The sequence below is a fragment of the Oncorhynchus kisutch genome, linkage group LG11 (assembly GCF_002021735.2).
Source record: "Oncorhynchus kisutch isolate 150728-3 linkage group LG11, Okis_V2, whole genome shotgun sequence".
Taxonomy (NCBI): domain Eukaryota; kingdom Metazoa; phylum Chordata; class Actinopteri; order Salmoniformes; family Salmonidae; genus Oncorhynchus; species Oncorhynchus kisutch.
This window is the reverse complement of record NC_034184.2, coordinates 58,586,313-58,658,401: the sequence shown is the minus strand read 5'-3', so window position 1 is coordinate 58,658,401 and position 72,089 is coordinate 58,586,313. Positions and strand designations below refer to the sequence as shown.

Here is a 72,089-nt window from a genome sequence, read left to right as displayed (position 1 = left end):
TACATCCCATTTACTCTTAGTCATTCCAAATATGATGCATTTGAGGTTTTGAATAACACAAGAACAAATTGACGGTTAAAAGGAACACTGAACATATTCAGTGGTACATTCATAATTCATAATGGTAAAGGTGAAACTTTAAATGTCACCTGCCTGCTCCCCACAGCTGTGACTCAAGGACTGAGTGTCTGCCCCACCGAACATTGCTTGAACAGCGACAGACTATTGGACACGGCAAAATGTTCTAGGATCAAAAGGAAGACTGTGTCATATTGTGGTGAATTTGTATACGGCATAGGTAAATTATTATCCCAGCCCAATGTGAGGGGACAATGAAATGCATACTGTGCCATTGTTGTCATTCCCACAGCTCACGGAACATACATAACACACACACAGTCATAACAGTACACTATGCAATAACAAGGGAATAGATGAATTAACACCTTATAAATTATGTCTTATATAACACCAAATAAATTATGTGTTGTAGCGTGTTAAAGAATTACATTTGGTGTGTTAAAGAATTGCATTTACTTCACTTGGTAAAGGCCTCAGGACTGAAAATGGATTAATGCAACAACCATGTCTCAGTCACTATTAAGTACAGTCATGGGTGGTAACTCTACAATTCACTCAAAAGGAAAGGTACTCTGCACTAAGCAGTGTGTTAATTTAACACTGAAAAGTGTGGACCCGTATAGACACTGGACCAGTGTTAAGTTTAACACTCTCAGGGTTGATTTAACGCTGGATAATTTGCTGTGAAAGTATCAGTAAACACCATAACATTGTAAATTTAACACTGACATAGTGTAAACATTGAATTCTAAAGTGTTAAATACAAGGTATTAGTGAACACCATAACAGTGTAACTTTAACACTGAGTTAGTGTAATATTTTAATGCCACTGATGTTGGAAAGTATTGTTGTTAAAAGGGAAACACTTTGAAAAGTATAAATGTAAAACTTTCTGGGTGTTCTCATATAAACACTTCAAAAGTGTGAAATTGAGCACCACAGTATTCAATTTACCGATCTAATTTTGCTGTGAGGGGGCAATGACAGACTCAGCGCTCAAATCAGCTTAATTTCAGAGATGACCCAGAATGCAAAAATAATGAATATTTGTATTTTATACATTTTATTTAACCCTTATTTTACCAGGTAGGTTGACTGAGAACAAATTCTCATTTACAGCAACGACCTAGGGAAAAGTTACCGCAGAGAAGAGGGGGGGGGGGGGGGGGGTTGAATGAGCCAATTGGACACTGGGGATGATTAGGTGGCCATGATGGTATGAGAGTCAGATTGGGAATTTAGCCAGGACACCGGGGTTAACAACCCTACTCTTACGATAAGTGCCATGGGATCTTTAGTGACCACAGAGTCAGGGCACCCGTTTAACGCCCCAATCCGAAAGACGGCACAATACACAGGGAAATGTCCCTAAATCACTGCCCTGATGTGATTGAATTTGGAAACATGATGCTAAAAGTGATAGTCATTGGACAGTATGAAAGCAGACTGAATTTGATACACATGAAATGAATGAACAGGTGTGACATACTGTACATCTAAAGCTAGCCTATATAAGACCTTAATGTAAATGTGTGTGTCAATTCAAATGTACGTTTTTAATGGTATTAATTGCAGTGTGTGTGTGTGTGTGTGTGTGTGTGCTGGTAAAGGTGAAACTTTAAATGTCACCTGCCTGCTCCCCACAGCTGTTCACAAAGGACTGTGACTCAAGGACTGAGTGTCTGCCCCACCGAACATTGCTTGAACAGCGACAGACTATTGGACACGGCAAAATGTTCTAGTATCAAAAGGAAGAATGTGTCATATTGTGGTGAATTTGTATAAGGAATAGGTCAATGATTCTCCCAGCCCAATGTGAGGGGACTATGAAATGCATACTGTGCCGTTGTTGTCATTCTCATAGCTCAAAGAAGATACATAACACACACACACACAAATAGTTATAACAGTACACTATGTAATAACAAGGAAATAGAAATAGACAAGGAAGTTTAATTATTGACAACTTGACACCAGGACGCAGCAGAAATTCAGCTAGCCTCAGGATGGTTGTGTGTTTCAGATCTGAATGAACCATGAATAGTGAGTGAAGAAATGACAGGAGGGGGACTCTTGCCCACTGTCAGGGGGCAAAGACAGTCTCAGCACTCAAATCAGCGCTCAAATCAGCACTTCAATTTCAAAGAAAACCCTGGAATGGAAAATAATGGATTTAATTGACTTTGGAAACATGAGGCTGAAGGTGATAATCCTCTGACAGTATTATAGCAAAGAGCCTGAATTTGATACACATGAAATGAATGGTTGTGGCATACATCTAAAGCTACTGTAATTAAGACCTAAATGGAAATGTGTGCGTCAATTGAAATTAGGTTTTTATTCATTGCATGCGTCATGACTCCTACCGAATGTAGCTCCCCTTCCTGTTCGGGTTGCGCTCGGGCGGTACCGGCCTACTAGCTTTCCACTGATCCCCTTACCCCTTTTCTGTTTATTGGTTTCACCTGTGTTTGGTTTAGGCTGATTGGTCAAGCTTTATTTCAGATTGTTTGGTGTATGTGTGTACACGTCTGTGTGTCACAGTTTTCCCATTTTTGGGGGGTTTTGCTGGACTGTTTAAGTCTCCCGTGTTTGGGGCATTTGTTTTGGTGTGCGCCCTGTGTTCCATAGGGTTAGCGTATGTTCACCGTTTTTGTGCATTAAAAGGTATAGCACGACCCTGAACTCTCTGCTTCCTGCGCCTGACTTCTCACCCACTACACCCCGGATGTTACAGAATGGGGGTTTACTCTTTGTTTGGATTCAGCCCTCAGTTTAGTGCTGGTCTCCTACTCAGCTATAGTTAGTTTGGTCTGAGCTATACATATGGTATACTGTAGATATGGAATCACAACCCAAGCTCCAAAGAAAATGCCACCTCTTGTCGTAACCGCAGCAACAGAGGAAAGTTAAAGAATGATGTGTAATATCATTTAACTCAAACATGGCAATATAGTAAGAATATTGTAGCTATTTCAAGGATATTGAGCAGCACTGTATTCACATCGATTCAGACAGTTGCACCCAGGGTGGAGGTGCCATCTGAAAGCAGCCTGGGGAGAAGCAAACACACACACCACCACCACCACCAACCACAACATCAGAGAGCCATCTTGTATGTAAGAGGTGATTTTTTGACTCGCCCCGTACTTGGCTGCTTCTCCCCCGTTACCATGGTCAACTGAAGCCAATCAACCAAATGTTTGTTTTCTTCCCAGAACAGACAAGTGCTGAAAGAGAGGGGATCAGTGCTTGTGTGTAGGCTGCTTTTGGCACAATAAGCCTTTTCTTCAGCTCTATTCTGGTCTCAGCTTCCTTGTCATGCAGAATTATCACCCCAATTAACTAACATATCATCTTGGCTGTATGTATGGACTTGGCTTCATGGGTAGGTATATAATGCAACCTACGTACAACATTATGCTGGTTCTTTTCTGTTTGGCTCTACTTTACGCTGTCTGCTTAACCCAGATCTTAAGAACCTGTTAATAAAATTTTAAAAATACAATATGTGTCCACTATGCTTTCTGATTATTCTGATCTTTCTGATTACAGTTTTTATCAATCGCATACAAGCATTTTTGGGGGGGACACTGTTGTCAATTTTCAAAACAGAATTCACAAGACACAGAACTGTGTGGCCTTTTGTAAAACAGCAAATGCTTTTTCAAATGTAGTTGCCTTCTCAAAACATACATTCAATTGAGTGCAAGCTTAGCTGAATGACAACAGAGACAGAACACAATATGGAATTGTGTTGAATAGTTTTGGGTAGGCCTCGTCTCCGAGGAAGCCAGATGCTGATGACAGGTTGGCATATGCTGGGCACCATGCATCGGAACCCCCTCCCCCGCCACTTGGAGAACGGGGATCCAATGACAGGCCTTCAGTTTGTTGGTGGTGGTGGGGAAGTGGAAAGTCATCGGCAGACTGTTGCTGCTAAACAAGAAGCGGGAGACACAAGGTTTGAGTTGACATATAATTACGCTCCTAGATTCATGCCCATTGGTTGAAAGAAATGGAAAGTGATTATTGAACGTGTGAGCCCCTAAATTAATCAGCAGGTGTGGTGAAATTGCCTTAGAGGCTGAAGTTAATAGGTGAACGACATTCCGCACGCTTGCTAACAGTAAAGCAGGAGGAAAGGTGTATGCTGATGAGGTAACATTATGACACTACCATAGATACCTGCTATGCTTATGAGGTAAATGAATAATCATTACCATATAAATAGCTGCTATGCTGAGGCGGTAACATTATAAACGCTACCAAATAAATACCTGCTATGCTAATGAGGTAACGTTATAGACACTACTCTTTAAATACCTGCTATGCTGAGGCGATAACATTATAACCACTACCATATGCTGATGAGTGAGATAGGACGTGATGTGAATACTGGATGCATAAAAAGGGACAAGTCATTCAGACCGGTCTTCCTGATTGAACTCGCGTAAACTACATTACATTCGTCAAAACGACATTATCCTGTCAAAATTGCAAATAGATTCATATAAAAGAACACGACTGCCTGCAAAAAAAGATGAACAAAACAGAAAGTGTCTTTCTTTTAAAAATAGTAGATCAATACATTTTCTTTGCAGTCACTAAATCGTGATGATCAAAATTGGACGTACAACTATCCAAAGGTGCATCATTATGGGACATTTACTCTCCTTTTATGCATATTTCACAAATCAATTGCATACACATCAAATCAAATATTATTCCAGATTTTTTTTTAAATACAAAGAAGTATATTGTGTGCAGGATTCATTCATCGGTATCATCACAATCCAATTCCATGTCTTCAACACAAAAGCTGGTTTGGTCATTGTTTTGTAGTTCTATCCACAATAGAAAAGGTGAATGCAATGGAGGAACACTACTGATATGAATGTATACGCCTCAATCCACACCAAATAAAAGCTCTATAAAGTTTACGCTGATGACTTAGGAGTGACCCGAAGTTACTTAGAAGTAACCCAACTTCCGTCTCTGAATCTCTGCAATATTGTAAAAAATAATAACAATTAGACGGTCCCCATTGCCTAGATCCTTCCATATAGTGTACATGGTATGACACCGATGGGGTGATTTTGAATTGTGTGCAGTAGTATTTGCTGATTGACGGAAACAGTGAACACAATTGCACACATTTCTCTTCTGATGAAAACAACGTGTTAATATTCTATGAACAAAAGTACATTTTGTGTTCACCGATTACATTTGTATTTCATGTTTTGCAAAAAGTGGTCTACGATCTGCAAGTCAGGTACTAGGGCATAAAAAAAGGGATCAGAAGTGCTGTAAATGTATTTCAGCATTTGATCATTGCTGTTCTGCTATACCGTACGTTTCAGCACAGATACAAAAATTGTTTGTACCCATTTGAGAAAAACTGTAACATGCGCTGAGCATGTCTGGTCGGGTGTTTGTTTACCAGATAGCCAACATAAAACAACATTAAAGGAGAAAACACAGAGCCCAGAAATAGCCGGGAGACAAATGAATCAAAGACTGTTCAGTGCATAGGATAATCACAGTGTCATAGTAGGAAGGTGAGCTCGAGGAGAGATCAAAAGTTCCAAACCACTGCACCTGCCGCCTCTGCCAGCGTTTCCATAGGCGCGTGGAGAGGTGTGTGCTTCCTGTTCAGTATCAACCAAATGCAACGCACAAACCACACATACACACACGCACAGGCAGGAAAACAGCACACCTACACCATGATATAAGGCTCACGCCACTCTACTGAGGTCAAGGTCAAACTCATATCCCTTTGTTGTTTATGTAACTCATGTCAGTTGAAGTCGATTGCAGTGAGAAGCGGTGTGCTATTGAAGACAATCGAACGATTGCCACGGCAAGGTTGTGTGTGTGTGTGTGTCGTGATGTCTTGATGACTCAAGTAATTGTTTGTGTGATACAGTTGCATCATGCAGACCCTCCGAAAAAAAAACTGATATTACAGCAGGCTGTAGACATTGATAATGTAATACCTTTCTGGAAATAATTTCCGTCCCGCCAGTGAAATGTTAAGTTATTATTAGATATCATATTATGATTCCCCCTAGTCTGTCATCAATTTTGCAATTATTGTTCTTTAACAAGTTCTTACTTGCAGGTTTGTTAATCAGACCTATTCTTTGATTAAGTAGAATAATCATCTTCATTCTAATTTATTCTATTACAGTTATGTAATTGATTTCATTATGCTATCACGTCCTTCTCTCTCAAAACAAGGAGAATAACAATTAGAATACAAAAGAATAACGTTTTTTCCCCCAACGGGGACTTCAGATGTGGATGAAATATGCATGCCTATCTCTGTATGTTCAGAACATAGTGAAGCCTTTCAGTTCTTTTGTTACACTTCTGAGTCTTTAATATTTCAAACTGATTAATTCATATTTCACTTTGAGCTTTTTTACATTCCTGAGAGTAGTCCTCCAGCTCTACACAAGAGCACTCCCTGCAACAAGATCATGATGAAATGACTAAACACCATTGAGAAAATGGGGTCGAACGAACTCGTACAAATGTTATTTCACATGTGAAACCATGTGTTTTTGGAACACTTCACAAATAAACTATTATATTTATCATGGTGATTCAGGACTAACATTAAAACAGAATAATATGCCTCACCAACATTGGACAACTATACAGAAAACCCTCAAATTGCTGAAATAAGTTAATGAAACCAATGATGAGAGAATAGTCAGATTTAACTGATAATTAAAATGGCAGAGCAGATGGCACTCTTTTACTAAGTGCAGAGATGTATTATAGTTAATGAATCTGTATGGGACTTCTGAGCATGCTATAGTCTTTGTGGTGTAGTAGAACAATCAGCGTAGCACAAATCTAGAGTTTGCGAGTTTAAATCCCAGTTGGGGTCATATAAGTAATCATGTCAAATATAATCATATTGATTAAAGATGTCTACACTATTTTAGCTGAACAGTGAAAACAAAAGAGACACATGTCAGGTCAGTTGTTCACATGTATTACATTTGGAGATGTTAACAACACCTTTTCACATGTGAGTAGAATACGGTTTTCACCTCACATGTGAACTGCAGATTCACATGTGAAAATTGCAGTTTCACGCATGAAAAACTTTCACGTGAAAATCGAATTTGCATTTTCACATGTGAAAAACATTCTCATGTGAAAACCTAACTCTCACATGTAGAAATGTCGAAGTGCTCAAATGTTTTCACGTGTAGTTATCACATGTTACTTTTACATGTTGTCACGTTATCACATTAACTTCACATGAGATCACGTGATCCCACGGGATAACTTGACATTCATGTATTTATATCTGTAAGGGACGGTTGGTTCTCCGTCTGCAAACCTTGAAATCATATTTTTCCTTCACCATGTGGTAAGAATTAGGAATGCACCAATATGACATTTTTGGCCGGTGCCGCTATCCGATATTTTCCTTGCCAAGAAACACGATACCGATAACCAATTCTTCAAATTTTAGCAGCCGGGGTAGGCTGTCATTGTAAATAAGAATTTGTTCTTAACCGACTTGCCTAGTTAAGGTTACACACATACACCACACTGACCAAAAAGTTATTTTGTTGGCATTTACGTATGTCCCCATTACCAGTGAAACATAATCAAAACCTCTTTCTTCACTTACTTGCTGTGCTGTTTCGTTGTTCATTTGTTCAGTCATTTCATTCTCAACCAGGATTTCCATGGGTTTTGCGTGTCAAAAAAGATATACGTCAAATAACACTATTATTATTTACATAATAATTTAACGTGTTCGTATTTCATATGTCCCAACGATTCATCGATACCTATGCTATGATGCTGGTAAAGTTGTCTCGCGCACCTACAGTGCAGGTCATAAAAAAATAGCTAGCTAGCTCATGGATGCAAACAATGTTCTTCCCCAAAAACATAGCAAAACGACAATCTGTTTCAGCTAGCTAACTATAACACTAATTTATAAGACAGTTCTTATTTGATTAATGGTGGTCGGACCCATCTATGTGAAGCTAGCCACAATAAGGATTAGCCACAATAGTGGACTTTGCGGTTAGCCTTCAAAATAAAAGTGTTGACAGTGATGCAAATGAATACAAATAGTAGAATTATGCCATAATTGAATGGATCATGCTAAACAAGGTTGGAATGTTGTTATATAAAATCAAATCAACAAAAAACAAAAAAAAATGTATTTGACTAAAATCTGTTGAACTCTCACTGGATGTATTATACTTTAGAATTGCATTGGGGCATACTTATTTCACTGTACAGCCTTACCTATGGATTGTGGATCAATGACATGGGGTATCAGTCTACTCAGTCACACTCAGAGAACATTAGCTTCAAAGCTCTTATTGCGAGACTCTGAAACAACTGTGAATTGAGCCACATTTGTCAACCTATGTGTATTGAACACTATTCCATAGGAAAAACAATACTGCGTGGATGTTTTGGAGACTGACAACACATAAGCCGGTCTGGTCGAGCCTCACTAGCCAGATGAAGTTAGCTGGCTGCTTATAACGTTAGCTTTGGGTAACAGGGTTAAGTAGCTGGCTAGCTATTTATTTTCATGAAATTAAGGTCAATTTCAATAGGCGAACAACAAGTAGCTACCAAGCTAATACTTACTCACAAGGATTCCTAAATTATTGCTAAGAATAATTAAAATTAATGCAGTTTCTACTGGTCATTATTTTCAGGCTAGTTAGGTACGAAGCTAAAGCTAACAAGCTACCCCAGAAGTTGCTATCGAACGAATAATGCTTTTTGTAAAGCTTTGACAGTGCTACTGATAGTAATGGTGGCGCTTGACTTGCACGTGCAAATTTTTGACACGCAAAGACCCAAACGCCATTCCATAGTATTGCTAGAAGCAAATAGCAGTGACACTAGTACTGTGTAACTCCGGTAGGGCAACATCTGAAAAATAGCGCACTTGGTAGTGTGTACCAGTGCTCGACCAGTCGCGTGGCGTCAATATGTTATATAAGTATGCATGTCAGCTTTGACATCGGTTTTGCATATCAGCGTTAAACTAGACATCAGGCGATACCGATGTTGGCATTTTTAGCTAATATCGTCCGATTCCGATATGTTCACCAGTATATTGTGCATCCCTAGTAAGAATGTGTAAATGAGTTCCGAAAGATGAATACATTACTGACAAACTAATGATACACCTGAAGTATATGGTTCCTATAAATTACTCAATAATCATGTCTTCATATTGAGTTTTCTTATAACAAAGCTCAAAATACCTCTATTCAAAAAGCTTCACAGAGTAGGAATGCTGATCAAGGATTAATTTTGTATTTTAGATCACAATGAATACAATTGAATGGACAGGGACCTGATCAGCACACCTATTTTGAGATGCTTATGAATAAGGAAGAGTCTCTAGCTGATTTTCAGACTACAAAGACTTGCGTTTAAATTGTATTTTAATCCCATGAGAGCTTTTAGTGAGCAAATGTAGTCTAGCACATTACACGTAGCCTACCTTTCGCTGAAAGAACATACTTGAAGCACGGTGACGTCAGAGTATCTAATTATCCTGACAGTCTAGTAAAGTGTCCTTATTGATATGGATATTCCCCCAAATTGTCCTCTTTGTTTTTTCAATGTTGTAATTTAATTAGAGGGCTGCAATTACAAGACAAGAGAACTTCTGAAATAATTACCCCGTAATTATGACATGGCTGTAACAATTAGCATTTCTGTTGTTTGGGATTCATAAGTACTCCATAAACTGCCAAATGCAATAGATCTATATTGAACAATTGCCTTGAAAAGGGACATTAATTACTGGAAAACAATTCACAAGCTCTTACACACAAAGAATAATTCTGAATGTTAGTGTTCCATACAAAATGGCTCGAACACTAAGGCCATAAGCAGAGGAAAAACAACCTGCGGGGTCACAGTGGAGCTCCCACCAAAAAAACAGTGCCTTAGGGGTCAGTGGTTATAAGTTGGTGATGTGGGTTTGGAGAGCGATGACATCGTGAGTTTGGCTACGCAAGGATACATCCTCTTCAATGACGGCAACTTTTGCTCTCGATCACAGTCGACAGTGTGTCATTTCCCAGTAATTTATACGCTCAGTGCAGTAATGGTTCTGTGAGAGTCCCAGGTAGACAAGCAGGTATTAGATCATCACTTCATGTATCTCATTCTTAAGGAAGTCATTCAGTACCTTTAATGGTGCCCAGGCTGAATGATCACACTTTAGATCATTCTCAAAACAGTAGTTCATATATCCATTCATGAACTACCTGATTGATTGTGGTAGGCCTATTGAAACCACTCATTATATTTCATTCTTCATGAAGTTAATCGTTATCTTGAAAATAGCATTTTAGCTGACTCTTAAAATGTTAGTCAATACATTCATACATGTATAATGTAGAGTATGTGTGAATAGCTATATGAACTACCAGTCCAGTGGTAGGCTTATTGAAGCCACTCACTGAAGTTATATTTTGTATAAATGATTAACCCTGATCTCTCTGAAGGTCACATTGCTTTGTCCTGCTACTATGGCAACTGGAAATGTTTCGTGGTAATCTAGGAAGGTCTTTAGAAAAGTGTATTTGGAAAAAGACAAAGATGCTACACTCAGACTGGAGTTTGAGAAATTGACGTAAGAATAGGAGGACAAAAGAGGGAAAGAAAAGAACACAGGAGAACAACGGTAGAAAGATTTTCTCCAAACACTTTCAAAGAATACTGGGTATAAAATGTGGCATTACTATACAATTTCCTTTCATGTTAATTTATTCACAATGGTGGTTACAGCTGAGCAACTCAAGAAGTGAACCTGTCAACAATAGAGGTATAATTTTGTTGACAGACTCAAATAAACAAGTACAGGTAATTAGATGTACTGTTTATTTAGGTGTATTCACACAGTCTTGATCATTCAACAGGGCTTGTGCTCTCAAGTTTGAAGTATTAGTGCCCTCTGCTGTTCATCAACTTTATTATACATATCCATGCGTTTATATTGTTGCCCTTTTCACCGGACACCAATATGAATTCTATACATTATATGAATACTTTTTTGGGGGGAAAGTACCTTTCATCTGTTGCAATAGTACTTCTCTTCCATATTAAGATATGTAAAGCACTGGCTAGGAAAAGTATGATGCATATACACTGAGTATACCAAAAATTAGGAACACTTTCCTAATATTGAGACGCACCCCCTCCCACCATACCCCGTTCAAAGGCACTTAAATATTTGGTCTTGTCTCAATTGTCTCAAAGCTTAGAACTCATTCTTTAATCTGTCTCCTCCCCTTCATCTACACTGATTGAAATTGATTTTTAAGTGACATCAATAAGGGATCATAGCTTTCGCCTGGATTCAACTGGTCAGTCTATGCTATGTTTTGTATACTCAGTGTACATCAACAGTAACAATGGTAGCAAAAACAATTCTCCGTAGCATACCTTGGGTTCGCTGTTGGACAAACCCATCCCACTGTAAAGGAGGGTTAGGATTCCTAATTCTCTCACCATAGACAGACAGGCTGATGGGACATCATCTCTGTGCTGTTCTTTGTCTTGCCACTTGAGGTTGCCACTAATCCTTGTTTTGGAAGTGACAGGCCTACAAAACAACGCTTGTACTTTAGTAGTAAGTTATGTGATTACACAACATGTTTTATGAAGAGCTAAGAATAAAATAATCTTATGAAAGAATGTCTGTATGCAGACATAGCAGGGCCATACTTAAGTTTACAGTGCAGTCAAAAACGTGATTGTCCTAAGTTTTATATATATTTCCACAGTATGAGGTTGGAATAATACTTTGAAATTGTGACAATTATAATAATGCCCTTTAAGTTCATTCGTTTTGGCCTGCCTGGTGACATCAATTAGTTAATAGGCCAATAAAAAAAGAGTTCCACTTCCAAACCTTTCTGCCAATAACTCGTTTTCAGTTTTCACCTCCCCACTCAGACCACTTCCAGACAGTCCTAGCAAAATTCTTGCTTGAGAAATTGAAGAAGCTATTTTTGTTTATTTATGACTATTTTAATTGAAAACAATCACAGTAAGGTACTTAATTTTTACATAGAAATGATTTGATATTGAGATAAAAACGGATGAATTGGACCTTAAAGTTTAAGCATCAGCCAATTCAAATTGTTGACATAGTTGCAAGTGATCAAACGCAACATGCTAGCTGTTTCCATTACATAACCTGGCCCATTTAGTCCTGCGCTATCCTCACCAGGTGGCTGTGATTATATCCGGTTCAAATGCTGTATCAGCCAATTAAAATCGCATAGTTGGACGTAATAGAACACTTTCTCACGAGAGTATCCTTAACAGCAGTCAAACGGCACCATCTGCTAATCAAAGTTAGTAAAAAACACGCACCAGTTTTTAATTGGACGATTATATCAGTGTTGTGAGCCAGGCTCCTGGTTATTTTTGTAGTTTGCGGTAAATTCGAATCCCAGCTGAGATATAGTTTAATCCTTTGAAATATATAATTACATTATGTGTGTTTTAGCATGTTGTGAAGAGAAAAGTGAAGCCAAAACCATGTAAATTAAGATTAGAAATACATTTAATGAGGAGCATGATGTTGGAGAATTTGTTACATGAAATAATTACAAGGTTCTTAAATGTTACTTTGTCAGCTCTTATTAATGTACTGTGGAGAACTCTTCCCCGATAAAGAACCGTTGAGTTAAGTGTAGGGTACTTTAAATGAATGGAAGCCTGCAGATTTGTCCCTTTCATAGCACACAGCAAATTGGCCGCTGTTAACTGGTGTTGATTTCTCAGTGTAACATATATAGTGTTGATTCAAGAGTAAAATCAACACTGTAAAGAGTTAAATTATCACTCAGTGGTGCAAAAGAACGCCAGCATTGGCATTATTAACCAGAGTTGAACCAAACCACGCCCATCATTATCATATTTCCCAGCATACTCTATTGCGGTTTCATTTTAAGAAGTATTTGTTTCAATATCTATCTACTTGTATGTACATTGATTGCTGAATTAATCTTATGCTATTAAAATATAAATAACATACATTTATCTAACCCAATCCGAACTGTTGCTTGGTCTTATTGCACCCGTTACTGAAACGGTTGTTCCAGTTTAGATGTTTAAGGTAGTCTCATATATTAATTGTACAAACCCTGGCAGCTATTCTTAATGCAGGTTGCGGGTGAATAAAAGTGTCAAATGTTGGATATCCCTACTCTGGCTGCATGCCAATAAAAAATTACATCCATTACATACATACATGCATAATGTGACTTGTAGGCCTGATGTGCCATGTAAACTATGAGTTTCAGACCACTGAAAAGAAGGCCTTTAATTCAAAAGGCACCCTGGGAAATATGTAAATATGGCTTAAACCCTACAGCAGGGCTATTCAATTCCGGTCCTAGAGGGCCAAAACATTTCTAGTTTTGTATTTTTGTATGGTTCTTCAAAGAACCATCTTAATTATGGTTCTTCAGAGACCCTAAAATTGTTCCCTTTATGGCATCGCTTTCAAGAACCTTATTCAGATTCCAATTTACATCTTTATTTTTAAGAGTGTAGCATAGGGCTAAATGTGCCAGTTTATGTCATGGGAACAGCTAACATGTAGCCTTTGATCACAAGCAACTACGTCAACGCTTATAATTGGCTGATACTTAAACTAAAATATACATGTTTTCTAATGTTAACAGGTATGGGCCCAGCATGTTTGTATTCTAGATGAACTTGTATTCATTAGTGAACACTGTAGCAAACGTTTTTCAATGGAAAATGAACATTTGCATTTCTAATTGGGCATGTTCAGTTAATGCCTTCCTGTTTTAGTCCATTTTCTTTGGTCCGTTTGATACCTAATGAATACGACCCATTATGTCCTTCCTATCTCAATATCAGGGCAATGAACACTTCCCACTATCAGCATCCAGCTTATCTTGCTTCATTAGTCAATCATATACTGTAGATACACCTACCTACCTTAGTGGTTGAGTAATAGCCTACACCTCAGGAAAGCACTAAAATCCCAACATTACAGAATGATCATGTTGCATGCATTTTGGACTTTCATTTCGTATTACAACTCTGTTGGAGAAATACTTTATTACCATAATCGCAGGTCAAACTGCTGCGAAAAGAGAAAAGTATGTCAAAATCTTCAATGTCCACCGTGTTAGCTGATTTATTGAGTAGAGATTTACCTGCAATGACTGTGATATGTGGTTGTTTTACCTACCTTCATTGCAGTGGAGGTCGGTGCCGTTTAAGATGAGGGAGGACGATTATTAATTTTATGAGCATGGCCTTATTTCTATTACAGCATATTGGAGGACTGTCATTCACATCAATAGGTTTAGGCTACTACATTATAATCAAATGGTTCCTATCCCCATCATGAGGTTGCTACAACCTAGCCTATGAATTCAACCTAGGTGCCAGCTAACAAACATAGCATCCCTCTGTTTGAACAAGGTAATTGAGTAGGCTAAACTAGCTAGCTGCATTTTCTAGCTTGTTAAGTAAGTAAAAGTGAAAAACAGATGACGAAATATAGCTCTCTCTCCTCCTTCATTTTTGAAGAAATGTATTTGTTCAAAACAGTTAAACTATTGTCTTTCTCTCTCTGAGTTAACTACTCACCACATTGTATACACTGCGGTGCTACCTAGCTGTAGCTTATGCTTTCAGTACTAGATTCATTCTCGGATCGTTTGATTGGGTGGACAACATGTCAGTTCATTCTGCAAGAGCTCTGGTAGGTTGGAAGATGCCCTCCGGAAGTTGTCATAATTACTGTGTGAGTCTGTGGAAGGGGGTGAGAACGATGATTCCCTAGGTTTTGCATTGATGTCAAAGTACCCAGAAGAGGAGGGAAGCTAGCTGTCCTCCGGCTACACCATGGTGCTACCATATAGAGTGCTGTTGAGGCTGCTGTAACAGTGTGTTTTAATTAATTATTTGGTGATATGTGAATACAGTTTGTAGTTTTATCTAAAAAGGATAACTTTTTAATTGTTTCACTATTTTTATGAAATTCACTGAGGAAGATGGTCCTCCCCTTCCTCCTCTGAGGAGCCTCTGCTTCATTGAATGCATTGACTGTAAGTCACTCTGGATAAGAGTGTCAGCTAAATGACCAAAATATAAATGTACAAAATACTAGGATTTAAAACAATCTCAACTTCAGTAGAAACCATGATCACACAGTTGCAACGCTAACTCTATCCTTCCAACCCTTATCAGGAAAATGTGTGGCTCTACTTTTCTCCCTGCTGTTTTCCCCCCACTGTTAACCGATCAAGTGGAAAACACTTGATCACAGAAAGCAGGTCAAGTTTATGTAATTTTATGTTTCTCACTGAAACAAACAATTCAGCGCAGATGTAGATGGGGGGCACATGTTAAAGATTAACATTGTCTGCATCCCAAATGGCACCCTATTAGAGCGCAGCCATGCGGAGAATGTGCTGCCTCAGGTAAAGGTAGTGTGATCTCCATGGTGTTAATGTACAACACTGCTCTGTGGTTATTGGTGGTCAGAGGGGATCTTATCTAAACACATGAAAGGTATGTTTTCCTAACAGTCTCTTTGCAAAAATGATAACATAATAGTTGTTATCGCCTAAGACATTCTGTAACAGTCATGACCCCAATCATCTAAAATCTAGAAAACAGTGGCAAAGCAACATGAAGAACAAGACTATTGTAAATTTTTATTTTAGAAACTAACACCCCTTACACAAAGACACGCACACACTCACATGCAAGCACACAGAAAATGCACATAAACACACATATGCACTTTCCTTACTTTACTTAATTACATTTATTTTTACAGGGACAGTACACATTAATCAACATTTCTATCAAGGTGGAGTTCATTTCGGTTCCAGTCCCTGGGAATATTACCAAAAACAATTAAAATTACAATACAGATGGACAATGACAATGTGTGCCTTTTGTGTGTGTGCGCACATTTTATAAATGGGACTCGTGCATTGTGAAGGCCTGTTTGTGATTGGTCAGCCCTGACACCTGAGGAGACAGCCGGGAGCTGATTGGCTGATGATCATGGGTCATTCAGAACCTGTTTATTCAAAAGAACAGGTTACATTAGGTTATAATAATACGAAGCAGGAAATAAGAGTAAACACATAATGAAAACAATGTGCAGAAAAAGATAAAAGCACATTCATTCTGTTTGAATTCAGACTGAAGGAATACAAAAAGGGAAAATCTAAACTAATTTACACCATGTTACAGTGAAAATCCTCTTTCTGTGCAGTTTTATGCATTCCCATCTTAGAGATAACTATGAAGTCTGTATTGAGTGGAAGAAAAAAGATAAGAAAATGTATCCATAAAGAGAAAAACAAGGAGGGTTGTTGAGCAGCTACAAGGGAAAAGTCAGGCATGGAAAACGTTGTGGTGATAAGAACAACAGTTATCACTCTGAACCAATGATGAGGGATATAAAAAACTACTCTCATCACAAGCATGCTATCCCAGGTCGAGTCTCAAATTCACCTGATGGCTCTGGTAAAAAAATAAAAAAGAATCCACATACACTGTATAGGTGCAGTGAAATGTGTTGTTCTATATGGGAACCCTGTCAATGTGGATCCAAAATGAAAAAGGCTCACATCATCTGACAGTGCATATAGACACTTTCAGCTCGAAGGCAACTGAAAAAAATCCTGAATTTTTCTTTTGCTCTTTTGCTGGTTACCTAAAATAATGTAAGGGGGTGCAAGAGGGATAACGCTTTTATTGTTTAAAATACATCTGATTCCCTCTTCAAATTGGCAAATTTATATAGCTATGCCTGTTTTACCTTTATTTTCACAGGGAGTCAATGCTGAGACCAAGGTCTCTTTTCCAGATGACCCATGTGTAGCACCACAATACACATACAATCAACACATTAAACTACACAGGTAACTGAACTAAATGACTATCACCCCGTAGCACTCACTTATTTCATCATGAAGTGCTTTGAGAGACTAGTCAAGGATCATATCACCTCCACCTTACTTGTCACCCTATACCCACTTCAATTTGCTTACCGCCCCAATAGGTCCACAGACGATGCAATCACCATCACACTGCACACCGCCCTATCCCATCCGGACAAGAGAAATACCTATGTAAAAATGCTGTTCATTGACTACAGCTCAGCGTTCAACACCATAGTACCCTCAAAGCTCATCATTAAGCATGAGGCCTGGGTCTCAACCCCTCCCTGTGAAACTGGGAACTGGACTTCCTGACGGGCCGCCCCCAGGTGGTGAAGGTAGAAAACAACATCTCCACTTCGCTGATCCTCAACACTGGGGCTCCACAAGGGTGCATGCTCAGCCCCCTCCTGTACTCCCTGTCCCTCCATGACTGCGTGGCCATGCACGCCTCCAACTCAATCATCAAGTTTGCAGATGATACTACAGTGGTAGGCTTGATTACCAACAACGACGAGACGGCCTACAGGGAGGAAGTGAGTGCCCTCGGAGTGGGGTGTCAGGAAAACAACCTCTCACTCAACATCAACAAAACAAAAGGAGATGATCGTGGACTTCAGGAAACAGCAGAGGGAGCACCTCCTATCCACATCAACGGGACAGCAAGTTTTGGAAAGTTTTAAGTTCCTCAGCATACACATCACGGACAAACTGAAATGGTCAACCCACACAGACAGTGTGGTGAAGAAGGTGCAACAGTGCCTCTTCAACCTCAGGAGGTTGAAGAAATTTGTCTTGTCACCTAAAACCCTCACAAACGTTTACAGATGCACAATTGAGAGCATCCTGTCGTGCTGTATCACCGCCTGGTACGGCAACTGCACCGCCCACAACCGCAGGGCTCTCCAGAGGGTGGTGCGGTCTGCACAATGCATCACCGGGGGAAAAATACCTGCCATCCAATACACCTACAGCACTCATTCCAGCACTGTTCCATACAAAATGGCTCGAACACTAAGGCCATAAGCAGAGGAAAAACAACCTGCGGGGTCACAGTGGAGCTCCCACCAAAAAAACAGTGCCTTAGGGGTCAGTGGTTATAAGTTGGTGATGTGGGTTTGGAGAGCGATGACATCGTGAGTTTGGCTACGCAAGGATACATCCTCTTCAATGACGGCAACTTTTGCTCTCGATCACAGACGACAGTGTGTCATTTCCCAGTAATTTATACGCTCAGTGCAGTAATGGTTCTGTGAGAGTCCCAGGTAGACAAGCGGGTATTAGATCATCACTTCATGTATCTCATTCTTAAGGAAGTCATTCAGTACCTTTAATGGTGCCCAGGCTGAATGATCACACTTTAGATCATTCTCAAAACAGTAGTTCATATATCCATTCATGAACTACCTGATTGATTGTGGTCGGCCTACTGAAACCACTCATTATATTTCATTCTTCATGAAGTTAATCGTTATCTTGAAAATAGCATTTTAGCTGACTCTTAAAATGTTAGTCAATACATTCATACATGTATAATGTAGAGTATGTGTGAATAGCTATATGAACTACCAGTCCAGTGGTAGGCTTATTGAAGCCACTCACTGAAGTTATATTTTGTATAAATGATTAACCCTGATCTCTCTGAAGGTCACATTGCTTTGTCCTGCTACTATGGCAACTGGAAATGTTTCGTGGTAATCTAGGAAGGTCTTTAGAAAAGTGTATTTGGAAAAAGACAAAGATGCTACACTCAGACTGGAGTTTGAGAAATTGACGTAAGAATAGGAGGACAAAAGAGGGAAAGAAAAGAACACAGGAGAACAACGGTAGAAAGATTTTCTCCAAACACTTTCAAAGAATACTGGGTATAAAATGTGGCATTACTATACAATTTCCTTTCATGTTAATTTATTCACAATGGTGGTTACAGCTGAGCAACTCAAGAAGTGAACCTGTCAACAATAGAGGTATAATTTTGTTGACAGACTCAAATAAACAAGTACAGGTAATTAGATGTACTGTTTATTTAGGTGTATTCACACAGTCTTGATCATTCAACAGGGCTTGTGCTCTCAAGTTTGAAGTATTAGTGCCCTCTGCTGTTCATCAACTTTATTATACATATCCATGCGTTTATATTGTTGCCCTTTTCACCGGACACCAATATGAATTCTATACATTATATGAATACTTTTTTGGGGGGAAAGTACCTTTCATCTGTTGCAATAGTACTTCTCTTCCATATTAAGATATGTAAAGCACTGGCTAGGAAAAGTATGATGCATATACACTGAGTATACCAAAAATTAGGAACACTTTCCTAATATTGAGACGCACCCCCTCCCACCATACCCCGTTCAAAGGCACTTAAATATTTGGTCTTGTCTCAATTGTCTCAAAGCTTAGAACTCATTCTTTAATCTGTCTCCTCCCCTTCATCTACACTGATTGAAATTGATTTTTAAGTGACATCAATAAGGGATCATAGCTTTCGCCTGGATTCAACTGGTCAGTCTATGCTATGTTTTGTATACTCAGTGTACATCAACAGTAACAATGGTAGCAAAAACAATTCTCCGTAGCATACCTTGGGTTCGCTGTTGGACAAACCCATCCCACTGTAAAGGAGGGTTAGGATTCCTAATTCTCTCACCATAGACAGACAGGCTGATGGGACATCATCTCTGTGCTGTTCTTTGTCTTGCCACTTGAGGTTGCCACTAATCCTTGTTTTGGAAGTGACAGGCCTACAAAACAACGCTTGTACTTTAGTAGTAAGTTATGTGATTACACAACATGTTTTATGAAGAGCTAAGAATAAAATAATCTTATGAAAGAATGTCTGTATGCAGACATAGCAGGGCCATACTTAAGTTTACAGTGCAGTCAAAAACGTGATTGTCCTAAGTTTTATATATATTTCCACAGTATGAGGTTGGAATAATACTTTGAAATTGTGACAATTATAATAATGCCCTTTAAGTTCATTCGTTTTGGCCTGCCTGGTGACATCAATTAGTTAATAGGCCAATAAAAAAAGAGTTCCACTTCCAAACCTTTCTGCCAATAACTCGTTTTCAGTTTTCACCTCCCCACTCAGACCACTTCCAGACAGTCCTAGCAAAATTCTTGCTTGAGAAATTGAAGAAGCTATTTTTGTTTATTTATGACTATTTTAATTGAAAACAATCACAGTAAGGTACTTAATTTTTACATAGAAATGATTTGATATTGAGATAAAAACGGATGAATTGGACCTTAAAGTTTAAGCATCAGCCAATTCAAATTGTTGACATAGTTGCAAGTGATCAAACGCAACATGCTAGCTGTTTCCATTACATAACCTGGCCCATTTAGTCCTGCGCTATCCTCACCAGGTGGCTGTGATTATATCCGGTTCAAATGCTGTATCAGCCAATTAAAATCGCATAGTTGGACGTAATAGAACACTTTCTCACGAGAGTATCCTTAACAGCAGTCAAACGGCACCATCTGCTAATCAAAGTTAGTAAAAAACACGCACCAGTTTTTAATTGGACGATTATATCAGTGTTGTGAGCCAGGCTCCTGGTTATTTTTGTAGTTTGCGGTAAATTCGAATCCCAGCTGAGATATAGTTTAATCCTTTGAAATATATAATTACATTATGTGTGTTTTAGCATGTTGTGAAGAGAAAAGTGAAGCCAAAACCATGTAAATTAAGATTAGAAATACATTTAATGAGGAGCATGATGTTGGAGAATTTGTTACATGAAATAATTACAAGGTTCTTAAATGTTACTTTGTCAGCTCTTATTAATGTACTGTGGAGAACTCTTCCCCGATAAAGAACCGTTGAGTTAAGTGTAGGGTACTTTAAATGAATGGAAGCCTGCAGATTTGTCCCTTTCATAGCACACAGCAAATTGGCCGCTGTTAACTGGTGTTGATTTCTCAGTGTAACATATATAGTGTTGATTCAAGAGTAAAATCAACACTGTAAAGAGTTAAATTATCACTCAGTGGTGCAAAAGAACGCCAGCATTGGCATTATTAACCAGAGTTGAACCAAACCACGCCCATCATTATCATATTTCCCAGCATACTCTATTGCGGTTTCATTTTAAGAAGTATTTGTTTCAATATCTATCTACTTGTATGTACATTGATTGCTGAATTAATCTTATGCTATTAAAATATAAATAACATACATTTATCTAACCCAATCCGAACTGTTGCTTGGTCTTATTGCACCCGTTACTGAAACGGTTGTTCCAGTTTAGATGTTTAAGGTAGTCTCAAATATTAATTGTACAAACCCTGGCAGCTATTCTTAATGCAGGTTGCGGGTGAATAAAAGTGTCAAATGTTGGATATCCCTACTCTGGCTGCATGCCAATAAAAAATTACATCCATTACATACATACATGCATAATGTGACTTGTAGGCCTGATGTGCCATGTAAACTATGAGTTTCAGACCACTGAAAAGAAGGCCTTTAATTCAAAAGGCACCCTGGGAAATATGTAAATATGGCTTAAACCCTACAGCAGGGCTATTCAATTCCGGTCCTAGAGGGCCAAAACATTTCTAGTTTTGTATTTTTGTATGGTTCTTCAAAGAACCATCTTAATTATGGTTCTTCAGAGACCCTAAAATTGTTCCCTTTATGGCATCGCTTTCAAGAACCTTATTCAGATTCCAATTTACATCTTTATTTTTAAGAGTGTAGCATAGGGCTAAATGTGCCAGTTTATGTCATGGGAACAGCTAACATGTAGCCTTTGATCACAAGCAACTACGTCAACGCTTATAATTGGCTGATACTTAAACTAAAATATACATGTTTTCTAATGTTAACAGGTATGGGCCCAGCATGTTTGTATTCTAGATGAACTTGTATTCATTAGTGAACACTGTAGCAAACGTTTTTCAATGGAAAATGAACATTTGCATTTCTAATTGGGCATGTTCAGTTAATGCCTTCCTGTTTTAGTCCATTTTCTTTGGTCCGTTTGATACCTAATGAATACGACCCATTATGTCCTTCCTATCTCAATATCAGGGCAATGAACACTTCCCACTATCAGCATCCAGCTTATCTTGCTTCATTAGTCAATCATATACTGTAGATACACCTACCTACCTTAGTGGTTGAGTAATAGCCTACACCTCAGGAAAGCACTAAAATCCCAACATTACAGAATGATCATGTTGCATGCATTTTGGACTTTCATTTCGTATTACAACTCTGTTGGAGAAATACTTTATTACCATAATCGCAGGTCAAACTGCTGCGAAAAGAGAAAAGTATGTCAAAATCTTCAATGTCCACCGTGTTAGCTGATTTATTGAGTAGAGATTTACCTGCAATGACTGTGATATGTGGTTGTTTTACCTACCTTCATTGCAGTGGAGGTCGGTGCCGTTTAAGATGAGGGAGGACGATTATTAATTTTATGAGCATGGCCTTATTTCTATTACAGCATATTGGAGGACTGTCATTCACATCAATAGGTTTAGGCTACTACATTATAATCAAATGGTTCCTATCCCCATCATGAGGTTGCTACAACCTAGCCTATGAATTCAACCTAGGTGCCAGCTAACAAACATAGCATCCCTCTGTTTGAACAAGGTAATTGAGTAGGCTAAACTAGCTAGCTGCATTTTCTAGCTTGTTAAGTAAGTAAAAGTGAAAAACAGATGACGAAATATAGCTCTCTCTCCTCCTTCATTTTTGAAGAAATGTATTTGTTCAAAACAGTTAAACTATTGTCTTTCTCTCTCTGAGTTAACTACTCACCACATTGTATACACTGCGGTGCTACCTAGCTGTAGCTTATGCTTTCAGTACTAGATTCATTCTCGGATCGTTTGATTGGGTGGACAACATGTCAGTTCATTCTGCAAGAGCTCTGGTAGGTTGGAAGATGCCCTCCGGAAGTTGTCATAATTACTGTGTGAGTCTGTGGAAGGGGGTGAGAACGATGATTCCCTAGGTTTTGCATTGATGTCAAAGTACCCAGAAGAGGAGGGAAGCTAGCTGTCCTCCGGCTACACCATGGTGCTACCATATAGAGTGCTGTTGAGGCTGCTGTAACAGTGTGTTTTAATTAATTATTTGGTGATATGTGAATACAGTTTGTAGTTTTATCTAAAAAGGATAACTTTTTAATTGTTTCACTATTTTTATGAAATTCACTGAGGAAGATGGTCCTCCCCTTCCTCCTCTGAGGAGCCTCTGCTTCATTGAATGCATTGACTGTAAGTCACTCTGGATAAGAGTGTCAGCTAAATGACCAAAATATAAATGTACAAAATACTAGGATTTAAAACAATCTCAACTTCAGTAGAAACCATGATCACACAGTTGCAACGCTAACTCTATCCTTCCAACCCTTATCAGGAAAATGTGTGGCTCTACTTTTCTCCCTGCTGTTTTCCCCCCACTGTTAACCGATCAAGTGGAAAACACTTGATCACAGAAAGCAGGTCAAGTTTATGTAATTTTATGTTTCTCACTGAAACAAACAATTCAGCGCAGATGTAGATGGGGGGCACATGTTAAAGATTAACATTGTCTGCATCCCAAATGGCACCCTATTAGAGCGCAGCCATGCGGAGAATGTGCTGCCTCAGGTAAAGGTAGTGTGATCTCCATGGTGTTAATGTACAACACTGCTCTGTGGTTATTGGTGGTCAGAGGGGATCTTATCTAAACACATGAAAGGTATGTTTTCCTAACAGTCTCTTTGCAAAAATGATAACATAATAGTTGTTATCGCCTAAGACATTCTGTAACAGTCATGACCCCAATCATCTAAAATCTAGAAAACAGTGGCAAAGCAACATGAAGAACAAGACTATTGTAAATTTTTATTTTAGAAACTAACACCCCTTACACAAAGACACGCACACACTCACATGCAAGCACACAGAAAATGCACATAAACACACATATGCACTTTCCTTACTTTACTTAATTACATTTATTTTTACAGGGACAGTACACATTAATCAACATTTCTATCAAGGTGGAGTTCATTTCGGTTCCAGTCCCTGGGAATATTACCAAAAACAATTAAAATTACAATACAGATGGACAATGACAATGTGTGCCTTTTGTGTGTGTGCGCACATTTTATAAATGGGACTCGTGCATTGTGAAGGCCTGTTTGTGATTGGTCAGCCCTGACACCTGAGGAGACAGCCGGGAGCTGATTGGCTGATGATCATGGGTCATTCAGAACCTGTTTATTCAAAAGAACAGGTTACATTAGGTTATAATAATACGAAGCAGGAAATAAGAGTAAACACATAATGAAAACAATGTGCAGAAAAAGATAAAAGCACATTCATTCTGTTTGAATTCAGACTGAAGGAATACAAAAAGGGAAAATCTAAACTAATTTACACCATGTTACAGTGAAAATCCTCTTTCTGTGCAGTTTTATGCATTCCCATCTTAGAGATAACTATGAAGTCTGTATTGAGTGGAAGAAAAAAGATAAGAAAATGTATCCATAAAGAGAAAAACAAGGAGGGTTGTTGAGCAGCTACAAGGGAAAAGTCAGGCATGGAAAACGTTGTGGTGATAAGAACAACAGTTATCACTCTGAACCAATGATGAGGGATATAAAAAACTACTCTCATCACAAGCATGCTATCCCAGGTCGAGTCTCAAATTCACCTGATGGCTCTGGTAAAAAAATAAAAAAGAATCCACATACACTGTATAGGTGCAGTGAAATGTGTTGTTCTATATGGGAACCCTGTCAATGTGGATCCAAAATGAAAAAGGCTCACATCATCTGACAGTGCATATAGACACTTTCAGCTCGAAGGCAACTGAAAAAAATCCTGAATTTTTCTTTTGCTCTTTTGCTGGTTACCTAAAATAATGTAAGGGGGTGCAAGAGGGATAACGCTTTTATTGTTTAAAATACATCTGATTCCCTCTTCAAATTGGCAAATTTATATAGCTATGCCTGTTTTACCTTTATTTTCACAGGGAGTCAATGCTGAGACCAAGGTCTCTTTTCCAGATGACCCATGTGTAGCACCACAATACACATACAATCAACACATTAAACTACACAGGTAACTGAACTAAATGACTATCACCCCGTAGCACTCACTTATTTCATCATGAAGTGCTTTGAGAGACTAGTCAAGGATCATATCACCTCCACCTTACTTGTCACCCTATACCCACTTCAATTTGCTTACCGCCCCAATAGGTCCACAGACGATGCAATCACCATCACACTGCACACCGCCCTATCCCATCCGGACAAGAGAAATACCTATGTAAAAATGCTGTTCATTGACTACAGCTCAGCGTTCAACACCATAGTACCCTCAAAGCTCATCATTAAGCATGAGGCCTGGGTCTCAACCCCTCCCTGTGAAACTGGGAACTGGACTTCCTGACGGGCCGCCCCCAGGTGGTGAAGGTAGAAAACAACATCTCCACTTCGCTGATCCTCAACACTGGGGCTCCACAAGGGTGCATGCTCAGCCCCCTCCTGTACTCCCTGTCCCTCCATGACTGCGTGGCCATGCACGCCTCCAACTCAATCATCAAGTTTGCAGATGATACTACAGTGGTAGGCTTGATTACCAACAACGACGAGACGGCCTACAGGGAGGAAGTGAGTGCCCTCGGAGTGGGGTGTCAGGAAAACAACCTCTCACTCAACATCAACAAAACAAAAGGAGATGATCGTGGACTTCAGGAAACAGCAGAGGGAGCACCTCCTATCCACATCAACGGGACAGCAAGTTTTGGAAAGTTTTAAGTTCCTCAGCATACACATCACGGACAAACTGAAATGGTCAACCCACACAGACAGTGTGGTGAAGAAGGTGCAACAGTGCCTCTTCAACCTCAGGAGGTTGAAGAAATTTGTCTTGTCACCTAAAACCCTCACAAACGTTTACAGATGCACAATTGAGAGCATCCTGTCGTGCTGTATCACCGCCTGGTACGGCAACTGCACCGCCCACAACCGCAGGGCTCTCCAGAGGGTGGTGCGGTCTGCACAATGCATCACCGGGGGAAAAATACCTGCCATCCAATACACCTACAGCACTCAGGAGGCCAAAAAGATCATCAAGGACAACAACCATTCGAGCCACTGCCTGTTCACCCCGATATCCTTCAGAAGGTGAGGTCAGTACAGGTGCATCAAAGCTGGGACCCGAGAGACTGAAAACAGCTTCTATCTCAAGGTCATCAGACTGTTAAACAGCCATCACTAACATAGAGAGGCTGCTGCCTACATACAGACTTGAAATCATTGGCCACTTTAATAAATGGAACACTAGCCACTTTAATAATCCCACTTTAATAATGTTTACATATCTTGCATTACTCATTTCATATGTATATACTGTATTTTATACCATCTATTGCATCTTGCCTATGCCGCTCTGTCATTGCGCATCCATATATTTATATGTATATATTCTTATTCTATTCCGTGAATTATATTTGTGTGTATTAGGTAGTTGTTGTGGAATTGTTAGATTACATGTTAGATATTGCTGCACTGTCGTAACTAGAAGCACAAGCATTTCGCTACACTCGCAATAACATCTACTAACCATGTGTATGTGACCAATAAAATTGGATTTGATTTGATTCATTTACACATTAAAATACAAGTTATTATACACAACAATACACAAAAAGCTAAACACAATCATAAATAACAGACACATCCCCTCAGTAAAAAAGTCCCCTAACAACCGTTTGAAATGACCAAGCGGCACCAACTCCTCCAATTTTAAAGTGTATTGGAGATCATTTCACATGCAAGGTGCAAGGAAACCAAAGATGGATCTATTGAACTCTCTAGACAGCTAACCAACCCTGTGAATGTGTTTGATAACTTGTCATTTTAAATCTTAACAGTGATGTTAAGTAAGTCGGAAGTTTGTGGATCTGGGCTTAGTGAACAAAAAGAGCATAATGATGTGATCTACGTGACTTCAAAGAGGTCCAGCCAACCTTTGGATAAAGAATACAGTGATGAGTAATAAACTGCCTCCTGTGATAAATTGAATGGCGCTATGAAAAATGGCATCCAGGGGTTTACGAGAAAGGGCAGCTTCTTTTTGATAAATAGTATCACCATAATTAAGAACAGAGATTGCAATCTGGCTCTGAGGTGAAATATGCCGTTTTTTTTAGCATCTCGCTCATTGATGTTGAAGTACAAAGGGGTGGAGGATTGTGTCCCTGCCACACCCCCAGGCTCCAGGGCTGCAGCCTGCACCATGCAGTCTGGATGGAATACACTGTTTATTATAAAAATCCTCTCACAAGACAAAATGGTAGAGAGCAAAATGAGCAGGTCAGTGAGATCTGAAGAACAATGTGTTGGGGGGGATGATGGGGGTTTCGATAATAGATTATGAGTGAAGAGGAGGGGGAGAGTGTGTGTGGGAGTGAAGAGGGAGCTTTGAACTAATTATCAATTCTATTGATTTAAACAGAAGAATAGCTAGCTCCTATGTTGTCTGGCTGCTTTGGAAATGTACAACATTTTTAAATATTATCCACTCAAATTAACCTCAGCAAACCTGCATCCATAGACACAATTTTATAATATAATAATATGCCATTTAGCAAAAAAAAATATCCAAAGCAACTCACAGTACTGTGTGAATACATTTTCGTATGTGTGGCCCCAGAGGGAATTTAACCCATAACACCATCCTTGCAAGAGCCATAATGTCACGTCTACTCCCCCACTCCAGTGCTCGAGTCGCCGGTCTACTAACCACCGGTCCTGGCAACCATCATGACGCACACCTGGACCTGATTATCACCTTGATTTACTCTCCTTTTATTTAGCCCTCAGTAGCCTCAGTCATCAGGCAGTATTGGTTTTGGTCACATTCATTACGCTTCTCCTGTTTCCTTTTCTTAGCATTAAATTCACCTTCTGCACCTGATTCCTGACTCCCAGTGTATACGTTACAGAATACTGCCTCTCCATATGTAAGCACCAGAAGAAAAAGACATCTCCCAGACTGACGGCAAACAGGGACAACACCATGATCAGTTGGCGCACCTGGGTGCGACTATGGATGAGGTCCTCTGCATCCTCCACCACCTCCGAGAGGATTCATCTCCAACTAGCAGAGGGCCTCCTACCATGGGTCATACCAGAGAGCCAGCCCCCCAGCCTATCAGCAGTCCGCCCAGGTCAGCGATGCCTGACTGTCCCACCCGGACAAGTATGACAGGACTCCACCCAAATGCCGTGGCATCCTACTCCAATGCTCCCCTATTTCACCCATCAGACGGGAGCCCCCACCACAAGATGTCCAAGTTTGCCACTGTCATTTCCCTGCTGACCGGGCAGGTGTTGGAGTGGGCTATGGCCGTCTGGGAGAAAGGAGAGGAAGAGCTGGGTTCCTACAAGAGGTTAATGATTCTGTTCAGTGCGGTCTTTGACCATCCACCGAAGGGCAGGGAGGGAGGTGAGCAACTTCTCCAACTCCGGCAGGGTGCCCAGACCACTGCGGAGTACGTCCTCACCTTCCAGACCATGGAAGGTGAGGGCGGATGGAATGAGCCAACACTCTGCACCCTATTCCGAAGAGGACTGCGCAAGGAGGTCCAGACTGAGTTGGCGTGCCGGGATGACAACCTTTCCTTGGACGCGTTCCTCGCAATGGCAATCCATCAGGACAACCTTCTTCAGGAGAGCCGGTGCCACCCTTGCCTCTTGCCCTCCTCCTTTGGCCGCTCTGAGGCAGAGCCTGAACCCATGGAGGTAGGGGCCCCACACCTCCCCTCGGGAGACCGACAGAGCCAGAAACAGCTGGGGCTTGGTTCCTATTGCAGCCTGCAGGGGCACCAGCTGCAGTGGTATCTGTCCCAATCCGAAGTCCATAGGGGCAGAGGGGTGGTCCATCTCCCAGGGCAGGCATGAGTATTCCATCATTATTGCTTTCCGACAAACTGTTCCTGGTTTCCATTTCACTGGCTGTCCCTCGGCGTGTTGACTCTACAGCCCTAGTGAATTCCGGTGCCACGGGGAATTTCATAGACAAAACCCTTGCTTCCTCCATGAACATCACCTAGTACCCGCTCTTCTCTCCTCTTCTGGTCCAAGCCCTCAACCATTGGGATCCGGCACAATCACGCACAACACAGCACCACTCACCCTTACCATGGGACCCAGGCACCAAGAAAGCCTTCCCTTCCTCATCATCACCGTACCCATAAACAAAGTCATCCTCGGCCTCCCGTGGCTCCAACGTCATGACCTCAACATCTCCTGGTCAAGGATGAAAATCACCGCCTGGGCACCCGGATGTCGGAGGACCTGCTTTCCCTTACCCTGTGGTTCCAGGTCAGTTGAGAGACATTTGGTGGCCCTCCAGCTTGACATCCCAGAGGTTTACCAGGATATCTGGGAGGTTTTCTCCAAGACCCGCACCACCTGTCTCCCTCCTCATCGCCCCTGGAACTGTGTCCTCAACCTGCTTGCATGCTCCGCGCAGCCACCTCTGTCGGTGGCTGAAACCGAGGCCATAAAGGAGTACATTGAGGAGGTTCTCCAACAGGGTTTTCATCCACTCATCCATCTCCTCTGCATCGGCAGGCTTCTTCTTTGTGGCCAAGAAGGACGGAGGTCTACGTCCATGCATAGATTAGACGCCTCAATTCCATCACCACCAAGTACCACTACCCTCTCCCATTGGTGCCAGCCGCTATCGAACAGCCCCGCGGGGCCAGTTTTTTACTAAACTGGACCTGCGGATTGCCTACAATCTGATCCGCATCCGAGAGTGGGATGAATGGAAAACTGCCTTCAGCACGATGTCTGGGCACTATGAGTACTTGGTGATACCTTATGGATTAGCCAATGCTCCGTCGGTGTTCCAGGTGTTTGTGAACGAGGTGTTCCGGGACATGCTCAGGCACCAGGTGGTCGTGTATATCGACAACATCCAGGTCTACTCGGCCATCTTGGAGGATCACATCGCCCATGTCCGAGTAGTCCTGAGATGCCTCCTGGAGAACTGCCTGTATGTCAAAGCGGAGAAGTGCCAGTTCCATCAGGTCACTGTCTCCTTTTTGGGGTACCGGATCAGCCCGCAGGTTAGTGAGGATGGATGAAATGAAGGTTGAGGCAGTCCGGTAATGGCCAGTCCCAACCACCGTAAAGAGGTTCCAACGGTTTTTGGGGCTTACCAACTTTTACCGCCACTTCATTAAGAGCTCCCTCCTCTCACCTCAAGGGCGGTCCCCATAAGTCGGTGTAGAGACATTCAGCCTATGAGGCATTCCACCTACTGAAGGGGCGTTTCACCCCGCCCTGTTACTGAAACCCCCAGATCCTACGCTGCCCTTCGTGGTGGAGCTGGATGCCTCAGAAGTTGGCGTGGGGGCCGTCCTGTCAAGGTCCCGTCAAGGTAACCCACAGAAATGGTATCCATGTGCATACTACTGTATCCATGTGCATACTACAGCCAGTGTCTCCTACAGAGAGGAAGGCGGTGAGGTTGGCATTAGAGAAGTGGAGACACTGGCTGGAGGGCACCAAGGACCCATTTCTCATCCTTAACAACATCGGAACCTGGAGTACATACAGACGGCGAGGCGGCTGAAACCTACGTTCTCACAGGGGTAAGGAGTCGGCTGTTGACCTGGGTGCACACATCCCTCGCCGATGGACACCCAGATATCACCCGAAACATTCACTCTATCTCCACAAAATACTGGTAGTCCACCTTTGCGCAGGACGTTGCCCGCTATGTCAACTCCTGCTTCATATGTGCTCAAACCAAATCTCCCCAGCACGCTTTTAGTCCTCCCCCCCGGAGGACTTTGAAGGGCACCACAAACTGGGGGTCAGCTTGCGGCAGGGGAGCGCGAGGAAAGAGTGTCCCTGCTAAAGCGTGCTGGGGAGATTTGGTTTGAGCACATATCAACGAGGTAACATATCGATTACAACTCCCCACCAACTACCGGATCTAACCCTCTTTTCCTGTTTCCCTCCTCGGGCCGGTGGTTCCTGGTCCCCTGGCTGGTGCCGTCCCATACGACACCGCTCCGCCTCCTCAGGACATCAATGGGAACACCCTCACAACATCAGGTCACTCCTGGACTCCCAATGACGTAGGGGTCGGCTCCAATAACTGGTGAACTGGGAGGGGTACGGCCCAGACGAGTGCTGTCGGGTCCCGACGGCCGACATTCTGGACCCCAACATTGTCCGGGATTTCCATCTCTGCCGACGGACCGGCCCGCTCCTCGTCCTTGGGGCCGTCCTCTTGGCTGACATCGTCCTGCGGTTGACATCGTCCTGCGGTTGACATCGTCCGCGCGTAAAGGAACGGGATACTTTAATGCCTACTCCCATGCGTGACATCGCACTTCTACTAACCACCGGTCCTGGCAACCATCATTATGCACACCTGCTCCCCATCGTTACACACACCTGGACCTTTTAATCCCTTTATTTAGCCCTCAGTAGCCTCAGTCATAAGGCAGTATTGGTTTTGGTCATGTTCAGTGCACTCATGTTCAGTGCACTCCTGTTTTGTTTATCTGCCTTTCATTATCATTAAACTAACCTACACCTGCTTCCTGACTCCCAGCGTATACACACAGGACCACATGTACCTATGTCATACTGGAACCTTACTTCAACACAGGGCAGTAAAGAGACTTGTATAAATGGCCTGAGGCAGTAACACAGTATTATACATATGGGATGTTGCTCTAATTTCATCTGGTTCCTTTAAAAAATTAAGTAAATGGAAACTGATTTCAAGTCTTAATCTTGTATCTGTAAGGACAGATGAGGATGTCTCCCTTAGCTTGTTAAATTACCTATATGTAACAAAATACTGTTTTAGTGGAATACAACATAGTTTGTTGCATATTGAAAGCATGCAAACACTAACTAAACTTCAGTAGAAACCATGATCACACAGTTGCAACGCTAACTCTATCCTTCCAACCCTTATCAGGAAAATGTGTGGCTCCACTTTTCTCCCTGCTGTTTTCCCCCCACTGTTAACACTGTTTTAACTGGTCAAGTGGAAAAAACATGACCACAGAAGGCAGGTCAAGTTTACTCTTTAACATTATGTTTCTCACTGACACTCTTTCGCAAGAGCTGTCAGGAGTCAAACAGTTCACCTCATGAGTAGATGGAGCCACAAGTTCAATATTCACATGGGATGCATCCCAAATGGCACATTATCCCCTACATAGCACTATATAGGGAATAGTGGGCCATTTAGGATGCAACCATGCAGCTAATGTGCTGCCTCAGGTAAAGGTGGTGTGATCTTAATGATGTTCATGTAGAACACTGCTCTGTGGTTATAGGTGGTCAGGGGAACAGTTTTCTTATCTGAAGACAGAGGTCTATTTTCTTAACAAAGTCTCTTTGCACAAATTAAAGCGTAATCTTTGTTATCACTAAAACATTGTCTAAGCTCCAGTTTAAAAGCAGTCACAACCCTAATCATCTCAAATCGAGAAAACAGTGGCAAAGCAACATCATTAACAAAAACATTTAATATTTATATCTTAGAAACACACACCCCTTACACACAATTGCACACACTCACACACAAACACAAAATCAATGAATGGGGACTCGTGTTGTGAAAACCTGTCTGTGATTGGTCAGCCCTGACACCTGAGGAGACAGCTGGGATCTGATTGGCTGATAATCATGGGACCTTCAGATCCTGTTTATTCAAAAAGATAGGTTACATTAGGTTAAAAATACGGAGCAGGAAATAAGATTAACCACATAATGAAAATAATGTGCAGAAAAAGCACATTCATTCTGTTTGAATTCAGACTAAACAAATACAACAAGGGAAAATCTAAACTATTTTACAAAAAACTATGTTATTATGTTTAGACAGTGAAAATCCTCTTTCTGTGCAGTTTTACGTCTGTATTGAATGGAAGAAAAAAAGATAAGAAAATGTATCCATAAAGAGAAAAACAAGGAGGGTTGTTGAGCGGCTGCAAAGGAAAAGTCAGGCATGGAAAACGTTGTGGTGATAAGAACAACAGTTATCACTCTGAACCAATGATGAGGGATATAAATAACTACTCTCATCACAAGTATGCCGTCCCATGTGTTGAGAGTGTAAAAGCAGAATATTATCTGGGTGTCCGTCCCAATAATTCAATATATAGTGCAGTATTTTTTGTATCGTATATCCTGATGCCTAATCACCTTACTCTTATAGATATCTACCTCTTACTTCAGCATCCCTGCACATAGTAAATATGGCACTGGAATTGACTGACCCTGTATACACAGTGCCTTCCGAAAGTATTCACACCCCTTGACTTTTTCCACATTTTGTTGTTACAGCCTGAATTTAAAATTGATTAAAAAAGTAAAAAATGTCACTGGCATCCACAAATAACCCCATTATGTCCAAGTGGAATTATGTTTATTGACATTTTTACAAATTAATAAAAAATGAAAAGCTGAAATGTCTTGAGTTAATAAGTATTCAACCCCTTTGTTATGGCAAGCCAAATATGTTCAGGAGTAAATATTGGCTTAACAAGTCACATATTAAGTTGCATGGACTCCCTCTGTGTGGAATAATAGTGTTTAACATAATTGACTACCTCATCTCTGTACCCCACACATACAGATAATTGTAAGGTTCCACAGTCAAGCAGTGGATTTCAAACACAGATTCAACCACAAAGAACAGGGAGGTTTCCCAATGCCTCGCAAGAAGGGAACCTATTGGAAGATTAGTAGATGAAAATATATACATAAAATGCAGACACTGAATATCCCTTTGAGCACGGTGAAGTTATTAATTACACTTTGGATGGTGTATCAATACACCCAGTCACTACAAAGATACAGGCATCCTTTCTAACTTAGTTGCCAGAGATGAAGAAAAAACTCTGGGATTTCACCATTAGGCCAATGGTGACCTTAAAACAGTTACAGAGTTTAATGGCTGTGATAGGAGAAAACTGAGGATGGATCAACAGCATTGTAGTTACTCCACAATACTAACCTAATAGACAGAGTGAAAAGAAGGAAGCTTATACAGAATAAAACATGTTCCAAAACATGCATCCTGTTTGCAACAAGGCACTAAAGTAATACTTTAAAAAATGTGGCAAAGCAATTCACTTTTTGTCATGAAAACAAAGTGTTATGTTTGGGGCAAATCCAAAACAACACATTACTGAGTAACACTCTTCATATTTTAAAGTATATTGGTGGCTGCATCATGTTATGGGTATGCTTAAAATCGTTAAGGACTGGGGAGTTTAACAGGATAAAGAAATCTATGAAATGGCAAAATCCTAGAGGAAAACCTGGTTCAGTCTGATCTCCACCAGACACTGGGTGATGAATTCAATTCTTTCATCGGGACAATAACCTAAAACACAAGTCCAAATCTACACTGGAGTTGCTTACCAAGAACACAGTGAATGTGCCTAAGCGGTGGAGTTTTGACTTAAATCTACTTGAAAATCTATGGCAAGACCTGAAAATGGTTGTCTAGCAATGATTAACAACCAATTCGACAGAGCTTGAAGAATTTTGAAAATAAGAATGGACAAATGTTGCACAATCAGGGTGTGGAAAGCTCTTAGAGACATACCCAGAAAGACTCACAGCAATTACAGCACCCTGATTGTTATTTACAGCAATTCAGCTGTAATTGCTGCCAAAGGTGCTTCTACAAAGTATTGTCTCAGGGGTGTGAAAACATATGTAAACGACATACAGTTGTAGTCGGAAGTTTACATACACTTAGGTTGGAGTCTTTAAAACTGGTTTTTCAACCACTCCACAAATGTCTTGAAAACAAACTATAGTTTTGGCAAGTCGGTTAGGACATCTACTTTGTGCATGACACAAGTAATTTTGCCAACAATTGTTTACAGACAGATTATTTCACTTATAATTCACTGTATCACAATTCCAGTGGGTCAGAAGTTTACATACACTACGTTGACTGTGCCTTTAAACAGCTTGGAAAATTCCTGAAAATTCGGCGATGTCATCTACAAAATGGCTTCCAACACTCTACTCAGCAAACTGGATGCAGTCTATCACAGTGCCATCCGTTTTGTCACTAAAGCACCTTATACTACCCACCACTGCGACTTGTATGCTCTAGTCGGCTGGCCCTCGCTACATATTCGTCGCCAGACCCACTGGCTCCAGGTCATCTACAAGTCTATGCTAGGTAAAGCTCCGCCCTTATCTCAGCTCACTGGTCACGATGGCAACACCCATCCGTAGCACGCGCTCCAGCAGGTGTATCTCACTGATCATCCCTAAAGCCAACACCTCATTTGGCCGCCTTTCGTTCCAGTACTCTGCTGCCTGTGACTGGAACGAATTGCAAAAATCGCTGAAGTTGGAGACTTTTATCTCCCTCACCAACTTCAAACATCAGCTATCTGAGCAGCTAACCGATCGCTGCAGCTGTACATAGTCTATTGGTAAATAGCCCACCCTTTTCACCTACCTCATCCCCGTACTGTTTTTATTTATTTACTTTTCTGCTCTTCTGCACACCAATATCTCTACCTGTACATGACCATCTGATCTTTTATCACTCCAGTGTTAATCTGCAAAATTGTAATTATTTGCCTACCTCCTCATGCCTTTTGCACACATTGTATATAGACCCCCCCTTCGTTTTCTACTGTGTTATTGACTTGTTAATTGTTTACTCCATGTGTAACTCTTTGTTGTATGCTCACACTGCTATGCTTTATCTTGGCCAGGTCGCAGTTGCAAATGAGAACTTGTTCTCAACTAGCCTACCTGGTTAAATAAAGGTGAAATAAAAAAAAATAAAAAAAATAAAATTGCATTAGAAGCTTCTGATAGGCTAATTGACATCATTTGAGTTAATTGGAGGTGTACCTGTGGATGTATTTCAAGGCCTACCTTCAAACTCAGTGCCTCTTTGCTTGACATCATGGGAAAATCCAAATAAATCAGCCAAGACCTCAGAAAGAAAATGTGGACCTCCACAAGTCTGGTTTATCCTTGGGAGCAATTTCCAAATGCCTGAAGGTACCACGTTCATCTGTACAAACAATAGCATGTAAGTATAAACACCATGGAACCAAGCAGCCTCTGGTCTGATGAAACAAAAATATTTGGAGGAAAAAGGGGGAGGCTTGCAAGCCAAAGAACACCATCCCAACCGTGAAGCACGGGGGTGGCAGCATCATCATGTTGTGGGGTGCTTTGCTGCTGGAGAGACTGGTGCACTTCACAAAATAGATGGCATCATGAGGTAGGAAAATTATGTGGATATATTGAAGCAACATCAAGACATCAGTCAGGAAGTTAAAGCTTGGTCGCAAATGGGTCTTCCAAATGGACAATGACCTCAAGCACACTTCTAAAGTTGTGGAAAAATGGCTTAAGGACAATAAAGTCAAGGTATTGGAGTGGCCATCACAAAGCCCTGACCTTAATCCTATATAAAATGTGTGGGCTGAACTGAAAAAGTGTGTGCGAGCAAGGAGGCTGACTCAGTGGCACCAGCTCTGTCAGGAGAAATGGGCCAAAATTCACCCAACTTATTGTGGGAAGCTTGTGGAAGGCTACCCGAAACATTTGACCCAAGTTAAACAATTTAAAGGCAATGCTACCAAATATTAAATGAGTGCATGTAAACTTCTGACCCACTGGGAATGTGATGAAAGAAATTAAAGCTGAAATAAATCATTCTCTCTCATATTATTCTGACATATCAGATTCTTAAAATAAATTGATGATCCTAACTGACCTAAAACAGGGAATTTTTACTAGGATTAAATGTCAGGAATTGTGAAACTGAGTTTATAAATGTATTTGGCTAAGGTGTATGTAAACTTCCGACTTAAACTGTATTTCCTTATTTAATTTTCAATAAATTAGCAAAAATTTCAGGAGGGATATCACTTTTATTGCTCATAATATATCTGATTCCATGCTCAGATTTGCATATTTATATAGCTATGCCTACTATAAAGGTATGAGACTGCAATCTGCCTCTGAGGTGAAATATGCAGGTTTTTTTCATCGCTCTCTTTGATGTTGAAGGACAAAGGGGAGGAGGATTGTGTCCCTGCCACACCCCCAGGCTCCAGGGCTGCAGCCTGCACCATGCCCTTTGTTAGTCTGGATGGAATACACTGTTTATTATAATGTCTCTCATGTATGCAGTGCTGTCCTTGAGCTGTTCTTTCCTACTAATGTTCTGTATTATGTCATGTTTTATGTTTGTGTGGACCCCAGAAAGAGTAGCTGCTGCTTTTGCAACAGCTAATGGGGATTCTATTAAAATACCAAATACTCCCAAAAAATGAACAGGTCAGTGAGATCTGAAGAGCCCTGTGTTGGGGTGATGATGGGGGGGTTTGGATAGTAGATTATGAGTGAAGATGAGGGCGAGAGTGTGTGTGGGAGTGAAGAGGGAGCTTTGAACTGATTGTCAATTCTATTGATTTAAACAGAAGACTTGCTAACTCCTATGTTGTCTGGCTGCTTTGGAAATGTATGAACAATTGAAAAATGATTCACTCAAATTAACCTCAGCAAACATGCATCCATAGACATCATTTTATAATATAATAATATGCCATTTAGCAGACATTTTTATCCTAAGCGACTTACTGTGTGTATAAATGTTTGTATGGTTGGCACCAGCAGGAATCTAACACACAACACTATCCTTGCAAGAGCCATACTCTACCAACTAAGCTACACAGGACCATATGATTAAGGCAGCCCCCCGCACCTATCTGATTCAGAGGGGTTGGGTTAAATGCAGAAGACCCATTTCAGTTGAATGCATTCAGTTGTAAACTGACTAGGTATCCCCCTCCCCCTTTCCCATGTATGTCATACTGGAACCTTAATTCAACGCAGGAGAGTAAAGAGACTTGTATAAATGGTCTGAGGCAGTAACACAGTATTATACATAAGGGATGTTGCTCTAATTTCATCTGGTTCTGTACAAAAATTAAGTAAATGAGAAATGAGAACTGATTTCAAGTCTTAATCTCTTATCTGCAAGATCAGATGAGGATGTCCCCTTCATAGTTGGTTAAATGACCAAAATGTAAATGTAAAAAGATACTGTTTTAGTGGAATACAACATAGTTTGTTGCATATTGAAAGCATGCAAACACTAACTAAACTTCAACAGATACCATGATCACACCGTTGCAACACTAACTCTATCCTTCCAACCCTTATCAGGAAAATGTGTGGCTCCACTTTTCTCCCTGCTGTTTTCCTACCACTGTTAACACTGTTTTAACCTGTCAAGTGGAAAAAACATGACCACAGAAGGCAGGTCAAGTTTACTCTTTAACATTATGTTTCTCACTGACACTCTTTCGCAAGAGCTGTCAGGAGTCAAACAGTTCACCTCGTGAGTAGATGGAGCCACAAGTTCAATATTCACATGGGATGCATCCCAAATGGCACATTATCCCCTACATAGCACTATATAGGGAATAGTGGGCCATTTCTTATCTGAAGACATAGAGGTCTATTTTCTTAACAAAGTCTCTTTGCACAAATTAAAGCGTCATCTTTGTTATCACTAAAACATTGTCTAAGCTCCAGTTTAAAAGCAGTCACAACCCTAATCATCTCAAATCTAGAAAACAGTGGCAAAGCAACATTAAGAACAAAACCATTTTATATTTTTTATCTTAGAAACACACACCCCTTACACACCCCTTACACACACACACCACACACACACATGCCCACACACAAACACACACATGCACAAATGCAAACACACGTTAAGGAATGTGACTCATGCACTGTGAAGGCCTGTCTGTGATTGGTCAACCATGACACCTGAGGAGACAGCCGGGAGCTGATTGGCTGATGATCATGGGACCTTCAGATCCTGTTTATTCAAAAAGACAGGTTACATTAGGTTATAATAACACGGAGCAGGAAATAAGAGTAAACACACAATGAAAACAATGTGCAGAAAAAGATAAAAGCACATTCATTCTGTTTGAATTCAGACTGAAGGAATACAAAAAGGGAAAATCTAAACTATTTTACAATGAAAACTGTGTTACTATGTTTAGACAGTGAACATCCTCTTTCTGTGCAGTTTTTATGCATTCCCATCTTGAAGATAACTATGAAGTCTGTATCGAGTCGAAGAAAAAAAGATAAGAAAATGTATCCATAAAAACAAAAGCAAGGAGGGTTGTTCAGAGGGAGTAAAGGACAAGTCAGGCATGGAAAACGTTGTGGTGATAAGAGCAACAGTTATCACTCTGAACCAATGATGAGGGATATAAATAACTACTGTCAACACAGGTATGCCGTCCCATGCTTGTGTTGAGAGTGTAAAAGCAGAATATTATCAGGGTTGCGTCCCAACAGGCACCCTATATAGCGCAGTACTTAAAATAAAATATATATCTTGCCTAGTCCTTACCTTAACCCTTACCTTACCCCTATACATATCTACCTGGATCACTACAGCATCCCTGCACATTGTAACTGACTGACCCTGTGTATACAGTGCTTTCAGAACGTATTCACACCCCTTGATTTTTTCAACATTTTGTTGTGTTACAACCTTATTCTCACTGGCATACACACATTACCACATAACGTCCAAGTGGAAATATATTTGTCAAACAACACATTACTGAGTACTCTCCATATTTTCAAGTATATTGGTAGCTGCATCGTTAAGGACTGGGGAGTCTTACAGGATAAAATATCCACAGAATGACAAAATCCTAGAGGAAAATCTGGTTAAATCTGCTTTCCACCAGTCACTGGGAGATAAATTCACTTTTCAGCAACAATAACCGAAACAAGGCCAAATCTACGCTGGAGTTGCTTACCAAGAACACAGTGAATGTGCCTGAGTGGCCGAGTTACAGTTTTGACTTAAATCTACTTGAAAATCTATGGCAAGACCTGAAAATGGTTGTCTTGCAATGATCAACAACCAGCTTGAAGAATTTAGAAAATAACAAAATGGACAAATGTTGCACAATCAGGGTGTGGAAAGCTCTTAGAGACTTACCCAGAAAGACTGACAGCTGTAATTGCTGCCAAAGGTGTTTCTACAAAGTATTGACTCAGGGGTGTGAATACCTATGTTAATGACATATTTCCTTATTTAATTTTCAATAAATTAGCAAAAATGTCAAGAGGGATATCGCTTTTATTGCTTATCATACATCTGATTCCCTCCTCAGATTGGCATATTTATATAGCTATGCCTACTATAAAGGTATGAGACTGCAATCTGCCTGAGGTGAAATATGCTGTTTGTTTTTTTATTTCTCTCTTTGATATTGAAGGACAAAGGGGTGGAGGATTGTGTCCCTGCCACACCCCCAGGCTCCAGGGCTGCAGCCTGCACCATGCCCTTTGTTAGTCTGAATGGAATACACAGTTATATTATAAAAATCCTCTCACAAGACAAAATGGTAGAGCGCAAAAGGAGCAGGTCAGTGAGATCTGAAGAGCCATGTGTTGGGGGGGATGATGGGGGTTTGGATAATAGATTATGAGTGAAGATGAGGGGGAGAGTGTGTGTGGGAGTGAAGAGGGAGCTTTGAAATGATTGTCAATTCTACTGATTCAAACAGAAGAATTGCTAGCTCCTATGTTGTCTGGCTACTTTGGAAATGTATGAACATTTGAAAAATGATCAACTCATAATAGCCTCAGCAAACCTGCATCCATAGACATAATTGTATAATATAATAATATGCAATTTCGCTACAATAGAGCCAAACTCTACCAACTGAGCTACACAGGAACACATGTATGTCATACTTCAACCTGACTTCAACGCATGGCAGTTAAGAGACTTGTATAAATGTGCTGAGGCAGTAACACAGTAATGTACATCAGGGACATGGCTCTAATTTCATCTGGTTCCATTAAAAAATTAGACCGTAAATGACAAATGAAAACTGATTTCAAGTCTTAATCTCTTTTCTGCAAGGACGGATGAGGATGTCTGCCTTCATAATTCCATGCAGGATTGAGGGGAAAAAATTGTCAAGTGCTCGTTTGATAGATCAATTTACGGTTGGCGCTAACGGTCTTGCTCTCTTTCTAATATGATGCTATTTCATTCCTCTTTTTCGGTCTAACAGCAATCTATGGCACGCTTGATCTGCTTTTCATTTGATGTGTCATGACATTCTGCTTTAAGTTCTGATGAAGGGGAGACCTCCTAGGCGAGAGAGAGAGAGAGAGAGAGAGAGAGAGAGAGAGAGAGAGAGAGAGAGAGAGAGAGAGATGCTATTATGTCAAATCATTTTAATGGTTATTATCAGGGCATTAACATACGTTTTTTACATTTCAGTATCCACATAGTAAATGTACTTGTTAAAGTCAACATGCTTTAAAGTGTTGTAATTCCTCAGCCTCACATACTGTAATGAAATAGTATTCTGGTAAAGTATTCTTGTGGTAAAAATAAATGGTGGTATTTCCCTTAATTCTGGTGAAAAAGGACAAATGATTTATTTGTGAGAACAAGCACATACTCCTTCCTAGCGTGGAGCAACAATGGAGGAACAATGTACTCATATGTCGTCCATAGGAAGACAATGGCGTTATTGGGCTACTCTGACGCTTGGATCACCTTTGGGGAGGTTTCTGTTCACGTCCTAACCTTCTCTCTTTGACTTCCTTCCCCTTTCTCAAACTGTGCAGCCTTGCCAACCAGGTTTCAACCCAACTTGTAAAAAAGGGGAGGAAAGACTTTGAAACTACTCAAATACTGAACAACCACAGTAGTCTGTCGACCCTTATAGTGTAAAGCCTTATTCAAATATTTCCCAGAGTGCCTTGACAATCGAGTAAATTGAGTTACCACCCATGACTGTATTTGTTTGTGACAGAAACATAATTGTTGCATTCATCCATTTTTTGGTACAATGGACTTCACCAAGTGGGATCCTATGTGAATATTTTATCATTAAACAATATATATATATTATATATAATTAACACCAACAACTGAGATTATTTTACACCACTGAGTGTTAATTTAACTCTTTACAGTGTTGATTTAACTCTTGAACCAACACTAGAAATGTTACACTGAAAAATGTTGTTATTGTTCATAACACACACACACAGGAGCAGAAATGGCATTACGCTTTGAAACTGCTGTCATAATTTATCTGGCATTTTAAATCCTTAGGAGAAATTCCCACATTTTTTACATAAATCACATCAATTTTTTTAAAATCTCAATTCACACATTACAGATAATTTTATGCCAAATCAATTTGCAAGTGAAAGTGTATTGGAGGAAATTAAGATGTTTAGCCAAGGGATTAACCAAAATAGTTCAGTGGATTTCTCCAAATTATCAGCCAAGAAGTAAAAAAATATGGCTAGTGTTTGCTCACTAGCTGCTGGCACAATACCACGGGTGAATCATTGTTTTCATGCAAATTGGCTACCGAAATTAAGAGTGTGACTTCTTAACCTAGAGCTAATTTGGCAGGCAAAAAGCACATACTGCATTAATGAGATCGGATTTATTTTCAATTAAGTTTAATTAAAATCATTTTTAAAGTAATTGTTTACTGTATATGTCTCCAGGAAGTTTTCTGTGTTGTTTTTGTGATTTTAGGTACTGCGGATACACCGAATGAGTTAATCATCAGGATGCTTATTTGCACTTAGGCACTGTTGAGGGGATTAGGGTTCTGGTTGCCATCCAAATATCAGCTTCAAAGCACCTTCTGAAACATACAGTAAATGGATTTCTTTGTTTCTGACAAGATTGTTACTGTGTGTATTCTGACAACAATGGAGTCACTGTTGATAGACACACCAAACAAAGGAAACATATAAACATATTTCAAATCAAATCAAACGTTATTTGTCACATGTGCCAAATACAACGAGTGTAGACCTTACTGTGAAACGCTTACTTACAAGCCCTTAACCAAGAGTGCAGTTTCCATCTACCATGAGAATTTATTTGATAGAATTCTGTTATTAGCATTGAACATGTACACTGAGTAAACAAAACATTAAGAATCCCTTCTCTTTCCATGAAATAGACTGACCAGTTGAATCTAGGTGATAGTTCTGATACCTTATTGATGTCACTTGTTAAATCCACTTCAATCAGTGTAGATTAAGGGGAGGAGACAGGATTAAAGAAAGATTTTTAAGTCTTGAGACAACTGACACATGGATTGGTTATGCGTGCCATTCAGAGGGTGAATGGGCAAGACAAAATATTTAAATGCCTTTGAAAGGGATATGGTAGTGTGTGCCAAACGCACAGGTTTGTGTCAAGAACTCCAACGCTGCTGGGTTTTTCACACTCAATCGTTTCCTGTGTGTATCAAAAAAATAGTCCACCACCCAAAGGACATCCAGCCAAATTGACACAACTGTGGGAAGCATTGCAGTCAACATCAGCCAGCATCCCTATGGAACGCTTGACTTGTCCCTAATGTTTGGTATACTCAAGTGTATATTTGGACAAGGCAAATTCTCCAGTGTCTGGATGACCTGGTTTTTACCAATCTGCCTGGAAGGTTTGTACTGGAGTGGATCTTTAAAAGATCAACTGCCAGAATTTATGTCGGGCCTTTACGAACTATCACACTACTAACTAGGCCTGCCTGTTGAAGTAGACCTGTGTAAAAATGTACAACCTGCTTAATCGGAATGACTTTTGAATAAGTTTGTTTCGTTTTCAATTGTATGTTTGCTCACTTTGTTTGAAGTAATTCACTGGTTTACGTATCCTACTCCACCCTTCCACGAATGCAGACAGACAGCACGAACGCAAGCGCCAGACTCTTGTGGCTGTCCTGAACGAGGGGGCGGTGGGGTGTCGTTGCGTCATATCACCCGCCTCGCTCCCATTGGCCGACACTACTCACCCGACACAGCTGTGATTGTTTTCTGCAGAGGAAGTCTGTCTCTGCTATGAGGTCTGCTGTTAGGAATGATATAGAAGCTTTTTATCTCTCTCACCCAAACGATGATGTGACCAAACACCGTGATAACAGTCTGAGAGCAGCAAAACGCACAGCATTGTCGGATGAACAAAATCGGGTCTCGCTCGATCAGACAGTGTGAACGTCTGGAGAACAAGGTAAGAAGAGATCAATTATATCTGCTTTGCTATTGTCAATTGATAGGATAATCATAGCGAGATTGTGGCAAATTAGCTTGAGAAAAGCATGGGCTACAAAGGTGAGTCTGCTCTAGACACAAACAGTCTTAGATTAGATCCAATTTAATAAGGCATACCTGTGTTAGCTACAATCTAATAACGCATCTGTTGTTCTCCAGCGCTGAAGTGCCAAATGCCAAGACTAGAAGAACACTGCTGGAGACGCTCTTGTACATCGAGGGTGGAATCTAAGAATTATTATAGGGAAAACTGGGTCGCATCGAAGGCTGAAGAAATGATGTCAATTATCACATCAGTGCTTAGCAATGTATACGGCTCGCTGCACAGTGTGCAAACAGCAAACTTAATCAGACGGGGTCTAGTCCTTTTCACCGTGGGAGTATTTCTTGCATTGGTGCTCAACTTGCTACAGGTTCAAAGAAATGTGACTTTGTTTCCCGAAGAGGTGATGGCAACTTTGTTTTCATCGGCGTGGTGGATTCCCCCTTGCTGCGGCACGGCAGCTGGTGAGTTGTTACTTTTCCAAAAACCTATAGTTTATCATTCTGTCTGAGTGAATGAGATTGCTATGTAGGCCTACTTCTAATTTGGAGAAAGGAATGTGAATTGGGCTTTTAGGGGGGAGCTTGTGTGTTTCATGATGCCATTATAGGCTACCAACTATAACCTGGACTACATAATAATTTACCGTTTTTTTTCCATCATTATCATTGTTATTATCCATTATGTAAGTGTTCTCGCAGCCACGAGGCCATTAAATGATGAGTGTTTTGTCTGGGAAAACCATACAGTAGTATTTATATTGCCCTCCAATGCTCCAATAGGCTTCCCTAGAAACAGCCGGACATAGAGAGTCATTATGGGTGTGCTGTGTTTTCATTGGCTGCTTTCATAACGGGTGAGCTGTGGAGGCGGTCCATAATTGGCTGTTGCCTCGAACATGCCACTATCGAAAAAGAGAAACAAGGAAGTCGTGTGCACTGTGCAGTCAGAATGAAATAAATTATTTTCACCACCAACCCGTCCCCCATGTTCTTGAGAAGTAGGCTACAGTGGTTCACACTTAAAATAAATACAAATGTAAAAATTTGAGACAATTGATCCAACGTTTTTATTTCAGTGATATACTACAATGTTCCAGACTTATCTTTTATCACTCGGTTGCAGACATGTTTGTGCAAGGACTGATAAGTGAGAAATAATCATGTGTGCCTGAAAGTGAAACTAGAAGGCAATCATGTTGTTTGTTTCATTTCTGCCATTTTTTTACCCCCAAATTGAAACTCAAAGAAATACAGAATGTTCAAGCCCTTAAAACAACATGAGCCAGTTTGATTTGTATGTAGGCTATTCAGTGATGTACTAACTCAAATGTCCTTTCTGCAGCTGTTGTTGGCCTGCTATACCCCTGCATCGACAGCCATCTCGGAGAGCCCCACAAGTTCAAAAGGGAATGGGCCAGTGTCATGAGATGCATTGCAGTATTTGTTGGCATCAACCATGCCAGTGCTGTATCCTTTCTATAACAATGTCACAATGTGCACACTCTCATGTTATCTCAATCTAGAGACGGACTGACACATATTTACACCAGTGATGTTTAGCACGTCCAGAGCTTAAACAAGGATGTTGTGGACTAATTAATGTGTAATACATAGATGAGTAACATTCTTTGATTAGTTTGATATACACTCCTTTTGGGGGCCATGAGCAAGATTTGGTCGGGAGGCCCCCCCCACCCCCCCACCTTGCAGGCAAAACATTTTAATGCCCCCTCTTGACAATTCATTTTGTTTATTTTTTTGTGCACAAATGTATTTTCTGCAATTCTTCACATTTTGCCATAACGTATTCCATGTTCATATGATATCTGTGTGAGATGGACAAAAAAAAAATCCATGGGGGCCCCTGGAGGTCAGGGCCCCTGAGCACATGCCCTGCATGCCCGGTCGTTAATTTGGTGATGATTAGGCCTACTGCAAGGTTTAGATAGCTGGCTAGACTACCTTACCTAGCAATTGAGTGACTGGCATAACAAGTGAAAAACTGCTGATGCGCTACCAAATTTTTGTAAGTTGAGACCCCGATGGGGTTCCTTTTTTTAGGTTGAGGGCCCCCATGCTAACTCTGGGCCAAACGCGCAGTATGTAGTCTGCATATAGGAAGAGGCGGCACTGTAGACTCCATTGTTGTTTTGCTACTTTTACGGCCTTGAAGGCAATTCATCTAGTGTCAGTGGGACAGTGGATGGAAGTCCCAACTGCATTCCTGCTTGTTTTGACTCCTTGACATACTTTAAGTATGTATGGAACTTACAGTTGCTTCAAACATACACTGCTTGTGCCACCCACACTAACGCTTTGCTGCAACAGTCAAACAAATACAATCTTTTTTTGAAACGCATTTTGAAACGTATTTTAAGGGATTCTTTACTGAGCAGATACTGAGAGAGGATCACAGATAGGGAGAGGTTGTGTCAAAGGGCAGTAAGCTAGATTGGAACCTATGCAAACAAATAGTCTTATTTTGCCCTTAACTGCTCCATCTCACAGAAACTAGACTTTGCCAATAATGTCCAGCTGTCCCTGACCCTGGCTGCCCTTTCCCTGGGACTATGGTGGACGTTTGACCGCTCGAGGAGTGGCTTCGGCCTGGGCATTGGGACGGCATTCCTTGCCACCGTTATCACACAGCTGCTGGTCTACAACGGTGTATATCAGTAAGTCAAATCATGCTTTTATTTTTCCATGTTACTCTAAGAGCCAATTTATGCTTGAGCCGAAAATGTGGTCAGAGACTCCGTATGGATGGTGTGATGCAATTACGGCACCTCCGGAGTCACGCAGAGACCAAATTGAGCTCTGTGCTCCATCGCTGTGCACCTCCCAAATGTTGTAACAATGCAGAGGGCTCCGTATATACAGCTGAAGTCAGACGTTTACATGCACCTTAGCCAAATACATTTAAACTCTGTTTTTCACAATTCCTGACATTTAATCAGAGTAAAAATTCCCTGTCTTAGGTCAGCAGTTAGAATCACCACTTTATTTTAAGAATGTGAAATGTCATAATAATTGTAGAGAGTGATTTATTTCAGCTTTTATTCCTTTCATCACATTCCCAGTGGGTCAGAAGTTTACATACACTCAATTAGTATTTGGTAGCATTGCCTTTAAATTGTTTAACCTCTCTAGGGTACGTGGGACGCTATTGTCCCACCTGACCAACATCCAGTGAAAGTGCAGGCCGCCAAATTCAAACAGAAATCTCAAAAGTAATTCCTCAACCATACATGTATTAAACACCATTTTAAAGATAAACTTGTTGTTAATCCCACCACAGTGTCTGATTTCAAAAAGGCTTGACGACAAAAGCATACCATGCGATTATGATAGGTCAGTGCCTAGTCACAAAAAAAACAGCCATTTTTCCAGCCAAAGAGAGGAGTCAGATGGCACTCAAAGGACTTCATGTTACACAATACATATGTTTTGTTCGATAAAGTTCATATTTATATCCAAAAACCTCTGTTTACATTGGTGCGTTGTTATGTTTTGCCTCCAAAGCATCTGGTGAAAGTACAGAGAGCTACATCAATTTACAGAAATACTCATCATAAATGTTGATGAAAATACAACTTATGCATGGAATTAAATATATACTTCTCCTTAATGCAACCACTGTGTCAGATTTCAAAAAAGCTTTACGGAAAAGCACACCATGGAATAATCTGAGTACAGCGCTCAGAGACCAAAACAAGCAATACAGATACCCGCCATGTTATGGAGTCAACAAAAGTCAGAAATAGCATTATAAATATTCACTTACCTTTGATCTTCATCAGAATGCACTCCCAGGAATCCCAGTTCCATAATAAATGTTAGTTTTGTTCGATAAAGTCAATAATTTATGTCCAAATACCTCCTTTTTGTTCGCGCATTTAGTACAGTAACCAAATGCGCAAGCACTAGGTCCAGACAAAGTCAAAAAAGTTATATTACAGTTCGTAGAAACATGTCAAACGATGTATATAATCAATCTTTAGGATGTTTTTATCAGAAATCTTCAATAATGTTTCAACCGGAGAATTCCTTTGTCTTTAGAAATGAAAGGGAACGGCGCTAACTCTCACGGGCTAACTCTTACATTGGTGCGTTGTTATGTTTTGCCTCCAAAGCATCTGGTGAAAGTACAGAGAGCTACATCAATTTACAGAAATACTCATCATAAATGTTGATGAAAATACAACTTATGCATGGAATTTGAGCACATGGCCTTCTGGCAGACCCATGACTCAATCAGCTCTCATTCTCTCCCACTCACAGTAGAAGCCTGAAACAACGTTCTAAAGACTGTTGACATTTAGTGGAAGCCTTAGGAAGTGCAATATGACCCCAGAGACACTGTATATTGGATAGGCTAAGAGTTGAAAACTTACAAACTTCAGATTTCCCACTTCCAGGTTGGATTTTTTAAATCTGTTTTTTGCCTGCCATATGAGTTATGTTATACTCACAGACATCATTTAAACAGTTTTAGAAACTTTAGAGTGTTTATCCAAATGTACTAATAATATGCATATCCTTGCATCTGGCCCTGAGTAGCAGGCAGTTTACTCTGGGCACGCTTTTCATCCGGACGTGAAAATACTGCTCCCTACCCCAAAGAAGTTAACTTAGGGTCAAATGTTTCGGGTAGCCTTCCACAAGGTTCCCACAATAAGTTGGGTGAATTTTGGCCCATTCCTCCTGACAGAGCTGGTGTAACTGAATCGGGTTTGTAGGCCTCCTTGCTCGCATGCTTTTTCAGTTCTTCCCACAAATGTTATATAGGATTGAGGTCAGTGCTTTATAATGGCCACTCCAATACCTTGACTTTGTTGTCCTTAAGCCATTTTGCCACAACTTTGGAAGTATGGTTGGGGTCATTGTCCATTTGGAAGACCCATTTGCGACAAAGCTTTAACTTCCTGACTGATGTCTTGAGATGTTGCTTCAATTTATCCACATAATTTTTCGTCCTCATGATGCCATCTATTTTGTGAAGTGCACCAGTCCCTCCTGCAGCAAAGCACCACCACAACATGATGCTGCCATCCCTGTGCTTCACGGTTGGGATGGTGTTCCTCGGCTTACAAGCATCCCCCTTTTTCTTCCAAACATAACAATGGTCATTATGACCAAACAGTTCTATTTTTGTTTCATCAGACCAGAGGACATTTCTCCAAAAAGTACAATCTTTGTCCCCATGTGCAGTTGCAAACAGTAGTCTGGCTTTTTTATGGCGGTTTTGGAGCAGTGGCTTCTTCCTTGCTGAGCGGCCTTTCAGGTTAAGTTAATATAGGACTCGTTTTACTGTGGATATAGATACTTTTGTACCTGTTTCCTCCGGCATCTTCACAAGGACCTTTGCTGTTCTGGGATTGATTTGCACTTTTCGCACCAAAGTACGTTTGGACAGAACGCGTCTCCTTCCTGAGCGGTATGACGGCTGCATGGTCCCGTGGTGTTTATACTTGCGTACTATTGTTTTGTACAGATGGACGTGGTACCTTCAGGCATCTGGAAATTGCTCCCAAGGATGAACCAGACTTGTGGATGTCTACAATTTATTTTCTGAGGTCTTGACTGATTTCTTTAGATGTTCTCATGATGTCAAGCAAAGAGGCACTGAGTTTGAAGGCAGGCCTTGAAATACATCCACAGGTACACCTCCAATTGACTCAAATTATGTCAATTAGCCTGTCAGGAGCTTCTAAAGCCATGACACAATTTTCTGGAATTTTCCAAGCTGATTAAAGGCACAGTCAACTTAGTGCATGTAAACTTCTGACCCACTGGAATTGTGATACAGATAATTATAAGTTAAATAATCTGTAAACAATTGTTGGCAAAATTACTTGTGTCATGCACAAAGTCCATGTCCTAACCGACTTGCCAAAACTATAGTTTGTTTACAAGAAATGTGTGTAGTGGTTGAAAAACTAGTTTTAATGACTCCAACCTAAGTGCATGTAAACTTCCGACTTCAACTGTACCTCCTCATTGAAATGATTGGTTAATGGTTGGTGGGGGCGAAAGGTCCTGTATATACACACGGAAACTCACTTCCTTGACAACTTCCTTGACAACTTCCAGTAAGTATGAATGCTCGGACTTCTGCAGAGGCCTTATCACAGTAAATGCTGCATGGCCAATGCAGATGTCGGATTGACCATGCAGCACAAACTGTAAAAAATGCATGGACAGTATATTTTGGCGAGATAATAATAATATATGCCGTTTAGGAGACTCTCTTATTCAAAGAATACATTTTTCATATGGGTGGCACCAATAGGGAATGAATCCATATTCCCGACGTTGCAAGTGCCATGCTCTACCAACTGAGCTACACAGGACCATATTATTATGTTATTATACAACGGGTGGGTCTAATCCTGAATGCTGATTGATTAAAACCGCATTCCAGCCGGTGTCTATTCCACAAGTTGCCACAGGCATTTTAATTTACTCTGTTCCATCTGACTGCGAAATCCATTGTCTCATCAGCCCAGCCAGGCAATTTATAAATTTGATCTCCACTATAAAATGCATCAAGACATTATCTCACATTTCTATTAGACTAACATTTAGTTTTCAACAGCGGAGATTTGTATAAACCTTGCTGTCTGTCTCTCCAACATTTGCAACATTGTTTCAATATTTAAATTAGATCTCATGTTGACCTATAGTAATGAACGTGTCAGGACGAGACAGCAAACAGTCAATCATGAAACAGCTGGCATCATTTTTATGGATTTATACAGAAAATGTCAATTGATAAAAGGTAAGACAAAACCCAGCTAATTTGCAGTCTTTCCAGCTTCAGTTTGAAGTGATTGTAAACCTATGACTGTGTTGTTGGCTAGCTCCTCTGAACAACATTGTCTTGACGAGTGAGCACATCTTCTATTCCAGGTGAAATCGCTCCTCATTAGCTCATTGTTATGGATGTATCCAAAAACAAATCACTAGAAAACTGCTTATGCAAATGCAGCTACTTTGCTGTTATTCTGTCTGCACTTTTTGACTTGACTGTAAGTTAGCCGTAGTTGGCTAGGTAGCAAGCAAGGCATAAGAACGTTGCCAGCCAGTATGGCAATGGAACATTTAGAAAGAACGACTGGGTCGCGTCCATAGATACAGAACAGCAACCTTAGATTTGTGTCGGGACTATATCTTGTGGAAGGATTAAATAGTATGAATAAATTAATCAAAATAATGTTTTTAATTAAAATATGTCAATCATTATTTGAATATGTGTTGGTAACCCGTTGTATAAAAGTGATAATACCCTCAAAGCCAGTATTTGGAGGATATATTGGCACGGTTTGCAACAACACCTACCTTTTCGTGGACATTATGGTATCATTTACTTACCTCATAGTTTGAGAATAGCCAGTGAATCAAATGAGGTGTCTTTAAAAAAAAGATATATCTGCTTTGTGAATGACGTATTTAAGTCTATTTTCTGGAACTGGTCCCAGTCACTTGATTCCATCAAAGAGGATCTGACTGATGAAATGAAAGCAATTCTTTTGGAGTCCCCCATGCCTCTACGCCCAATTATTGGCCTTCCTACCTGCCTCTGTGGAACCTCTTCAAAAATGTCCTGGGAAGAAGGAGCACTCTGTTGCTTCAGTGAGGGTTCTTACAAAGAGCTGAGTTCAAAAGGCCTCCGCAGCTTCTGTTGAGTGAAGGGAAGAGGGAGAGAGATGAGATGGAGAGGCAAGATGATTTTATATTTTTTACCAAACTTTAATAATGCTGCTTTTCCCCCTTCCCGAGATCTGTGTTTAACTTGCCTTTCCTGTTTTAGGACTCGACACGTGTCTTATTTGAGGCTAGATTTGACTAATGGGGCAGATATTTCATTTAATCTGATGTATTTTTCTCCCTCTCCTGTAGATACACATATCCAGACTTTCTGTATGTGCGCTCTTGGCTTCCATGCATATTCTTCTCGGGGGGAGTGACTGCAGGAAACATAGGACGCCAGCTAGCCATGGTAAGTCCTGCCCCCCCCCCCCCCCCCCCCCCCCCCCCCCCACACACACAATTTTCTTTGTCAAATTCTTCTGGATTGTAAAGCACATGAACACATTGACACAGCACATTGACATGTTCATGTGGTACAAATTTTTGTGCGAGGAAAAAGCCTGACACCACAGTGTCGGCTATAATGCCTTTACCAGGTGTACTGCCGAAGTCGGACCTTATTCTGTGTAGAATCCTTCACGGTCATGTCCGTTATTCAGTTTGACTCAATTAAAGTGTGAAAACAGATTAAGCATGTTGTTTTGTTTTTCACAGTAGCGAGCCAGTCTTCGAGCCAGTCCTAGAGCCAAATGTGTATCAAAGGGTCATTTTCAGCTTGTTGTTTTTGTTTGATGGGGTTTGAAATGTTGGCAGTTGGCACAAGCCCTTGCTTGCTCTTCCTTTCTTTTTTTTCTCACTCTTGATTGCTCTCTCTCTGTGAGATGGATTAAGACTGTTTAACTTTCATTCAGTCTTTTCAAACTTGCATCTTCATGTTTCTCGATTAACTAGCGGTTGAACTGTTGAGACGCTGACTAATACTTTTTGATATCTGACACACACAAACTTTTAAAAATGGCTCCACCCAGGTTTTGGGCTTCAGAGAGTTTGAAATGGCTGAAATATTGTCTTAATAAATAACATTATTGAAAGTGCTAAAAGCAATGTGCTGTTCCTTTTTAGTCCTTCATCAGTAGGCTATAGCTGTTTATGGAGCCACATTTTACTACAACCCCAACGTAGGAGAATCTTCTCACAGCTATACCTATACATAGGACCCCATGATCCACTGTAGAATAGTCCTATAGTCTACCGTAAAGGACTCGGAACTGAGCCTTAGGTAAAAATCATCAATAATGTTCTTCTCTAATCCCCATTGTGGATGATACACTGAGTGTACAAAACGGAACGCCCGTTAGCAAGGACCCATAACAAGGAAAGGTTGAAGGGCAGCACCATAGGAGTTAGTCGTAACAGTATGTCTGTGTCCCAAATGGCACCCTGATCAAAAGTAAGGTGCAAGGTGCCCTTTGGGATGCCGACATCACCACTATACCTCCTAGATTTTCCAAGATAGAATAAAACGGCATATTAGTGGTCAAAATTCAGAATAAAATAGCATCTACACTGAGTGGACAAAACATTAGGAACATGCTCTTTCCGTGACAGACAGACCATGATCCCTTATTGATGTCACCTGTTAAATCCACTTAAACCAGTGTAGTTGAAGGGGAGGAGACAGGATAAAGAAGGATTTTTAAGCCTTGACAATTGAGACATGGATTGTGTATGTGTGCCATTCAGACAGTGAATGGGCAACATAAAATATTTAACTGCCTTTGAATGGGATATGGTAGTAGGTGCTAGGCGCACCAGTTTGAGTGTGTCAAGAACTGCAACGCTGCTGGGGTTTTCACGCTCAACCGTTTCCTGTGTGTGTCAAGAATAGTCAACATGGGCCAGCATCCCTGTGGAATGCTTTCGACACCTTGTAGGGGCCATGCCACAACGAATTGAGGCTGTTCTGAGGGCAAAAGGTGGTGCAACTCAATATTAGGAAGGTGTTCCTAATGGTTTTGTACACTTAGTGTAAAATTAAACAATAAGGCCCGAGGAGGTGTGGTATATGGCTAATATACAGGCAACGCAGATTGTCTGGATATAGCCCGTGGCAATGGTATATTGGTCATATACCACAAACCCCAGAGGTGCCTTATTGCTATTATGAACTGCTTACCGACGTAATTAGAACAGTAAAAAGTTATGTTTTGTCATACCCCTGGTATACGGTCTTTCAGCCAATCAGTATTCAGGGCTCGAACCACCTGGATTATAATATTATAATATATGCCATTTAGAAGATGCTTTTATTGATTGAGACATTGTACATGATATTTGAACATGGGGTTTCCCCTCTCTCCCTTCAGGGTGGTGTCGAGAAACTGCACAACGACTGAACAGAGATCAGCTGAAGAGGAGCGAGAAGAACGGCAACCAATACGGAGAACCAGCATAATGGAAACAAGTCCGACATCATGGGGAGAGACATTTCAGTTTGAAAGAAAACAGACTCTTATTTTTTTTTTACTACTTTTCTGTGCATTATAACAAAGAGCTAGCCAGAATCTCCTTTACCTAATGTGCCATGACTTCTGTACCTCCTGGTGGCCAAAATACCTTTCCCCATCCCTGTTCGGGTCCAGATAGCATGAGGTTATAAGTTAGCCACTAGGCTATCCGTGTTAGGGTCCAGATAGCATTAGGTTATCAGTTAGTTGCTAGACTATTCCTGTTAGGGTCCAAATAGCATTAGGCTAGCAGTTAGCCGCTATGCTATCCCTATTAGCGTCCATGTAGCATTAGGCTAGCTTCTAGCCACTAGCTCTTCACTCACTATGTCAGGACAGTATTTGACCTTCCAGTTCTTCGAAATGAAAAGTTAACTGGTTTCAGAGTGAACTATTTGCTTTTTGCTGGTGTGTGAGTGCACGCGTGCGCGTGGATGTGTGCAGGTCTTAACAGAAAAGACGAGGAAAAAATGTGGAGCTAAATGTTTGCTTTTTTGTTATGCCCGAGTACAAAATTATCATAAAAGGGAAATGTTTCAGAGCTGTGCAAAAATGTCTGACACTCACATAGACAGTGACTAGCAGTATGTCACCTGATGACATGTATTGTATGTTCCCAATATTGTATGTAATTCACCAAAATAAGTATTTATCTCTGATAAATTAGAATGCCAACACCTATAACTCCCAAACCAAATACATGAGATCGCAGATGATGTGACCATGTTTTGAAAGAATGTACCATGATGCTACAATAAGTTAGCATATTCATAGTTGCAGTAAAATAAGTAATGATAAAAAAAAGGCACCTGATTATGATCTGGTGTGAAACTCACCTTTTGGCTGACTTCCTGGACATGGTGTGCCACCTGGACTTGACCTATGAACCCTCAGATTAGTATATGAATGGTTGATTTTTCCATTTAAAGTTTTCCAGACTAGGCATTTAAAGTTTGGGAACATACATTAAGAGAAGGAGAGAGCACAGGACATTTTTATTACGGCCTAGAGGATTTGCAATCTGTGATTGCCCTTGTATTATACAATTGAGTGCTTTTGTCACTACCATACCAGTTCAGTTGTATTACTTGTACATAATTATATATTGCTTACATGTATAATCTCTTCCCTTTATAATCAGACCGGTATTACCACACTTTACCTATTTAGTTCGATAGTTGGGGGTCTAGAGGAATAAAAGTGCAATCACATATATACCTGAGCCGATTATTCTTCCGTATTTATTATTTCTGTAAATGGTTAAGAGGTGAAACTCTGGAATTATATGCAGTGTGGATATAGAAAATGAGCAGGAAAATTAGCAATAACAGCACTGTTTGTAAAAAATAAAGTGTCAGAGATTACTTGCCTTCTTAGACTGTATACCAATGACTATTCTCACCGTGAGGAGAAGACAAAAAAAACATTGTGTCAAACCGTTTGTAAAAAATCTCGTAGTAGTTCAACATTCGTAAATGGGAAGACGGATGTATTTATTATTATTTTTTGTTGGTGATGTATAGATCACGGAGGGGTTGGTTGGTACACCTGGTTCGGTTTGAATCTTTGCTCAAATTCAGGGTTGTGTCCCAAATGACACCCTATTCCCTATAAATTATGTGGGCACTTCCATGGGGCAGAAGTCAGCGTGTTGTTTTGATTTTGGAAAAAAACTGCCACGTGGGGAATCGTAAGTGGCTCGTTTCAGCTCTTTTTATCTTGTTCTTTAATACGTGTTTTGATTGATTTCATGTCAGTGCTAATATGGCCAAAATATGCCAGCTAGCTAACCAACAACTGTAACGGTGTACTTCAGAGACGACAAGTGCTCATTGTGCAAATATATTTATGTTTTCAATAAACATTGTAGAAGAAATATAGCTCACATGTTGTCAACAATATAAGCCAACCCAATCTGCTTTGCCCCATAGTTGTGCACTCGTAGGTTTTGTCGACCAACCCGTCTACGTAGTGCACTACTGAACAGCGCCCTTATGGCCCTGGTCAAAAGTAGTGCACTATATAGGGAATAAGGTTCCATTTGGCAAGCAGTCCAGGTGTGCTGCTGGGAGAAAAGATAGCTTTATTATTGGGGTGGTTGAAGCACCTATTATTTCAATATGTAGAGAGTGAGTGTGTGTGTTTCTCTTATGTCAGCTGTGTATAATTTGTATTACCTTGAATCCAAGTGGAAAAATAAAAAAGAAACTCCTAGTGATGTGTGTGCTTCTACTTTGTTGCGCCCACATATCTTAGCAGAAGGAAACTAGACAGATACAATATGCTTTGTGTGCACTAATCTTTTGAGCCCAATGCATGCAGTATTTGTATGAGAGTTTACCCCTTTGGTAACGTTACCATCAGAAAATGTAATTGATACAAACAGACAAGGTATGCAAATGTGGCATAAATCAAATAAAAACGCCTTCCTAATATTGAGTTGCACCCCCTTTTGCCCTCAGAACAGCCTCAATTCGTCAGGGCATGGGCCCTACAAGGTGTCGAAAGTGTTCCACAAAGATGCTGGCCCATATTGACTCCAATGCTTCCCACAGTTGTGTCAAGCTGGCTGGATACCCTTTGGATGGTGGACCATTCTTGATACACATGAGAAACTGTTGAGTGTGGGAAAACCCAGCAGTGTTGCAGTTCTTCATACACTCAAACCGGTGTGTCTGGCACCTACTGCCATAACCTGTTCAAAGGCACTTAAATATTTTGTGTTGCCCATTCACCGTCTGAATAGCACGCATACACAATCCATGTCTCGATTGTCAAAGCTTAAAAATCCTTCTTTAAACCTGTTGTAACTAGGGGGCAGTATTTTCATTTTTGGAAAAATAACGTACCCAAAGTAAACGGGATATTTTGTGAGGACAAGATGCTAGAATATGCATATAATTGACAGCTTAGGATAGAAAACACTCTAAAGTTTCCAAAACTGCAAAAAATATTGTCTGTGAGTATAACAGAACTGATATTGCAGGCGAAAGCCTGAGAAAAATCCAATCCGGAAGTGCCTCGTGTTTTGAAAGCTCTGCGTTCCAATGCGTCCCTATTGAGCAGTGAATGGGCTATCAATAAGATTACTTTTTCTACGTATTCCCCAAGGTGTCTACAGCATTGTGACGTAGTTTTACGCATATATGTTGAAGAATACCCGTAAGCGGCTACATTGTGTAAGTGGTCACCTGATGGCTCTCAGAGTGACTCTCTCGTAAAATACAGAGGTAGGCATTTTTCCAATTGGTCCTACTGAAAAAACTATTTTCCCGGTGGATATATTATCGAATAGATATTTGAAAAACACCTTGAGGATTGATTATAAACAACGTTTGCCATGTTTCTGTCGATTGGAGTTTTCATGACCGTAATTTCCGGTCGATTTCTCAGCCAAACGTGAAGAACAAACGGAGCTAATTCGCCTACAAAAATATGAATGAACATTGGCTATCTAACTGGGAGTCTCGTGAGTGAAAACATCCAAAGCTCATCAAAGGTAAACAATTTAATTTGATTGCTTTTCTGATTTTCGTGACCAAGTTACCTGCTGCTAGCTGGACATAATTCTATGCTAGGCTATCGATAAACTTACACAAATGCTTGTCTTGCTTTGGTTGTAAAGCATATTTTGAAAATGTGAGATGACAGGGTGATTAACAAAAGGCTAAGCCGTGTCTCAGTATATTTCACTTGTGATTTTTATGAATAGGAATATTTTCGTCCGGGATCCTTGGGACATCCCTACCTCATTGAAGTTGAAATGTAAAATGTTAAGGGTTAGGGTTATGGTTAAGGTTAAGGTAAGGGTAGGGTAGGGTAGGTGTTAAGGTAAGTGTTCAGATTTAAGCTAATGCTTAAGTGTAATAAGAGTTGCTGAGTAACATAGTGAGTCATCTCTCTCTGGTTGGACAAGAAGTGTTATAGGGAGAAACTATTGTATGGTTAGATTATAATAATCACAAAGTGCAGGATTGTTTTCTCTTCCATTTGAATCCTCACTGCCCTAATTCTCACTTGACCTGGCGTTGAACTCCACATATGTGTACAAAACTGGATGACAACAATAATTCCTGCCACTTAATTACTGTGTCAAGATGACCTCTACAGCAATGGTTTTCAGATGTGCTGCTCTATTGGAAGCTTGGTTAGCCCGGCTTGTTATTGTTGCGTCTATGGCAGGGGAAGCTGAATAGAGCCAGACAGAATTTTGTCTGAGGCCCTGTCAGTCTCAATTCTCATTATAATGTACTCTGCTTTTTCCCCCTTTTTTCCACCCCCCTATCAAACCTCCCAAACCTTCCTTCCTTCCTGAACCTACAGTATATACCCTTGCCTGTCACTAGGATCACTATCATAAGGGGGAACACCCTCTCCCCTGCCCAGTCTGCCGCCCCCCTCCTGACACGCCTTTCTGGAGAGCAGTCTTCTATTTATACCTAGCAGGGGACTGACAGTTAACCTTTTGCACTGGGGACATTTCTGGGAATGAGTCCAATTTTCGGTTTGAATTCGGCCCTGGTTCTGAGAGCATCAGGTCTCTCCCAACAGGGCAGCAATCTAGCGCCACGGCTACGCTCCCCCTCTTATTAACGTCTCCTCCTCCACTCAGGCAGAATAATTGGCGAAGCCTCAACCCCTTTCATTTCCACCCAGAGCTGACTGAAGGACTCCATTAGACAACTGCTCTCTACCAACACAAATCTCTCTCCTCTGCCTACAATGGCTTGCGAAAGTATTCACCCCCCTTGGCATTTTTCCTATTTTGTTGCCTGATAACCTGGAATTAAAATAGATTTTCTGGGGAGTTTGTATCATTTGATTTACACAACATGTCTACCACTTTGGAGATGGTATTTTTATTGTGAAATAAGACAAAAACAATTTACTTGAGCATGCAATCTTTAAGTCATACCACAAATTCTCAATTCGATTGAGGTCTGGGCTTTGACTAGGCCATTCCAAGACATTTAAATGTGTCCCCTTAAACCACTTGAGTGTTGCTTTAGCAGGGTCATTGTCCTGCTGGAAGGTAAACCTCCATCCCAGTCTCAAATCTCTGGAAGAATGAAACAGGTTTCCCTCAAGAATTTTCCTATATTTAGCGCCATCCTTCAATTCTGACCAGTTTCCCAGTCCCCGCCGATGAAGAACATCCCCCACAACATGATGCTGCCACCACCATGCTTCACTGTGGGGATGGCGTTCTCGGGGTGATGAGAGGTGTCCGGTTTGCGCCAGACATAGCGTTTTCCTTGATGGCCAAAAAGCTACATTTGAGTCTCACTTGACCAGAGGACCTTCTTCCATATGTTTGGGGAGTCTCCCACATGCCTTTTGGCAAGCACCACAGCAAAACACCACAGCAAACACCACAGCAAAACGTGTTTGCTTATTTTTTTCATTAAGCAATGGCTTTTTTCTGTGGAGTGTACGGCTTAAAGTGGTCCTATGGACAGATACTCCAATCTCAGCTGTGGAGCTTTTCAGCTCCTTCAGGGCTATCTTTTGTCTCTTTGTTGCCTCTGATTAATGCCCTTCTTGCCTGGTCTGAGAGTTTTGGTGGGGGGCCCTCTCTTAGCAGGTTTGTTGTGGTCCCACATTCTTTCCATTTTTTAATAATGGATTTAATTGTGTTCCTTGGGATGTTCAAAGATTCAGATATTTTTTTATAACCCAACCCTGATCTACACCTCTCCACAACTTTGTCCCTGACCTGTTTAGAGAGCTTCTTGGTCTTCATGGTGCCGCTTGCTTGGTGGTGCCCCTTGCTTAGTGATGTTGCAGACTCTGGGGCCTTTCAAAACAGGTGTAGATATACTGAGATCATGTGACAGATCATGTGACACTTAAATTGCATGCAGGTGGACTTTATTTAACACATTATTTGACTTCTGAAGGTAATTGGTTACACCAGATCTTATTTAGAGGCTTCATAGCAAGGGGGTGAATACATATGCACGCACCACTTTTCCGTTTTTATTTTGTATAATTTTTGGAAACTTTTCATTTCACTTAACTTCACCAACTTGGACTATTTTGTGTATGGCCATTAGATGAAATCCAAATAAAAATAAATTTAAATTACAGGTTGTAATGCAACAAAATAGGAACAACGACAAGGGGGATTAATACTTTTGCAAGACACTGTATCTATTTCCTCTGCCTCTCTTCTCTCTCTATCCCTCTCTCTCTGTGACCTACTTGTTGTGTGTATGTATTTACATGTATATTTAACTGATAGATTTGCACACACACACACACACACTACATGTTAAGTGTATATAAATTGTAAAGTATTTTGTCTGTAATTTATTTTTCATTATATGTCAGACCCCAGTAAGACTAGCTGTCGCCATTGGCGCCGGTTGATGGGGGATCCTAATAAATCAAATACAAATCTCTCCTCTCCCTCACGTCCGCTCATACATAAAGGAGTTAGAAAACACCACCGGTCCTGACGCAGTGCCCTGAGGGCCAACTTGCCCCGATACTTGACAGTTGGCCTATACATACATATGGTACCTTATTACGCTCCATCTACCTCAGGTGGGGGTCAAAAGCCTATCGTATGTAATCTCAATCTTCTCTGGGGGAGGCCTTAATGTTGTAGTTGTAATGATTGTGTACCTGATTATGTACAGTGAACATGAGTCATAATTTTTCCGTTTCAGCCAACTCCCGATGAATGCACGTCAGCAAGATGCACAGTCCAAATTTCAACAACAACAAACAATTCACTGGCCCTGCAGGCATTCATGACACTCCCAAGCCATCACATAAGGAACACCAGACATTACAAAGAAAATAACTGGTGGTGGTAACAGAGGAAAAAAGAATAGGCTATAAAATGTCAACCGTCTGACTGAAACAAACAAGGGCGCCCGTCCCAAATGGCACCCTATTCCCAATGTAGTGCGCTACTTTTGACCAGGACCTCTGGTCAAAAGAAGTGCACTATGCAGGCTATAGGGTGCCATTTTGGGACTCCGACACGGTCTTCACTACAGGACAGATTCTCCTCGGGGGCAGTAGTCTGCTGAGAGACATGGCGAAGCTCCCGCGCTGCCTATTTGATCTGATATCCAGACAGGATCCCCAGACAGTCCAGGAAGGGTTAGTGAAGTCATTATATGTACCCCTCATCAACATGAAACTGGCACGTACCCACCCCACAGCCATATCTAATTCAACTGGGTGACTGGATAGATCAACACACTACACCATAAAGGATATTTTATTTACGGCTGTTGGCAGGTAAAACCCCCTGGAAGACCTTTGGGATGTTATTTTGACTTGGAACAAACACATTGGGTTAACTTTCATGCCAGTAGATGTTATATGTTATGCAAAGCAGAAAGATTTGATGATTTTAAGATGTTTTAACAGCAAAGGAGAACAATCCTATACGTTCTATTATGGAGATTCTGATCCTGAAGAGACATTTCTTAGAATGTAGGCTATAGTATAATTTGTGGTGCAGCTGATGCTCTGTGTGTGTGTGTGTGTGTGTGTGTGTGTGTGTGTGTGTGTGTGTGTGTGTGTGTGTGTGTGTGTGTGTGTGTGTGTGTGTGTGTGTGTGTGTGTGTGTGTGTGTGTGTGTGTGTGTGTGTGTGTGTGTGTGTGTGTGTGTGTGTGTGTGTTTCCCAGAGCACACAGGAGTGGCTATGCCCCCTCACCTGGAGTTGACTCAGCGGGAGTGGAACCCGGCAGTGGGGCCTGTCCTGTCTCCCCCCTTAACTGATGATACACACATATAACTCTCCCAGGCCTTGTCCCAGCAACAGCTTTGATATTCTCCTTAGCGCTGCTTCTCTCTCTGGGAGTACTAAGTGCTTCTAACTGACACTGGTCCCGCTAGATGAGAGTTTTTCTCCAAATCATTTTTGGGATGTTTTCAAATTAAAGGCATGTATTAGTGGCCTACATTTCAAAGATGGAGATGAAGACATTTCTCCTTCTGCTCTCTGAAAAATTAGACCTTAAAAGCATGTGTGTGTGTGTGTGTGTGTGTGTGTGTGTGTGTGTGTGTGTGTGTGTGTGTGTGTGTGTGTGTGTGTGTGTGAGAGAGAGAGAGAGATGGAGAGAGAGAGCGATATATGAGAGAGAGAGATGGAAGAGAGATGGAGAGAGGGAGTGATATGGAGGAGAGATGAAGAGAGAGAGATGGACCGATAGAGAGAGAGAGAGAGAGAGAGAGAGAGAGAGAGAGAGAAAGAGATGGAGAGAGGGACCGAGAGAAAGATATGGAAAAGAGATGGAGAGAGAGAGATCCCGAGAGAGACCGAGAGAGATATGGAAGAGAGAGAGAGAGAATATTGGCCTATGTACCCTACATTTCCAGACTATCAACTATATTAGACCAAAGACCAAACATTATGATATAAAAGGACACAACCTGAGAACAGGACAACAAGGCAAGATGCAATAACAATTCAGTGGTAATTGCTTTTGTAACCACCAGATGACAGTATTTATCCTCAGTTTGTCTGGACATCATTGACTTGACAGCTGTGGACCTCTAGTGGTAAGGCTGACAATATCAACCACTCTCTTGGCTGGAGTCAACTGTCAACAAATAGTTGGTGGGATGATTACAACTTGGACAAGAATGACTGACTTGTTTCTTAACCAAATGCGCACACACACACACAAAGATATTGGACATCTGTTCAAATTAAGAGAACATAGACATATACTATTGAATCACAAGAACAGATGAAGTGGACTGCAGAAGAAAAGGGCAACAGGAATCCATCCTATCCCAGAGCAGAGTACTTGACTACCGAGGTTAGTCATTTAGCAGTGTGTGCTACTGAAATTAGCGTAATACCCTCAGGAAATGTAAATATCTAGCCGTGATCCGTGTGTATATGTTACCATCTAAACGACAGATTGATTGGTTGACAAGTACTTGGGAATTGAATTGGAACCTGATTTGGATGAACGAATGAAAAGATAGACAGTGTCCTGTTATTTCAGTGTCTCTAACTGATATTACTCCTTTACATATAAGGTTGTGTGTGTGTGTGTGTATGCGTGCGTGCATGTGTGTTTGTTTGAACTGCCAGCAGCCCATTTTCAGTCAGTGAGTGCACATGCAGTGGCATACAAAGTCATACTAAAAAGCACAGCTTGACAGAAAACACCACTAATGGCTCCAGGGAACTCCATTTTTTACAATTAACTGTCACAATTCAAGAGGAATACAAATGCATTCAAGGGAACACCCAAACAGTGCCTGTGTCCCGAACAGCAACCTATTCCTATTTAATGCACTACTTCTGACCAAAGCCCCTTAGAGATATAAGGAAAAGGATGCCATTTGGGACAGTCGGTGAGTCACACACATCTCAAAAAGGTCAAATGTAAGAATTTGAAGAACAGCAAATGTCCTCGTCTCTGTCTTTTAATAAAACAGCATGGTGGGCCGTTCAGGTCTACTGAGTCTACATGACACTAGATCTACACTATATATACAAAAGTATGTGGATACTCCTTCAAATTCGTCTATTTCAGCCACACTCATTGCTGACAGGAGTATAAATTGAGAATACAGCCATGCAATCTCCATAGACAAACATTGGCAGGAGAATGGCCTTACCAAAGAGCTAAGTGACTTTCTTTCAATGTGACAGCATCATAGGATGCCACGTTTCCAACAAGTCAGTTCATCCTCGATTGCAACACTCACTACCGAGTTCCAAACTGCCTCTGAAAGCAACATCAGAACAAGAACTGTTCGTCGGGAGCTTTATTAAATGAGTTTCCATGGTCGAGCAGCTGCACACAAGCCTAAGATCACCATGCGCAATGCCAAGCGTCGGCGTGAAGCTCGCCGCCATTGGTCTCTGGAGCAGTGAAAACGTATTCTCTGGAGTGATGAATCCCGCTTCACCATCTGGCAGTACGTCGGACGAATATGGATTTGGCTGATGCCAGGATGAAGGTACCTGCCCCAATGCATAGTGCCAACTGTAAAGTTTGGTGGAGGAGGAATAATGGTCTGGGGCTGTTTTTCATGGTTCTGTCTAGGCCCCTTAGTTCCAGTGAAGGGAAATCTTAACGCTACAGCATACAATAATATTCTAGATGATTCTGTGCTTCCAACTTTGTGGCAACAGTTTGGGGAAGGCTCTTTCCTGTTTCAGCATGACAATGCCCACATGCACAAAGCAAGGACCATACAGAAATGGTTTGTCGAGATTGGTGTGGAAGAACTTGACTGACCTGCACAGAGCCCAAACCTCCACCCCATCGAACACCTTTGGGATGAATTGGAACGTTGACTGTGAGCCCGGCCTATCGCCCAACATCAGTGTCTGACCTCACTAATGCTCTTGTGGCTGAATGAAATAAGGTCCCCGGAGTAATGTTCCAACATCTAGTGGAAAGCCTTCCCAGAAGAGTGGAGGCTGTTATAGCAGCAAAGAGGGGACCAACTCCATCTTAATGCCCATGAATTTGGAATGAGATATTTGAGCAGGTGTCCAAATAATTTTGGTAATGTATTGTATTTCCCAAATGACATTCTATTCTCTATACAGTGTGCTACTTTGACCAGGACCCATAGGGCTCTGGTCAAAAGTAGTGCACTATTAAGGGAATAAGGTGCCATTTGGGACACACCCCAGAGCATAGTCACTTCTGTCCTGCCTCTCTCTCTCTCTCAGTACCTCTCTCCTTCACTCTCCATGCCAGCATGGAATAATGAATTACAGCGGATGCCAAAGAGGAGATGACTGAAATGGCTGCAAATTGACTCCATTTTAGGTCAAATGACCTACGGCAGATCCCATTCAAATTGTAGTCGTTAATGTTGTACCCTCTCCTATTCTCCACATATCCTTGTCAATGTGATACGGTTGCGGCCAAATATATTGGCACCATTTGCACTTTTCTACTGGCAATTTGCCCCACTCTTCAGTAGCAACCTGCTCTTTCATTTTTGAGGGGTGCCCTCCACCAACTGCTGTTTTCTTATCACGCCATAGGTTATGGATGTGATTCAGATATGGACTCTTCGCTGGCCACAGAACAGTCCAGCAGCTTGAACCATTTCAGAGTGCTTTGATGTGTGTTTGGGGTTGTTGTCCTTCTGGAAGACCCACAACCTTTAACAGAGACACTGTTTTTGGACACCAAAACACCTTGATAATCCGCTGATTTCACGATGTCTTGCAAACTTTCAAGGCCCCCCCAGTACCAGAGGTAGCAAAGCAACACAGTATTATCGAACCTCACTTATGTTTGATTGTAGGGAGGGTGTTTTTTGTGGGCCACATTGCCGGTAGAGAGCTGCAGCAAGCTCATTGATGATTAAAAGAAGCATTTGTCTGCAGTAAACTTGCCCAAAAGCTGTATAACCAAGTACTAGCTCTGGGCTGCCAATTAATTTTGTCCATGACATTTCTTTTTATTTTCTAAATTAAAATTGTAAACAGAAATTTAACTAAAATAAAATTGATTCTGCAATGTTGAAAATCCGACGGCAAGGTGTGGAGACCAAAAGTTTTCATCGGTGTAAAAATATTTTAAGAGAAATAGGGAATTATCTAAGAAAAGGTGCAAAAACTGTATGTACTTCGATAGTTTTCTTCCATTTGAAAATATTTTAAGAGAAATAGGGAGTTATCTAAGAAAAGTGCAAAAACTGTATGTACTTTATGACAACTGCTGGTGTAAAAAAGGGCTTTATAAAAAACATTTGATTAATATCTGACCCACTGTTTTGACTATCATTCATTTAGTTAGTCCTGTAAAAGTGTTGCAGTTGACTTGTGATGGTCAATGCCCCCTGGACCTTGAACTGAACCGTGCAGAGGCCAATTCAGAATACTGCGTCTATAAATGCCTGATTGCAATATCCCAACAGCAGAAGTGATAGAACAAAAATATTTAAACACCATGGTAAAAGCAGACAATTGATATCCAAGCATTCAATGTATGATGAATATATAACTACTACAGCATGTGCTGTGAGTAAGAATATACAGGAAAATCTACCACAAGTGAATAGCATAGAATATAAATGCAAATATCAACCATGTATTTTAACTCAACATACCCCTTACAATTGGAATAGGAAAGAGAACGAGAATACATGGAGATTAAGGGCTTTGCCTTCTCTGCCTTTATCCCATGTTCTGTGTGCAGTACTGTATGCCGCTTCTGACGCTTTTCTCTTCCCTCCACAGGACAAAATTGAGTTGACACGATAAACCTCAGGTGATGCCACATTATGCATCTCATCCCAACAAATCCTTTAGAGTGCAAATGAAACACAAAGCGCACACACACATCCCATATTATGGTGTGGATTAGCGTATGGTAAACCGGCCCAGCATATTACAACCTAATCGAGTTGAGACATGGCGTTGCATTGGTAAATAGAATCCATCAAGGTGCACGTTTTTGTTGCAGGGTTTTAAAATAAATAAGTTCAGACAATGACATTGATGTAGGGTAACTACCTCTCTGGGGTAAGTGTCCCCCCTGTAACGCTCACAAAAAAAATACTTTATGTCACCAAAGAAATGTGCAACAAATGTTAATAGTCTCATAAACAATGTTTTTTGTAAAAGGTAAATTGATCTAATATTTCATAATTTAGAAAAAGTTATATAAATTATCTAATTAAGTTAGATTTATAAAAGTTTTATATATATATACAGTACCTAGATTCTTCAAAGTAGGTACACTTTGCCTTGATGACAGCTTTGCACACTCTTGGCATTCTCTCAACCAGCTTCATGAGGTAGTCACCTGGAATGCATTTCAATTAGTTGCCTCTGCTGCAGAGGATAAGTTCATTAGAGTTAACTGCACCGCAGATTGCAGTCCAAATAAATGCGTTACAGAGTTCAAGTAACAGACACATCTCAACATCAACTGTTCAGAGACTGCGTTAATCAGGCCTTCATGGTCGTATTGCTGCAAAGAAACTTTTAAAGGACACCAATAAGAAGAAAAGACTTGCTTGGGCCAAGAAACACAAGCAATGGACATTAGACCGGTGGAAATCTGTCCTTTCATCTGATGAGTCAAAATGTTTGATTTTTGGTTCCAACCAACGTGTCTTTGTGAGACACAGAGTAGGTGAACGGCTGATCTCTGCATTTGTGGTTCCCACCGTGAAGCATGGAGGAGGAGGTGTGATGGTGTGGGGTGCTTTGCTGGTGACACTGTCAGTGATTTATTTAGAATTCAAGGCACACTTAACCGGTATGGCTACCACAGCATTCTGCAGTGATATGCCATCCCATCTGGTTTGCACTTAGTGGAACTATCATTTGTTTTTCAACAGGAAAATGACCCAACACACCTCCAGACTGTGTAAGGGCTATTTGACCAAGAAGGAGAAGGATGGAGTGCTGCAGCAGATGACCTGGCCTCCACAATCACCCAACCTCAACCCAATTGAGATGGTTTGGGATGAGTTGGACCGCAGAGTGAAGGAAAAGCAGCCAACATGTGCTCAGCATATGTGGGAACTCCTTCAAGACTGTTGGAAAAGCATTCCAGGTGAAGCTGGTTGAGAATTCCAAGAGTGTGCAAAGCTGTCATCAAGGCAAAGGGTGGCACCTTTGAAGAATCTCAAATATAAATCATTAGGGGAGCCTAAAGATAAATAATCCACTTGTTTACAGATTTTTTAAAAGTCATCTGTTTTTAATAAAGCAATAACATTTAAGGTGAGTGTGTCGGGGACAACTAACCCCCCCCCCCCCCCCCCCCCCCCAAATGAACATTTGCCAAATCATGTCCAGTTAGGTCGGTACTTGGGAAAAACACCCCTTTTGTGAAAACAACATTTCATTAAATAAGTAAAAAAGTGTAAACTGTAACCACTTACATCTCATCCTAGTTTATTTGGCTTAGCATGACCATCATTCACATACCTAATTTTTACCAAACTGCTTTTTGTGTAACCAATTGCAAATATTTCTCAGGAAGCCCTAGTTACCCCACTTTACCCTAAATATAAACCCCAAAATGAATGTAACTATCAAACACAAAAACACAGTTATCATGTGATTGGGCTTCCACAATCGAAAGAAGAAGAAATAAGGAGAAGAAATTTACCACAAGAAAAAAAGACAAGAAAATCTGTCTAAATTCATAATGCAGTGAAATGTTATTGGTCATCAATATAACGAACTAACTCCAGGCAAGCATGCACTAGCGCAGAAAGTTAGCAAAATATGCAATAAACCTAAATTCATCCTATACCCTATATTAGAATTATTACATCTCCATTCGTTCAATACTAATTACATATTAACATATTCGAGGTACAAGATGCAAGAACAGAGCGCCAGACGAAAAAAGTGCAGGTGCATTGCCCCGAGCAACTTGAGAAACACCTGTTGAGACAGATATATAAGTGTCATGGATGTGAAGGTGGGTGTTCGGTGGCTCATATGACCACGATAGAGATTAAGTGAATGCATATATACATTTAAATTATCAGACGAATTTGACCTAATACGAATACTTTTCAACTTTATTTTGCCATGTGTGTAATGGATGAGAAATCTTACTCACTTGAGTTCTCACCCCATAAGTTTAAAAAAAAAATGTAGAAACAAGTTCAGAATCACTTCCGTATCGATTGTGTTAGTAACAAAACCTTTTTTCAAAATGGTTTACTTTTGGACCCCATAGGCAACTAACGTTCAATAATGTATCTGCCTTTTCTTGCATATCTTATAGACAATTAAGGTCAACGTGATAGATTTGTAAAACATTTATGTTACGCTCTTAAGACGTTATGCCTTGTGAAGTATTTTTGAGTTATAGTTCATTTAAAGCGTGACCGCCTTTAAAGAAAATTAGGCTACCGCATATGTATACAAAATGTCAAAATGTAAGAATTAAAGTGTAGGCTACTCAGTGCAAAATCTAACCGATTTAACGGAGGCCTATAGTATTATCACGAAAAACATATTTAAAGTTACTCAAGAGTTATAGGCCCTACATCAGACAATAATGTTCCCACTTCTGACACCCGTGTATAGCCTAATGAAACATTGTTGAATTGAGGTAATTTACTAATACCGCTTGTCGATTTAAAAGTCACCGTCACCCTATTTCACCTTAGGGGGTAAAAACAATTCGGGTAGAGAGGGGTGAAAGGTGCTTCATCGACACATGCATGCTTTCATGAGATCCTGCAGCACTATTTTGGCAAGTTAAAACTGGGGACAGTGCAGGGGCATGATGCCACACAAGAAGAGGGGTCAAATAACCTCTCATAACGATTGACCTCTTCCCTAAGTTAAAAGTAAGCTGGACCTAAAAGCATATTGCAACTGGCCACTCACATTTATAACTGAATAAAACATTCGATTTACAGAGTCCTTGGCCAAAACAGATGTAAGGTAATGGTCAAATTGTCCATTTATGATATTTTTACTTTATGATTCCACAGTGCTGTAACATTAACCTTAACACATAATTTAGGCTAATTCATGATTTTGAGTTTAGGCCTAAAAAAGTGTATAGGTCTATAGCCTATCTGAGATTAATGCAAAAAAATATAGGCCTATATCTAGTGGAAATATCAAAAAACGTTCGAATGGATGATGAATAAACATTATCGACAACCTTCGACACCCTTAACGCATAATAATTTCACAAAGTTGATTTTACAACTTTTTACACCATTTTAGAAACTTGAGAAGTTGTAGTTAACAATGGGCTACAATGAGTTTATAGTCTTGTGGAAGTGGTTGGGTTTGGAGTAGCAAGTGCTTCGCACCTGTCGATGTCCCTGGTAATTGACTGCAGATCTCCTCAGACAGGTGCAGGGGGCATTTCGATCATCTTAAACGCGCGAGGCATCGGGGATACCGCAGTAAAACAGGCAAATATTCAAGACCCATATACGCTTGGGTGGGGGCCTGTCATATACGTTACAGAAGTTGGATCAGGTACCATACCTCTACTTTATTGTTACTGGGCTTTTGTGCGGTTGACCTTTCAGCATGTTTACATTAAATAGGTATATTGTTTGGCCTGGCGAGGTTTTATTAATGAGCAGATTTGCATTGCCAATTGCCTGAAAGTGCCCCCTCCCCCTGCAGGGTATTTGTTCTGTATGACTGAGAATCTAAACCCATTAACCTCACGGAAATAGCCTACAAGTGGCGTTCATTCTTTACTGTCACAAGTAAGACGTCGTGACACGTGAAACGTCTGGCTGACCGGCTGTATAAACGTACATGTGCATGCGCGCTTTGATGTTCATCAACAGGATAAGGTTGCCGATGTATAGCCTATATGCTACCATTGGTGAATAAAAACGTCAACACGGCAAGGCTCCAACATTAGACTGGTGGTAAAATGGTCCTACAATATTAAGTCCAATATTTATTTATTTTTTAAGTTAAATAAGTATAGCAATTTATAGCAATAACTCGAGCGAATCCTAGAACTTTCGTTGAGTTTTGAAAGCAGGCTTAAGACTGGCATCTACAAGGGACATTTGTAACGAACACAAAAAAATATATATTCTCTTCTGGACAAAACCAGTATTTTACCCAGTCTTTTTTTGTAAGGTCTTTGACATGCAAATAGGCTACACTGTAGACTTCTAGGACACTTTTTTTCGACATAACTTTTATAGCCCATACAAGGTTTTTCCTTAAAGACTATGCCTTATATGTGGAATTCAAACTATTAACTGAGAAGATTTACATAGACTGAATTACCGGACTGCACTTCAATAAAAAATATATATATATTCTGAGTCAGAACAAAAAAACACAATATGCTAATTGCATGTAAAGTGTCAAAATTGATGTTACCTGCATTTGACACTGACATTGTGTCAGCATTTGACACTGACATTGTGTCAGCATTTGACACTGACATTGTGTAAACATTAAAACTTTGATTAGTAAACGTTATCCTATATTTGTACATTATAGGCATATTTGTGTTATGTTACATTGATTGAATGCAACATTGATTATACTGAAATAAGATCAGTTTATTTTAGAAATAGACTATCTATCAAAAGTTCTTGGTTCAGTTGACATAAATAGAAATCCGGATGACAAAGACAGCTCAGCCTTCTAAACTTCTGGAACACATTATTAAATCTTTTCAAAAATCTTCACAAGATATTTTAGAAGAATATCAAATTAGACCAGAAATCATAGCCGGATGCTTTTGCAAACAATCAGAAATTTAAGCATGTGGTATTTTCGTTGACTAGGCCTAATGATTGACAGCAGAAAACATTCATCATCAATTAAAGAAAAATGCGTTTGATCTCCGTTGTATCTATTGTAATTAGGTCGTAGCCTATAGAACGGAATTTGATGGTCAAACATTTTGGGAATTGGTTATAGGCCCACCTATACACAATAGGCCAAATCACCACCATGCTCTTTGTTTTTCTTGTGATTAGATACGAGACTTTAATAGTGGGTCTAAACTTCTAGAAATGTAGCTGCAGACAAACATTTAAATGGACGACACTGACTTAACCAAAGTTATAAATAGTTTTCCTCCCAATTCTTCTGCATCTTAAACTCAAGCAACACCAATGCAGCAGCAGTGGTTCGTTCATCAGGGCTGCGGTAAACTCGATTAGGACCTCTATGGTGAAATCCGAAGGGATCCCTAAAGAGCAATCCCAATTCAAAGGAGACTTATCTACGCCAGGGCGATCAAGTGGATTTAAGAGT

General features: G+C 40.6%; 1 protein-coding gene across 1 annotated transcript; it reads left to right on the top strand.

Moving 5' to 3' along the window:
• Positions 1-43,996: 43,996 nt before the first annotated feature.
• Positions 43,997-56,608, top strand: LOC109899515 (insulin-induced gene 1 protein-like). Its single transcript, XM_020494823.2, has 6 exons — positions 43,997-44,204; positions 44,405-44,752; positions 45,633-45,757; positions 46,799-46,965; positions 52,193-52,292; positions 54,250-56,608. Exons 2-6 carry the CDS (start codon positions 44,419-44,421, stop codon positions 54,277-54,279), a joined length of 756 nt encoding a protein of 251 aa, XP_020350412.2. The 5' UTR covers positions 43,997-44,204; positions 44,405-44,418; the 3' UTR covers positions 54,280-56,608.
• The last annotated feature ends 15,481 nt before the right edge of the window (positions 56,609-72,089 follow it).

Bases quoted from the DNA above. Each gene is read 5' to 3' on its own strand.
- LOC109899515 (XM_020494823.2), top strand. From the start codon at position 44,419: ATGCCAAGACTAGAAGAACACTGCTGGAGACGCTCTTGTACATCGAGG. The intron at 44,753-45,632 runs GTGAGTTGTTAC...TCCTTTCTGCAG, and splicing joins TTGCTGCGGCACGGCAGCTG to CTGTTGTTGGCCTGCTATAC. The intron at 52,293-54,249 runs GTAAGTCCTGCC...CTCTCCCTTCAG, and splicing joins TAGGACGCCAGCTAGCCATG to GGTGGTGTCGAGAAACTGCA.